The sequence below is a fragment of the Talpa europaea genome (assembly GCF_964194135.1).
Source record: "Talpa europaea genome assembly, chromosome: 7".
Taxonomy (NCBI): Eukaryota; Metazoa; Chordata; class Mammalia; order Eulipotyphla; family Talpidae; genus Talpa; species Talpa europaea.
Genome location: NC_140074.1, coordinates 10,575,654 through 10,647,742, shown reverse-complemented (window position 1 = coordinate 10,647,742; position 72,089 = coordinate 10,575,654). Strand labels below are relative to the sequence as shown.

Sequence of the window (72,089 nt, the reverse complement as noted above, 5' to 3'; positions counted from 1 at the left end):
TTGACTTTTGTGATCTTTCTTTTCAAGTCCTTATTTCTGACAGCTCCATCTTCGTTTCCTTTTATAGCATTTCTCTTCCACTGTTTGTCCCTTAAAATTTGCTGATTCCCAGAACTCTGTTTTCCACCTCATTTTCTTTTCTAGATAATCTCACTATGTTTTTACCCACCCACTGCTGAATAACAACAAATTGTTATCTCAACTTCAGCCCTTTCATGAGCTCCAGTTTTTAAAAGAAATGCGGTCTCTGAAACACAATAAAATGAGGTATACCTATACATTTTAGAAATAGCTGGTAGCAAATTGTGAAGAAGGATCATGAGAGTTTGAGAGGGTGTTGGTTCTGGAGGAAGGGAGATGAGGGAAGATGGATATTTTGCAATGTCTCAGTGAGAAATTATGAAACATGGACTAAGGAGTGCAAAGAAGGTGACAGATTTGATAGGTGAGAAGGTAAAATAGATTAGACTTGGTTACTTAATGTGATGGGGAGCAAAGGAATATGTAGGGGATTTCTGTCACTGGATGCAGAATTACTTTATAGGGTATCTATCCTCTGTCTGGGCAGAGAGATCATTTCTACATGTACATGCTCTGGGGGAGTGGGCAGCCTTGGGCTTCAATGCCAGTACCAACCACAGGCTTTTCTCTTGACTTTGCTTATTTTCTGTTTATTTCACCCCCACCCTTTTTTTTTTTTTTTTGTGGGACCCTCGCCTGTGGCCGGGGATCGAACTGGCGTTGCAGAGGCTACGGGCAGCCTCGCAACCCAGTGCTCAACCACTGCGCCACCAGGGGAGGCCCGTTTGTTTCCTTTATTAAAAAAAAATTACATAATTTTTTAAATTGAAGTAATGTTGATTTACAACACTGTATATGATTTCAGGTTTCAGGCTTCCCTCATTTTTGAGGCCAAGTCTAACTCTTTCCAGACTGGCCTCATTAAGCACTTCCTTCTCTTCTTGCCATCCCCGTTACCCTGTAGACGTTTCCAACTAAGGATGAGTCTCTGTAAGTCTTATCTTCCTCTTTGAACACTAGCTAGTCCTATGACTAGATGCCTCATACCAGATATTTCTGAATATATGTGAAAACACCACTTCTTTGGGATCCCTTTATTGAGTCCCAGGATGTTTCCGATTTCATCTGCTGGCTAGGGACATATTTCCAAAAGCTTATAGAAATGGGCCTAAATCAAGAAAACTCTTCATGTATGGGTTTACCAAGATATATCTCAGAACAAGCCACAAAGAACTAAAGAGATCCATCATCAATATTTTGTCAGAACATAGTCTCCTTTTTGTACAAGATTCATTTCTCCATGAAATTTTGTATTTTGGATTCCCATTAGAGAATGCTCACCATATTGCCCCTTGACCTCTGTGGGGTATAGAGACTGAGGTAGGGCCAACATACTCTGTAGATTGGGGGGGATTTATATAAGCAGATACTAGTTTAGGACTAGCCTAAGTCCTAAATCTGGGAGCAGTCACTTTTGGACTTTATGTAAGAGGGCAGTAGGCATCTAGACATTTTTTGATTATGAGTTTTTTAATCACTTTGTCCTGGAATAGAAATGGTGCCATAGTCTTTGGAAGTTCAGGGTGAAAATCTAACCATTTAGTCAGGCAATGCTGGGGAATTTATCACCATTTTATGTTCAAGTATTGCTAATCAGGGATGGTGCTTGAGATTTGTCAGCAGTTTATGACTCCTTAGGCCTGCCTTGCAGCTTCTCAGGTCTGATTTAGGCCATATAGCAACTATGTCTTCATACATCAGTAAATTCAGCACAACTCTGTTAGTCTCATTATTCCCCTAGGGTGGCATGTTCCTGAGGAAAGGAGGAAAGTCACCTCCCATTGCCCATCATTCTCTGCTGCATATAATTTGAGTAGTTTATGGTGGGCATCATTCTATAGGGGAAAAGAACATATCAACCAGCAGAACTATTTTCCTCATGAAATAGATCCAAGCTATGTGACAGCTTCTTTATGTTGCTTTGGCTTTATTAGTGGTAGAGAAGGAATAGCATCACAAGCAGATTCCTGTATAAGTCAGTCTACTGCTCCACCTATCCTTAGCATCCTGGTTATGAGATTGCCAGTTTTGGGGGATAAGATAGGCATTTGTTGCTCTTAACAAGCCACTCTCTGGCAGTGACATTGGAAAAGGCAGGTTAGTTTTAGAGAAGGCATATTCTGTCCTTCCAGACCAGTTGTATCTAGTCTCAGGGAGATTTTGGCTGGTTTACATGAGAGGAGAAAATTGTGGTTGGTGAGCCTCTCCAAGAGTATCCCTATGACACCACTCAGATGCTTTAGCTGAGATGAGATTTATGCACCAGGTGGTTTTCTGACTAACCCACCTATTTGGTTCTCTTTAGAGCTCTTGCAGCTCTGAACCTTCCCACAACTCTGCGTGAGTGTCAGTGTCTCATGTTGAATTTCCATCTTGACTCATCTGTCTCTAGGCGAAGATCTCTGCAAAGATTTAAATTGGGAACCAGACCTTGAGAATGTCTGTTCAGAGCATCTCACAGCTTCTGGTTAAATGCCTTTTCCTTCTTAACCCAATCTGTTTTTTCAATTCTGCTCAGCAGCCCTGCTTGGACGAAGCTTCACAGCTGAAGTGGTGCTCGTGCTGTTTTTTGTATGTGAAAAGCACCTCATCCTTGTAGCTTGCCCAGGAGTTTCAAGAGCCACAGCCACTATGACAAAGGGAATGCAGGGTTGCTCACATGACTCAGGAAACAGAAATTGCTCGTCTGTCCCTAAAGCTAGCTCTCTGAGGTGGACTGATTATCTTTTGGTCATATAAAACCTAGCTTTCTGCGAGCCCCATAGGACAATGGTGAAAGAGCCCTGCTTTTTAACCAGAGCTTTTATTACTGCTACTTAACACTTTCCAACTTTTTCTCCTGAAACTGGGGAAAGTGGAAAGGTACAAAGGTAATTTATGGCCAAAGCCATATGAACTCTCTTGTTAAGTTTGAAGAGTATAACTAGAGATAGTAGGTTTTTAGTGTCTTGTGTCCTAAACACATCCTCTTTTGTCTGAGTGTTTTTGTTTCTGGAAAACCCGAGCTGCTTAGAAGATGAGCTGACAGGACCCACCCGAGACAGAACAGGGAGCAGAACAGACAGACTAAAGAAATACACTGCTGAGGGGAGCAGCGGGCGAGACAGGAGAGGTCTGCTCGCCATGTGGGACCCTTGCTGGCTGAATGTGTTTGGGAAGGTGTACAAGACAGGGTCATGTTAGTTTCAGGAAGAAGTTGATTCTTTAGGCAATGTTCTAGATCTTCCCCAGTCTTGAGAGTTTTGGTTTCTCCTCAGCCTAGAAGTTCATACCTAAACCTGATAATGACAGCTACTGCTCTGGGGCTCTTTAGGAGTGACTGCGTTATTGGGGAGGAAATTCTGATTTAATCAGTCTTCCCTTTTCCTCTTTGCCTAAGGTATGGGAAGCTCCACAGTAAATTGGCTGTGACTTCCACTGAAATGTGACAGTTTTAAAGTTATTTTTTTCTTGTATGTAGATGTAGTTATAGTTATACTGTCAGTCCTTATCTCTTCTGTCATCCAGCCAACTCCTGACTGGGTTAGGAGGTATTTGCTCTGCTGTCGGTGTTGGCTGCATAATGAGGTGGATGGTTATGAAATGAGTTGTTTAGCATCTCTTGGAATCTAAATTTTCTTCCTTGGATGAGGGGGAAGCAATGTTATTGGAAGAAGACAGTAGGAAGGCAAATGTTGGCTCTGGAATCAACACTTTCTCCACAGGATATTGGATAAGCCAAGGAAATCATTCTTAATTTCAAATCTTGTTTTATCGACCATGTAGAGCTGCCTGATCTGCAGTGACAGCTCCCAGAGTGGCCCTCTTAGACTACCTAAAGTCTAGACAAACAGGGCAGTTTGTCATGAGGATTGTCATGAGGAGTGTTGCAGGGCAGCAGAGCTAGCAAGTTTGGACAGTCTGGTTTGGGCATGCTGGGTGAATCTAACTTGCCCACCTGCTTTTGGCTTAAAGTCTAAAGAAGAGAGGGGCCTTTTCTCATTAAATCAGCCTCAGAGGAGGTGGGTCTGAATGGCTTCACTGTATTTTTACTGACTGATGGGAGCTCTGGATGAATTTTCAGATTCTCTAGGCTCATCAAGTAGTGTTTTTCCTGTCCTGTGGTTAACAAAGTATAAATGGGGTATCATATGTTTCGCATGTTTGGTATTTTATGGTCCATGGCCTTAAAGGTCTCTAGTTTATGCTTGGGCATCATGTTGCAACAAACAACTTGAGTCATCTTTGAATATAAGGACATCCAACTGTCTGATGAATCCTAACTAGAACTGTTGAATTATTAGCAATAAGGCCCCTGAAAGCCACCTGACTAGCAAGTCTCCAGGGAGGCAGGACTACCACTAGCAAAGAAAGATTGGGGAATTTGGCATCATGAAACTAAGGCCTTGTACCTTAGGCAGCTTTGGATCAATGTGGCATCACCTTAGGCTACTTAATTCCTAATTCTGGGTTCTAAAGCAATCTGTGGTCCTGACTTCTGCAGTAGTGGACTCATTTCAGCCCAGCTGGCTTCTCCTCTTTCTGCCTAATCATTGTCTTAGCACAGGGTAAGGGAGGCTTTGTTTTCCAGTTGTTTCTCTTGCTGTGACTGTTCAGGAAGAATTAGGTATTTACTCTAAAAGCATGGTGCTATTGATGTGAACTGCACTTGGGCACTTTATTTGCCCTCTAGCTTTGTTAAATTCAGATTATGTACATAAAAAAACAAAAAGCCAACCAAACAAAAAAATCTAGAGCTTGTCTCAATAGAAGGGAAGACTCCCTTCTGTGTTCGTGCTTTGGCAGTTTTTTGCTGTGTCTGTCTTCCCTCTGAGACTGGGAGCTCTTCAAAGTATAGGGCTGTGTATTATGCTTCTTTATATCCTAGAGCCCAGACATGAGAGAGGTGGAGAGGCAGGGGACAAGAAAGGAGGGGGGAGAAGATTGAGGGAAAGAAGTGGGGGAAGGGAGAGAGTAAGAGCTATATTTAGCAAGAGGGAGAGACACTCACCCAGGGCGTGTGAGTGAGCTTGCTGGCGAGGTTTGTGTGTGCGTGAGTGTGCTGGGAAAGGGGGTGTGTGCGCCAGGAACGTGTGAGGAGGGCTGGTGCCCTATGGGAGGTTGCAGGCAGGAAGCAGCTGGAGAGGAGGAGGAGCAGCAGCAGGAGCAGTAGCTGCCCTGCTTTCTGTCTCAGTCTCAAAGCCCAGAATCGACTGAGTTAGAATTCCACATCCAGTTGAAGTTTGGCTGCAATTGCTTTCAGCAGGCTGGTCGTCGGAATCCCCCTCCGCAGAGAGGGGTGGACCAGACTGGATTCCTAGATTTGCAGCCTGCAAGACTCCTGCCGAGCCCTTCACTAAGGGAATTTTTCTGCTGGGCATTGTTTCTATCATCAACTTTGCACTGTGGAGCCAGCCAGCTGAGTTCAAGTGAGAATAATAGTGCTTTGCTGCTGTTTGTTGGTTGGACAAGCAGCAGTGTTGTGGCTTAAAGTTCATCCTCTGGCTTCTCTGACAAATCAAGGAGTTCTTCTGAATGGATTTCTTCTTAAAGACAGCGCTTGCATTCTAAAACTTGAGAAATCGTGATTTTAATGTTTTTATTTTCTTTTCATTTTCTTAACTCTTATGTAGTTGCAGCAGCAAGGTAAGTGATATTCAGTGACATGACTGACTCCGAACGACAAGGAGGACAAAAGCAAAACATTTGTGGGTGGAATACAGAGCAGCTACATTAATTACATAACTGCTTTAGCCAACTTGCGGGTGGGGGTCATTATAATGAGTGAAACAGAGCATACTCAGCACTAGGGTAGAATCTTCAGATGCACGTGTGTAAATGCTGATCATCTGAACATCTTTTCTTCTTTGGTACTCTTTTTTTATGTATATAATAACCTATCCTCCCCTCTGCCTGTGTTTTTAGTTGCATACAAATCATCTGTTTCTTCCTCTTGATATGTCCATATGTTTATAAATAGTTTATTCCTTGTCTGTGTGTACTACCATATAGATAATCCATTCATTCATCTTATGTGAATATACACAAGCTATTTGTCCTTTCATACATAAATAGACATAATCTGTCCCTTTATCTCATGCATCTATGTGTGGATTCTTGTTACCTTTCTATTCTTGTTTATATGCCTGTGTATATTCATTTTTCCAGTGTGTATGTACTGTTCTGGCTAATGTGTTAATTCATCCCGTTCATATGTGCATATGCCATATAAACAGAAAAGTCATCTTGAGTTTTCTCGGTCATGAGCATATGCACACATGCATCATAGATAATCTGTCCATTTGTGTCATGCATGTATGGTGAAAAGAGCAGTATCTTTGTATTGCAGACCCCCCTTTAACCCTAGCTTTACTCAGTGATCTTGGTCAAGTCATTTAGCCTCTCTGAGCTTCATTTTTCTCAGTTATGAAATTAGAATAATTCTTCCCTCACCTCACAGTTGTTGTGATGATAAAATAGAAATCATGCAAACTATAAAATTCTAAGCATAATTTTACTATTATTGTCTATTCCTCCACTGTGAGTTGTGTAGAATAACATACCTTTGATCCAGCTGCACTGAACTTGTCGTGAGAGGTCTATAAGTCTTTCCTAGGGAGGGGTAGCTTCTGTTTAAATATCTAGGTTTATCCTGTGGTTTTCCCCCAGAGCATTGGAAAGAAGCTACACAGAGCTACAGGGTCAGATTGAGAGAGAGAAAAGGTCTCATCCTCTGCAGGTTGGAGCCTTCATACTTTGTTCTTTGTAGCTTTGAGCAGGACTAAACCTGTCACAAAAAGGAAATATACTGCTTCCAGATAGAATCAAAGTGTGCAGGTGAAAGGACATGTTCTACTGCCCTTGAGTTAGCAACCCAGTCTTTGCAGTGAGCATAAGCTGTCAGATTTTGAGTGCTCTCTAGAGTGACAACCCCCCTCCCAAGCCATCTAGTGAAGCACTGGCCAACTTAGTAACCACTGGAATAGTTGCTGAGCACTTGTAGGGTTACTAGTCTAAATTGAGATGTACCAGAGTTTATGAGATACGTACCAGAGTTTAAAAATCATTATGAGAAAAGATATGCAAATATATGAGGTTTTTTTTTTTACATTGATTGCATGTCGAATTAGTATTTTGGACGAGTCAAATAAAATACAGATAGTCCCTTGCTTATGTTGGTTTAACTTGCAATTTTGAGATTGCATGAAAGTGGTCGTATTCAGTGGAAATTGTACTTTGATTTTTTTTTTGTTGATGCCCAGTGCCTTTTACCAGTCATTCTAGAGCCTCATCAGAAGATAGAAAAATTGATGACCCTGTTGGCTGTTGCATTCCCATTATCCACAATTAATTTTAGTTCAATGCAGAAAATATTTTGCAGGCTTAGTATGCTTTCAGCTGTGTAAGTTAATTGTGAGAACCCAGACAGCCATTCTGTATTTCTCTTACAACACAGTATTCAATAAATCACATGAGGTATTCAATATTTTATTATAAAGTAGGCTTTAGTTTAGATATTTTGTCCAACTGTAGGCTAATGTAAGTGTTCTGAGTACATTTTAGGTTAACTAGGCTAAGCTAGAATGTTCGTTCAGTATGTTAGGTATATTAAATGCATTTTCAAATTAGTGATATTTTCTATTAGCAATGTGTTTATTGGGATGTAACCCCATCATAAGTCAAGGGACATCCATGTGTTAAAATTAATGTCTTTTTATTTTTTTATGTGGCTGTTAGAAATTTAAAATTACATGTGTGACTTGTGTTACATTTCTGTTTTAGAGTACTAGCCTAGACCAATCATCCTCACAAGGATCGGGGTACCTCTGTCTACTGGAAGGGCAAGTGGACTCTCCATGACAGCAATCCTGGGGAGAACATGGCCCATAGCAGGCCTTTTCCTACCAATCATATCTGCTAGAGTGGTAGATGCCAGCAGAGGCTGGAGCTTCCACTACCTTTTATATTTGAGCGAGTCCCCCTCACCTCCAAATTATAAGTATATTTGGAAAGAGGTTTCCTTGAAGAGGGGATACAAGTCATTAATCTAGAAGGAAACCTAGAATTTGAAGGCAGCAAGTTATTATAGAAACAGAAGTGGACTATAAATTAGGAATTGTAATTCAGCTGGATTCTAATTCAGCTCTTTCATCAAGTATTTTTTCCATATCACTGAGGTCTCACTGCTAGACCATGTGCTTGACATAGTAATGCCTGTGCTAAGCATTGGGAATTCAAAAACAAATAAGGCACAGCTTTCAATGTAATGACATTCATACCTGGGGTGGGTCCTCAAGCAAGAACTTCCCATTTAGCAGTCTGCCGAAGTGAAACAGATTAGCATCAAGAGTGTTGTTATAGGTCAAGGGTTACAAATTTGAGTTAATAGGACTTTTCAGAAACTTTCTTACCTCCCTGCCTAAAGACCTTCAATTTTTAAATTTCGAAAAACACTGTCGTAGTCAAATGAAACTCTTCCACAGGCTGGATCACAATGTAGTATGAGAGTCTAGACCTAGGTATTCTCTAAAGGACTCTTCCCAACTCTGATATTTTCTGATTTTGTGTTCTGATTCCTTTCACTCAGCAGCAAGATTTGTTTGTTTGTTTGCTTGCTTGTTTGTTTTGAGCATCTTTTTGTTTGTGCCAAGCACTCTTCTGGGTGCTAGAGATACAGCAGTGAATCAAACAGAGTCCCTGATCACATTCTAGGATTGTGAGATGAAGGAGGACAGATAAACAAGTAAATATATTATCTATCAGGTAGTAAGAAGTTCTGTGAAGAAAATATAGCAGAGTAAAGGCATAGAGAATGTGGGGTTTTGTTTGTTTTGTTGGGGGGAGGGGTGGGAGGTAAGAGGTAGGTAGATTTCTCTCAAATACCATCTATAATCTATTCACAATAGCCATAAAGAAGTAAGGGGAGAAAAAGGGTATGTTGGTGTTTAAGAACTTATTCTTACACTTATGAAAGGTGATCAGTCACACTTTTTCAAAGGGGGTCTAGAGTTTTATATTAGGGGAGAAAGATTGAGTCCAACTTGGAATACATGGAAAAATGGAAATTTGTAGGCAAAATATGTGGTATGAGGGTCAATGAATGGGAAACTATTAAGAAGAACACCAGGTGCCAAGGGAAGTCAGGCTAAACTGATTTGATAGGATTTTTGCTGAAGACAAGCTAGGGTGTTGGGTAAGGAATTTGGTCAGATACAAGAGTATAGGATGAGGAATTTGATCAGATAATGAAGGTAGAGGGTTTTTCACGAAACTGACCAACCCACTAGATTTTTTGCTGAAACTGGACTAAACAGAGCCTAAGGAAAGGGGACTTAGAAAGAGAACTCAGACAAGCCCAAGTTTGGTCAGAGGAGAGAGAGTCTTTGTCATGAGTGCCAGACTCTGGGTATGTATTTTTTTTTATTTTTTATTTTTTAGGGTTTGTTATGTACTTTGTTATAATAAATCTTGGTACTGCTAAAAGGGAACCCTGGGCAGGTGTGGAATACCAGTCTCTGATTTTCAGTCTTCATTCTGAGTTCTTGATATGCCAGCACAGTTAGGCTGTGTCTTCTCTTGTACTCCTATACCTTAATTGTACTTTACTGGTTGGTTTGGTCTCACTTCTTAGATATGATACTTTGTTTTTCTTCCCCTTCCGTATGTTCAGTTTCTAGCCTATAAATGGGGCACCTCTAGAATACTGGTGGGGAGGGATGGCAAAACCTAGGAACTGTAGTGCCAGGACCTTGCTAAGCATTTGACCTAGGGTATTCCCTTTGGCAATTTTCTCTGCAGACCTTGATCATTTGCTCTGACATGATACTTTGTAAGCATTGATTCTTTCCCAAAGATTAACAGGTAATTAACAGGTAAGAGTTTTCTTACCTGTTGTGACCCTAGAAATCCTTTCCTCTTACCATATTAGTCATACTACATAATTGGTAAATGATCCAGAGGTGATCCAACCGCTATTAGGCTTGTTAGGAGGACTGGTTAGGGCTCCGAGTTCTTCGTTTTCTGCCTGATAGGCTTTTTTTTTTCACAAAGTATGAAAGGCTACTTGATGTTTTTGCTGTCTCATTCCCGGATGTCCAAACCAATATTTAGGTTCACAAGCAATTTTACAAGGAAAAATCACATTCCTAATCTCTTTTCTCTCAAGTCAGAGAAAGGGATAAAAGAACCAGTCATATTGCAAAACTGAGGAATTATTTTCCTCTTAACTTTGGATAGACTGGTACTAATTTGGTGTGATTTAAGGGGTCTACTCCTTGTCATAGTTCTCAGCTTTTCATCGTTGAAGTTTTATTCTTTTTGATTAATTCATTTTGTTTTGATGTATTCTCTTTTCAAATGCAGGTATCCTTTCAAAGGGTGATCTTGTTTCCCAGTCTTAGACATGTCTTAGGAAGAGAATATAGAAAGATAGTCATTTTTTCATAGTTATGTGTGAAATTTGGAGAATAGCCTAGACAGGTCAACAGGATAGGCAGAGTGAAGGATAGGATACTTTGAAGGAAACTGGAAGACAGATTGGAGCTGGACAGACCCTCAAGTCCTCTTCATTTCCTCCTAACTCAAAACTACCTCCGTATGACCTTCCCTGACCTGATTTTTCTGGTCCTCTTACCACCTTCCCATTCCCTAGTCCTGAAACAAATGCTCACTTTTTTGGGTATGACTTCTATTATTACATGCATCTCTTCATATTGTGATTATTTTATGCCTGTTTCTGTCCCCAAACCTTTATATATTGGAGAACAGACTGTGTCTTACATCCCTGGCACATAGTTTAATGCCTGGCACAATAAGTTAAATTAGAGATCAAACTGTCCTCATACTTTGATCCCTTTTATTATCCTGTAGATAAAGGGAGGCTAGGAAAGGAGGTGGTCTTGAATTGGGCCTTCTGGCCTTGAAAGTTCCCTTTTCAGCTTATTCTGGTTTCTGGTATCCTATTGATTTCTGAGTGAAGTGACTGATTGATCCACTGGACATCATATTGAGCTCTGTCCCCTGCTTCAAAGCTTAAATATCTGGATGACTGAGTGAGTTTGTTGACTTTAGGGAACCTATATCCCTAGGAGGTGGTTATTAAGTCAGAGTTCATCCAGGGGTAGTGACTTCCAATTCAGTACAAGGTTTGGAGGTGTTTTTGTTTTTTTTTTTTTTTAAGATGCTTGTTTTTGTTTTATTTATTTATTTGTTTTGTTTGTTGTTTTTTGTTTATACATGCACTGGGTACAGTCAGAAGCATGGGAGGGTGAGAGAATTCACCAGAGCCAGAGCAGGGAGCAGAGCAGGCAGAAGGACCGAAGTACACTGCTGAGGGGAGCAGCGGGCGGCAGGAGAGGTCCGCGCGCCATGTGGGACCCTCCTCCAGTGGCCGGGGAGCAGCCGGGGATCGAACCGGCACCGCAGAGGCCGCGGGCAGCTTCGCAACCCAGCGCTCAACCGCTGCGCCACTGGGGAGGCCCCTTTTTTTTTTTTAATTTGGAAGCAAGCACTTTTATTTGGGGCTGGGAGAAGTTGCTATGGCACCTCTCATTGGAAGTTTCTTACTTGTCTGTAATGTAGGCAATCAGGCAGCTTTCCCTTCAGTTCTTCCAAAGGCCACAGGAAAGAATTCTGAGCACAGTGACTAAGCCATTTGCCCCCTGGCTGGCTGGCCAGCCAGTGTTGTAAATATTACAGTATAGGAGGGGATTCCTGGCTAGACTGTCCAGGAAATTAAGCCAACCCTATAGGGGTATTGATCTAAGGGGCAGAAGCATATGGGTCCTGAGTTAACCTGGCCTGTGCTGAAGCAATAGGAGGAGAGTTGGCTTCATTTTTCTTCCTAAAAAAACTGCCTCATCTGAGCCAGAGAGCATCTGGCCTCAAGGAACCTATGGGTTGGGCCTCACCACCATTGGAAAGGAAAGGCTTGTGTCCTCTGTGGCTATTTGCCCTTTCCTTATGCTTTCAGACTGTCTGAGTGAGGAGGGCAATCCCCTTCACATGAATAAAATGTTGAAGACTAAATGCTTTGCTCCTCCCTTTTCTTACCTTAAAAAGAAAACGTCTGTGAGAAAGCAGGACTAACAAAGAAACACTCCAATAGTAAGGTTCTAGGCACTGCTTCAGACCATTAGATGATACTGGCAAGGTTGGGATCTGGAGTTGGGATAGAAGCCATGTTTCACTTAAATAAACCATTAGGTAGTTGCATGATAGCTTAGATAATGATTTCCCTGCTTCTTTGTCTCAGACATACTATGTCAGTAATAACAACACTGCTGTGCTTTACAGTTTAATAGTTGCCGGTCTCCAATTTTAGTTTCATTGTATTTCTGTGGTAATTTTCTGTACTTTATAAATGAAGAAACTAAGACACACACAGAGAGAAAGTGTTTAATTCAAGACCACTGGTATAAGTCTCCTTATTCTCAGTCTAGTAGCACTTGCTCATGGTTTCCTATGATCATACACAGAGCTTCCATCTTCATTAATAAGCAATCGTTCCCCTTTATGACAAACTTCAAAGGCTAATGGCCAGCTCCAGCTCTTGTCTAGCCGGGAACATGAAAAACTAATACCACGTGCTAAGACCAAACCCGAAGCACCCAGACATTGCACAGTTGGAGAAAAAGTAAGGGATGGATTTGGAAATACAGATTTTGTATTTTGTAGTTGAAAAGAAGGAAGAATTTGATGAGTCAGTTCTAAAACTGGGGGCTTTGCATCCTTGGCAGCTGGTTACTAAGTCCAGGAGTTTTTATTATGCATATAGGGCATCCCCTCACACACAGACTGGACTGAGTTGGCAAAATTAGGGGTGTGGCTGATCCCGGTCCCTTGTAACTTTGGAGTAAAGCAATAATGGAGGGGCTGAACCTCTCCAATGCCTCTCCAGATAGGTAAAGTTCTTAAATGAGGAATTCCTAGATAAGATAGAGTTTCTAGATGAACTAGAGAAAAGGGAAGACTTGAAATGGGAATTACTCTAGTTTCTGCTTCTTGGTTCTTGACCTAATTATTTCCAGTAAAAAGGATCAGCTTCATCTTTATCCTAAGTCTAGTGATTTCTCTTTAGTTAATCCCAGCCTGGGGAAACAGTGCTTTTAACTTCCAGACCCATGGACTATAGATGGTGCCCTTTCCAGAAAAGGAATTTTCGCGGGAACAGTTTATGTTCTTCATAGGCAGTTTTCTTCCCTTTAAGGATTAACTTGAGTACTGGGAAAAGGAAAGAAAGTATGGATTTAGAAAACACAGAAATCTAAATCATGTCTCTAGGAAATGAAGAAAACCTCTCTGGTCAAAAAAGATGAAGTGTATCATGTCTTCCGCCCATACATTTTTGCCGTGGACTAGCACAGCAGTGAACGATGAGGCCGTCTCAGGGTTGAGAGACTGTGCAGGGTGGTCAGGGATTCGGCGAAAGAAATGACAAACAGACACACTTCAAGAGAGAGTATAAATCTGAGTGTAATTTTCTTTGAGTTTGTGACTGTTAGGGGGAAGTGATTCTACAACATGACCAGTATATATATGTTTTCTAAAAGCATAGGAACAATGAATATCAACGAAATCAGCTTGCTCATGGGTTTAGCTTATTATTGACAGGGCAGTGATTTACATCTGAACCTAGCTGCATTCTTAAGTAGATAGACCATTAGTTTTGTTTTTAAACTATATAATCGCATTTTTTGTTTTACTATTTTTTCACCTAAACTATATTTTAATTATTATTACGCAGGGTTTAGTAATGTTTCATTTGAGTCAGCCTTGTTTAAGGATTTCATATGATTTTTTTTAATTAACAACCAATGACCTTTCTAGAAGAAAGAAGTTTAGAAAGACAATAAGGGAATAAAGTTTGTAGTTCTAGAAAGACGAGATAAGGTTTTTTTCGTAGTAGCATTCTTGTAGTGGTTCCTGGTGGTCATTATCTTTGATAAGTCTGTCTTATCTATGTCTTCAGGGAACTTTGCTGTACTCCCCTGTGCTGGTTCCTTGCCCAGCTGGACCTAGGGACTGTGGCGAAAGCCATTAGCCCTAAAGGTCACTGCAGGGGGAGGTGCAGCACATTTTAACTCTCCCAGAGTGATTCAGTAAAGCAGGAGAGGTTTAGTACATTCCTGGGCTTTCTGCTTTTCACTCTGTTCTTGTCCTACACTTGGCATATTGCCAGTGAAAAAGAAATGGATACCCGCCTCATAAAATGTAGTACATTGTGCCCCCTCTGTGGTACAGTTGTCAATTGTTTAGGGCACGAGGAGCAGACTGATGGCAGGTTTAGCCTTCATCTTTTGGGGAAACAGCAAAAATACCCTGGAACCCTCTGTGATATAACTGACTCTTACCTGTCCCATGCATTGTTCTCTCCAGGCCCATCAGAGGGAAAGAGCAGTCTTCTGTTACTCCAGTCTAGGACAGTGTTGGAAAGTTACTTACCCAGTACTCTCAAGGAGGCATTAGACCAGATGCTCTGTGGGCCAGGACAGCTGAAGCTGTGTATTGATTAGGCTGCACAGTCCCTGAGGGACAACTAAATGAATTTCAGGACTCTGGGGTAAGCCTAAGCATCCTTTATCCCCAGCTGTGAGTCCATGATATGTGTGCCTTTGCTCATTTGCCTGTTTAGAGCTAAATATGCTAAATGTCACTTGGTAGTGACTACGCCCATATGTTATTTTAGGATTAGGTATAGAAAGCATTTCTCCCTATAAGTTAAAAATATGTCATGGTCACGTCTCCATGTTGTGTAAAGTGTTGTACTTGTAAACTCCAAGTAAAGTGTTGCTGTTGTAAACAAAGGAAAAACAATTTGTGCTATAGGTACAGGCAAGCATGAACCTTTGAGTTGGCAAGCCTTCACCAAAACAATAATTTTGGGGGGAAAATGTCCATGTCGTGTCTTTTACTGTACTTGTGATTCGCGCATCTGTTTGTACATTCCTGAACCAGATTCTTGTGCTGAGTTTTGTAAAGATTCAGTCATTCATTGACCTCACCTACACCTACTTCCCAGGAGTTTGTCTTAATCCTGATGCTTTGCCCAGAACACAAGGACTTCATTTGATTTTATACAGATAGTCTAGTGGGAAGTCAGGGAGAGAGAACTGACTGCCTACAACCTTTAAATCCATGGTTGGGAGGCAGGGCAGGCTTGACTCTTGTAGTCTTAGAAGGTACTTTTCTTATTCCTGCTTAAAAGCTTGATTCAGGTTAAAATTTCCTGCTCATTTCTCACCTGAGTGCACTGTTTTCCTTTTTTACTAGCTGCAGGATCCAAGGGCATGTGCCAGGTTTGGAGACCACACATGGCAACACTGTGGCCTAATCCCAAGGCATCAGTTAGTGATGATTGGTAGAAATAGACTGAAAAGAACGGGTCAGTGTATTACCTTCCAAGACAATCTCTATTAACCATTCTGACCAGAAATAAGAGGAAAAGCAGAGTCCCTCAGGCCCTGAGGGAGAAAATGAAGCGACTGTTACAAGAATCTGAGGAAGAAATCATGGTCACCTTGGGACCCTCCTCCAGGCTTTCTCCAGATAAGGCTAAGTCAGAGACTGTGTGTTGTGTCAAGAATAAGTCCTCAGGCCCTGCTGGATCTTTACCAGAGAACAGCTCCCTACCCTCTTGCTATGGGGCCATAGCCTCATCCATTGGTGGGGATAAAGATGGTGGCCTGGCCCAACATTGCAGCTTTGGGCAGCAGGCCAACAACCAGCTTCCACTGGACTCCACTGCCTGTGCTTCAGGGTCTGGCTTTCAGGACCCTGCCAGCATTACCACAGGCTGTCAAGAACCCTCAGAGAGGAACCAAGTGAAGTCCCTTTTGTCTAAAGGTCCCAGCCAAGGTTGCAGCCATGCACAGCAAGAGCCTCTGGGGGATATAGTAGACTATATTGTGAGAGAGCTGCGAGGCATTAGCCGTCTCCAAACTGAGATTGCGGAGCTGCAGCAGCACTTGAGCCAAGTCCAGGGTTCAGTAGATGAAGTCTCAAACTGTGTAGACTCAGTTCTGAGTGAAATAGAAGGCTTGCAGGCAGGCAGTGGCTCCTTTGCCAAGGTATATGGGGTTGGAAAGGCCCAGGAGCCCTCTGTGGACACACCTAGTCAGGAAGCCATTCTGTATCTATATGGACTTCCTGAGCAAGACGGCGAAAATACCATGGAGCTGGTACATAGCTTCCTGGCCAGGCACCTCTGTATTAATGGCATGCAATGCAACAGGTACATCAAAGAGGCTTACAGGGCAGGTAAAGCCTCAGCCCCCAGGCCTACTGTTGTGAAACTTGCTCATCTAGAGCACAGAGATTTCATTTTGCAGAAATCTTCCCTCTTGCAGAATGTAGGTGTTCGAATTGCCACCAGAGAAGAACCAGTTTTGCCACAGTGCTATCAGAAACTCCCAAAGGAGTCTCTATCATTTTTGCAACAACAATTGCAGGATCATAATTTGAATTCTTTAAATGTGGATAAACCAGTTCTTCAGATGGAAACAGGCGACAGAGCACAAATAACTGAAGCATATCAAATGAGAGCTCTGAATCAGCATAGAGAACCCCAGACCCCTGAGCAGCAAGCTCCTTGCTTTCCTCCAAAGAACAATTTAGCAAAGCAAAATGATGTGTTTAAGCCAGGGGATGAAGTTAAAGGCACATCAAGAACATCCCAATTTATCGGTAACAGCTGTGGTGAACTGACAGGAAAAGAGACTTCTCTGTCAATCCTGCATCAATTTGAGGAACCTTCTCTAGTGTTAAGTTCAAAAGAGAAGGATTCTGGGAAATCCCAGGTTTTCAAACAGTGCAGCCAAGGATTCGAAACATGTAAAATAGCAAAGAGAGAAAATGACTGCTGCGATAAAAGTGAGGCCGGCAGCTGCCTATTGCTGCCTGGATTGCTGAAGACAGAGGACAAGCTCCTAACCTATGGAGCCAGACTTGATATCTTGAGTACTGAGCAGTTAGAGGACCTTTTGACAGATAAATCCAGAGGGTTTACAACCCTGAGCTGTGACAGTGTGATAGAGGAAATTTCTACAGGACCTGAGAATTTCAGTGACATGGTTCATATTGACTTGAATGAAGAGGAGGAACATGCTGCTCAGGTCCTTAGGGATGTCTTTGAAAAGTCCTCTTGTGGTCTCTCTGGCTCACATGAGGATGAAGACATGGAAATCAAGTTTTACACAAGTAAACTGGGCAGAGCAATTCACCAGTTTCGCTCAGCTCTGCAGGGAGTATTCCAGAAGCTGGAGAATAGTGGGTCCATCAGTCCTGAGGACCTGGAAAGCAATGAGAGTGGTTCCCACTCAGAGAACAGTGATAGACTCCTTGGGACAGGGGGTGCCCCGGATTTCTCAGTGGAGAGCCCTGGAAGTCAGGGGAGTGGGAGCTTGCTCAGTGTGGCCTCTGGTGGAGTGGGTGTCTCCACACAGGGAGACCAAACCTCTCAGGATCCCAGCAACTTTTCTCTGGCTTTCAAAAATTCGCCTCTTGAATGTTCACTGACGGGTTTTGCTCTGGCTCCGTGTCTGGGAAATGAAGCTTGTTCCAGGCCTGAATCTCCCAAGCTGACCAGACTAAGCCTAGAGCAAGTATGTGCAGAGACCATCTACCTCAACAAGTGCATCAACAATTTTAAAAATGTTCTAAGAGAAAAAAGACTGAGGCAGAAAAAACTTTTGCACGAGCTAGTGCAGAAGGCAAACCATCTCTCTGTAGAAGACATACACCCAGGTATTCCATGTCTCTTTTTAATGGGGTCACAGCTGCCTGGATATGGCCTTCCTCTAGCCAGCCTGAGACCCAGCTTGGTGCTGAGTTTCATAAGGTGATGGGGGAGGTCAACAGCTTGAATCTTTCCAAATTAGTTGATTATAGATTTTAAGCTAATCCTGTAGGAGTCGGAGTGAGAGAATTCCAAAGCAACTGGAAAAGAATTCCTGTCTCTAGAGGGCTTTCAATCAGTTGGGGTCGGGGAAGGGGATTGTGGGAGGATCTTTAGAAAATACATTTTCAAAGAGGGAGGAATATTAGAGCATAAGAAGTTTACAGCTGCAGGACTTTGAGGATGATCAGTTGTAAAGTAGTCTTGGGGTAGAAGGCAGGCATGGGGGGTAAGGCATATTGCTAATAGGCATTAGAGCAACTGAGAAGGAATCCTACCTACATTGCATTTTTAAATTATTCTCCATGGACTTCTTGCTGAGATAGGATTGCCATTTCCCCAGCAGCTGATGGAACTTCTCCACCTCTCAGCTGACTGTGGGAATTTCCTTTATCCTGATCTGTGGTCTTCCTAAAATGGACTTGACAACACAGAACTTTATTTCCAACTTGGAGCTGTCCAGGAACTGCTTATAGTGTTCAGCCTGTCCCAGAATCTGACTTTGCCCTACACAGGTCCTATTCCTTTCTTACATCTCTACCTAAAGGCTGCTGACCTAAGAACTGAAGAATGGGGTGGTTTTTGACTATAAGAATTTGAGAGAACATTGTTTAGGCAATATGAAGGTATGTAGCTTTAAAATTACTTCTCCCAATCAAAATTAAATTTATCCAAAGAGCATATGCTGTCTTCATCATTTTGAATGTTAATGGGGTTATCCTTTTATGCATGTAACCTGATTAATCTTTCTAAGGCAAAATTTAAATTATGAAGCATATTGTGTTGGCAAAGGTGTGAGGGAACAAGCACTCATGCATTGCTGGTAGAACGGGAGTTTAAATTGGTATAACCTCTAAGGAAGGCAATTTGAAAAATTTTTATCAGAATTATAAATATATATATACACTTGAGCCCCTGTATCACTTTTAATAATATACCCTGCAGGTATATTTTCACATGTGGAAGGGCCATATGTACCAGGCTATTTTTGAAGCATTGTTTTCAATAGCAAAGATTGAGAGGAAACTAAATCTTCATTAGAAAAGATTGCTTAAATAACTTATTGGCACATCCAAACAATGTAGCTATGAAAATAATGAGTTAGCTTTTTACTAAAATGGAAAGGTAACTAAGATATGGAAAGACAGTTACAATCTGTTGTCACGTAGAAAGAAAAAAGGTCCCGAACAGTATATATAAGATGCTTATATTTGTATAAAAAGGGGAGGTAAAGAATATATACATGAACCCGTATGTCTGTATATTATAGAATTTCTAATAGAAATACATATGGAACTGATACATTATCACGGGGACTATGGGGAAAGGTATCAAGTGTAAAACTAATAGGATGGAAAGAAGATTTATTTTCACTTTATACCTGTTTATACTTCTTAGAATTTGAACCATAAAGTAATACCAAGTCATAAAATTAAATTTAAAAAATGAAAAAAATCATGTCAAATATCCTTATAGAGCTGCTCCTTTTAGTTTATCAAAAAAAAAAAAAGCTAAGTTTCATTCAAGATTACTGCATTTGCTTTTCAGTTTACATTTCCAGACTTATCCCCACACTCTTCCACTATACTCCACCCAAAAGGTCTGTCTCATTTTCAGTCCTCAGCGTATCCACACATATAGGTTTCTTTCATATAGCCTAAAGTACTGTGTTCACCTGTCAGTCTTGTGAAATTTACACATTCTTCAACATATAGTCAAAATATTACCTCCTCTATGAAGCTTTATATAGTTCCTCAGCTATAAGGAGTTTCTCAGCAAACCTTAACTTTGCAACCTTTTATTCTTCTCTCCAGTTATTTAGAAATTTTATCATAGCAACAATAGAAATAACAAATATCAAAGCAATGGTTCCTTAGACCCCTTAAGCACGGGTAGAAGTTGATGTTAGCATGAGCACCCAAGACTCTGCAGCTTGTAAATTTCTCCTTCTAGTCTGACATTCCGCTGGGCATTCAATTCTAGACCACTTTTATTACCCCATTCCTGCCTCAAAGAAACTGTTAACCTCTTTTTTTTTTAACATTTTGAGAATTTTTAAATTTTATTTAATATATTTTATATAATTCTTTTTTTTTAATTTTTTTTTTATAGAGGCATGTTTTATTTATTTATTTATTTGTTTGTTTGCTTGTTTATACATGCACTGGGTACAGTCAGAAGCGCGGGAGGGTGAGAGAATTCACCAGAGCGAGGAGCAGAGCAGGCAGAAGCGAAGTACACTGCTGAGGGGAGCAGCGGGAGGCAGGAGAGGTCTGCGCCATGTGGGACCCTCCTCTGGTGGCCGGGGAGCAGCCGGGGATTGAACCGGCGCTGCAGAGGCCGCGGGCAGCTTCGCAACCCAGCGGTCAACCGCTGCGCCACCGGGGAGGCCCATATTTTTCATTTTTGCACAATGTATGCATTATCATTTTGGTTATATTCCCCATACAATTCCACCCCCCTTATTTTGACCCTAATCCCTCCTCTCCTCCCCCACCTCTCCTGATAGTGTGTCTCTAATTCATAGTTGCTTGAAAAACTGTTAACCTCTTGACAGTCACTCCCCAACCCCTTCCTGCCCCCCAGCTTCTGGCAACCACCAATATGTTTTCTATTTCTATAGATTTCTGTATTCTAGTATTTCATATAAAGAGATTCATACAACATATGACTTTGTTGCTGCCTTCTTTCACTTAACATGTTTTCAATTAATTTTTTTCACTTAATTTTTTGTTTTGGCTGAGTAATGTTCCATTTTATGTTTATACTACATTTTATTTATCCATTCATCAATTGATGAACATGTGGGGGTTGTTACCATTTTTTGGTTGTTATGAATAATGTTTGTTAATATTTGTTTTTGTATAAACATATTTTTTCAATTCTCTTGGATACATACCTAGAAGTGGAATTGCTAGGTATTATAACAACTCTATATTTAACATTTTTGAGGTACAAAAGGACTGTTTTCAATGTGGTTGAATCATTTTACATTCCCAGCAGCAACTTATGAAAGTTTTAATTTCTCTACACCCTTGCCAACACTTGTAAATGTCTTTTTTTTTTAAATGATAGCCATCCTATTGGGTGTGAGTGGTATCTTATGGTTTTGGTTTGCATTTCCCTAATGATGTTAAGCATCTTTTCATGTTCTTATTGTACATTTTTATATCTTCTTTAGAGTAATGTCTGTTTAAATCCTTTGCCCATTTTAAAATCGAGCTGTCTTTTTGTTGTTGAGCTGTAAGATTTCTTTATGTATTCTGGGTGTAAGTCCATTATCAGACACATAATGTATAAATATTTTACCCCAATCTGTGGGTTGTCTTGTCACTTTCTTGATTTTTGAAGAATGTTTTATTTTAAAAAATACTAACATAACATAAAATTTATCATTTTAACCATTTTAAGCTCATTTACATCATTGGGCAGCCATCGCCATTCACTAATCTCCAGAACTTTTTCATCTCCCCTACCTGAAACTATACTCATCAAATACAAACTCCTCTTTCTCCTCTCTCAACCACTAGCAACCATTATTCTCCATTCTGTCCCTATAGCTCTTGACTGAACTAGGTACCTCATAAGTGGCATACAATATTTGCCATTTCATAACAATATTTCATACAATATTTGTCCTTTTGTGACTGACTTATTTCAATTACATAACATCTTGAGGGTTTACCCATGTTATAGTGTATGTTGGAATTTTCTTTTTTTTAAGGCTCATTTTTAAAATGAGATATTCTATATCTCTTTTAACCATTGACTGATACTTGGGTCACTGCCACCTTTTGACTATTGGGAATAATGCTGCTATGGGCACATAAATGTCTGTTTGAGTCCTTGCTTTCATTTCTTTTGGGTGTGCAGTCATGCATCACTTAATGACAAGGGTATGCTCTGACAAACATGTCGTTGGGCAATTTTAACATTGTGTGAATGTCCTAGAGTGTAATTATAGAAGCCTAGATGGTATAACCTACTATACAACTCGGCTATGTGATTTAGCCTATTGGGACCACCATCATATATGCCACCCATCATTGACTGAAAGGGCATCAGCAGCATAGAACTGTAGACCCAGAGGTAGAATTGCTTGATCAGGTAGGAATTCTGATATTGTGGAAATACCATATCATTTTCCACAATGGCTGTACCATTTTACATATGCACCAACAGCCCACAAAGGTTCCAGTTCTCCATATCCTCGCCAATACTTGTTACTTCTGTTTTATTTGTTTGTCTTTGTACTAGCCATAATTTTAGATATAAAGTAGATCACAAAAATTTACATTTTTGGTGAAATTCAACTTATCTATTTTTTTAAATTTTTTTTTTATTTTTTACATCATTGTTTACTTTTAAACAATATTTGCTTCCCCCCACCCCCTCAGGTGTCATCCCCATAGAGTTTCCTTCACCAGTGCACCTGTGCATCATCACCTCAGTCCCCTGTGCTCCTCCCTCCCTCCCTCTGATCCGTCTCCCTCCTCCTCCCCTGCAGTATGTCTCTGATTTATAATTGTCCGTTTTTGCTTTGTTGTGTTTTGTACTGTTATTATTTTTTTACACTGATGTCTTATTTGGTTCCCTTATATTCCTGCTTAAGTGAAACCATCTGATACTTTTCTTTTTCCTTCTGGCTTATTTCACTGAGCATAATTCCTTCTGGCTTATTTCACTGAGCTCCATTCACGTTGCTGCGAATGGCATGAGTTTATCGTTTTTGATTGCTGAATAATATTCCATTGTGTATATATACCACATCTTCTTGATCCAGTCATCTGTTTTTGGGCATTTGGGTTGTTTCCAGGTTTTACCTATTGTAAATAGTGCTGCAGTAAACACAGGTGTACAGGTGTTCTTTTGAATCAATGTTTTTGTGTCCTTTGGGTAAATCCCTAGTAGTGGAATTGCCAAGTCATATGGTAGCTCCATTTTTCGTAGACTGAGGAACCTCCAGACAGCTTTCCATAGTGGTTGGACTAATTTGCACTCCCACCAGCAATGTAGGAGTGTTCCTTTTTCACCACATCCTCGCCAACACTAATACCAAAACCAAACAAGGACAGCACACAAAAAAAGAAAATTACAGGCCAATCTCCCTAATGAACACTGCTGCAAAAATCCTCAACAAAATCCTTGCCAACAGAATCCAACAATGCATCAAAGGGATAATACACCACGATCAAGTGGGATTCATCCCAGGGGCACAAGGATGGTTCAACATATGAAAATCAATCAGTGTAATTCAACACATCAACAACATGAAAAATAAAAGCCATAGGATCATATCAATAGATGCTGAGAAAGCATTCAACAAAGTTCAACATCCATTTATGATGAAGGCCCTTGAAATTCTTGGCATAGAAGGAAAATACCTTAACACAATAAAAGCCATATATGACAAACCTACTGCCATATTATTCTGAATGGCGAAAAACTGAAGGCCTTTCCTTTAAGAACAATTAGGAACAAGACAAGGATGTCCTCTCTATTTTTTTCTTGAGTGAATTGTACTTTTGATTTCATAACTAAGAAGTTGTCTAATCTAAGGTCACAAAAATTTACTCATATATGTTTTTCTAAATATTTTATATTACCTTTAGCTATATGATCCATATTGAGTTAATTTTTGTATATGGCATGAGATTTAATAAGACCATGAGGTAGAAGACTAATTTCATGCTTGTGCATATGGATATCTAGTTGGAAAAAATTATTGGATGGTCTTAGCCCTCTGTCAAAAATCAACTCATTGTAAATGTAAAGATTTATTTCTGGACTCTAAATTCTATTCCATTGATCTCAAGTCTATCCTTATACTTAAATGCCTTCCTTTGAAACAGTTTCTTCACTTGGCTACCAGATTACCTCTGTGTCTTGGTTCTCCCCCAGCATTATTATTTTTTATTTACATATTTTATTTTATGTAATTCTTACATCTTTTTTCATCTTTGCACAATGTATGCATTTTCATTTTGGTTATATTCCCCATACAATTGCACCTCCCCCCTTATTTTGACTCTAGTCCTTCCTTTCCCCGCCCCTCCCTCCCCCTACCCCTAGTGTGTCTCTGGTTCATAGTTGCTTATTGATTTTGATTTTTACTTTGTATTGATTAGTCTTTTTCCTGGTCTCTTATTCAGGTTTTCTAAATTCATGCTATGAGTGAGACCATCCGGTATTTTCCCCCAGCATTATAAATCATCCCATTCTCAGTCATCTTTGCTGCTTTCTCTCATGTTCCCAGCCTTGTATTATCCCAGGATTCAAGCCTGACTTCTTTTTATTCATACTCACTTAATAGGTAATCTCTTTCAATCTCATGAGTTACATAAACATCTCCAGATTTATATCTCTACTCCAGACATCTTCCATGAATACTAGATTCCACATCTACTTAGCATCTCCATTTTAATATAAATAGGCATTTCAGATTTGACATAACCACAACCAAACTTCTAATACTTCTCACTTCCAAGTCCCTGCCAAATCTACTTTCCTATAGTCTTCCTTACCAGTACGTGGCAACTCCATTCTTGCAGCTTCTAAGGCCCAAATCCATTGAGTCTCTCTTGAGTTCTCCTTTTCTCTTACAACCACATGCAATCAACAAGTAAATTCTGCTTGCTCAAATTTTAAAAATATCCTGACTCTTAACCACTGTCTACCTTCATCACTATCATTCTTGTTGAAGTCGCTGTTTTCTCTTGTTTAGATGATTACAGTAATCACAACTGATTTTTTGCTTCTGCCTTTGTTCCTCTTATAGTTTGTTTTCCCCACTGCATTCAGAGTAGTCCTTATAAAACATGTGTTAGGTTATAATCAGTTCTCTGCTTAAGGCCTTCCAGTGATTTTCTGTCTCATTCAGAATGAAAGCCAAAGTGCTTATAAGGCCCTGTAGAGACCAACTTGAAGTGGTGCTCTGTCATGACCTTGCTCTTCCTCCACATTAATTGTGGTTTCATATCAAGCTTTGTGCTTGCTGTATGTTCTAAATTTTTTTTTCCTTAAACCTATGAATAGTTTATTCATTTCCTTCAGGTCACTTTATCAATTAGCCCTCCCTGACAGCCTTTCATAAAATTTTAATAGCAACTTTAATACCAATCACAGACATCATGTTCTTTTTTTTTCACAGTTTCTTTTATTTATTTTTAAAATTTATATATATTTTACATCATTGTTCATTTTTAAATAATGTTTGCTTCTCCCTCCCCCTCAGGTGTAGTCTCCATAGAATTTCCTTCACCAATTCACCTGTGTACCATCCCCTTAGTCCCCTGTGCTCCTCCCTCTCGCCCTCTGATTCCTCTCCCTCCTCCTCCCCTGCAGGAAGACATCATGTTCTTTTACCTGAATTTTTTTTATCAGAGTCCTTATCACACATGGTATATTGTATATATAGCTACAGATTATGGAACCAGAATGCTTATTTTGAATTTTGGCTTTGCCACTTGCTGTGACTTCAGGCAGGTTTTCCAACCTCACCAATTTTCAGGTTAATCAACAAAAAAGTGGAGATAATAATTTTGTTTACTTAGAGTTGTGAGAAATAAATGAGCTTACTCAAATAGCATGCTAGATATAATGTGTTCACTTAGTGTTACCTACTAGCATAATCTTCATGATTATTAATTGTCTGCTTCTTCTACTAGAATAGAAGCTTCTTAAGGTCAAGGAGTTTATTTCATCACTGCTGCAACATGAGCAGTGCCAAGTATATAGTAGATTCTCAGTAAGTGTTGAAAATGAATCTTTATAATGACCTGCTTATTACAGATAAGGAAATGCACGCTCGAATAAGCTGAGTGCCTTAAATCTTTTTATTCCTAGGTACAAGGGAGTTAAGATTGTTTTAACAATGAGGAGCTATGTCACTTCTCTGTAGGGCAATCTGAAAGAATGAGGTCATTCTTAGGGGTCAGAAATTTTTCTGCAAAGCAGATGTTCTGTAGACATATAAACTGAAAAACTAAATCTGAGTGGGAAAATTCTGAGGTGTTTTAGGAAACTTGGAAGCACAAAAAGTGATTCTTAACTAGTAAAGGCGTTTTTATGTTGCCCAGTGCATGGAACAAATTGAAGAACTAGTACAGCAGTTCTGTGGGGTCTGGAAAATGGTGTTACTGAGTGATGGAGGAGAGACATTTTCTTAGAAAAATCATTCTTTTCTAAGTCCTGAAAGTTGCAGCTTCCTTTTACTACATACAAATGCTAGGAAATATGCTTAAACCTTCAGCTGGACAGGTAAAAAACATATGATTTCAAGAAGTTCACAGTGTACAGTTACAGTGAAACAGCAGAAGCAACATACCAACATAGAAATTTGGGTGCCATGAGCACATGGTAAAAAAGCACCTAATTCTGCTTTTGAGAGGAAGGCAGATAATGAAATTTTTACAAAGGCTTTAATGTTTGATCTAAGTCTTAAGAATAAGACCGAGCCTACCCAGTAGATGCAAGAGGCCATATCATGGAGCGCCTTGATGGATTGTCAACAAATTGGATTTTATACTTTAGCCATTATGGAGCCCTCTGGGAAGACTAGAAGTACAAGATTGAAGTAACTTTAATATGATGTGTACAGTGTATTTATTATAGTAGAGAAGGAGAAAAATATTTTTCAGCTTCAGTCACAGGATCGATTAAAGTATCCCTTGTCCAATTTTTTTTCTAAGGGAACTGTGTTCTGGGGGAAGTGAAGTGTAGATGTGGAAGAGACATGTCATTCCAGGAAGTATCTTTTTTACCTCATCTACTTTCCTATAGCTGCACTTTTGGGAAAGAGTTCTCTTTTGTAGTTCAGGTCAGATGACCCATTAGGTCATCAGAAATAGTGTGAAAAAATGGGAACTTATGAATTAGTTTCTGTGATTCTTTCTTCTACTTGTGTAATATCATTGAGTATTTAAAGTGGAGAGAAAAGAAAGTGGAGGGGAGCTACTGAGTCCAAATGGTTGGTGTTTCCTTAGAGAAGGAAAGCTGTGCACCTGTCCATGTGTGGTGTAGAAGGCAATGTAGACTCTGAAGAATAGAAAAGGTAAATCTGGACTATATTCTTTCTCTACTGTGGCTTGCTTTGCAGTGTTTCCTGAATTTGATAGGTAATCAGGCCTGGAACTGTAGTTGTAATTTTATTGTCTAGATCATGGTGACTTCAGTTAGGGCAGTGGCCTGCTTATGCCCCATTGTCTATAGCCATTGAGCTTCCAGGCCCTGGTCTTAACTTCAAGCCTTAATCCAGTTAATGTAATTTAAACTCTGGGAAAACAGACTAGGACTAACTGGGCAAACAACATGGCCAAGCTTGCGGTACAAAATGGAGAAGACCTAACCACCAATATTTGCAGTTTGAAGAGTTATCCCAGATCTATAGTAACCCCCTGCAGTTTCTGGAAAAGGAACGCTGTGCTTAGTCAATTTGGCTAGCCTGTTGGAGTGGCCCTTGGTAACAAACTTGCTCTTATGACCCTGACTCTGCATGCGGCCACTTTGCAAAGGGGAAAAGGACAACTGGAATCCCCACATAGATTTGTCCTTTAGTTTGAGTAGTTTCTGGGATGTTCCAGATTAAAAACACAGGCCAGCAAATGAAGGAGGTAAGGATTATGGGAGTTGGGCTCTGTAAACTGCCAGTTGTTCAGAGGACATCTCCCTTGCTTCCTTGTCTCTTAAAGTTTAGTTGCATTTTCTTTGGGTTTCCTGCTCTAGGACTCAGTCTACTAATCTCTCTGCCTTTTTTTCCCCCCCTGCTCTTTCTCTCCTTGCAGAAGGAAAGCGAGGAACCCTTCAGGTTGTGCTTCTGGCCTTTTGGGCCCTTTTTGTTGTCTATTCTCCACCCTTCCTCCTTAGCACGGGTGTGTGTGTGTGTGTGTGTGTGTGCGCGTGCGCGTGTGTGTATGTGTGTGCATGATCTGTGCCTCTGAGCTTTGGCTCATACAGACAGTCTGTTTTTCTGAAAGCAATTTGTATGCATGCTCCATGCTTGTATGTGCTCCTGCAGAAATCCCTGGAGCACAGTGTGAGACTATCTGTGCTGGCATAGTGCACATTTAATGTAGCATGTATGCTTATACTTGTATTCAGTTTGACTTCCCTGGACACTGATTGCTCTCCTCTTCTACTTTGCACAGTGTGTGTCCATTTTCTACTTGTTGCTACAGACTGGCATATGCTGTAAACCCTCGCTGAGCCCAGCATGCATGCACACTTTGTATTTGAGAGCAGGAATTGCTGTAGGCATTTTGTGCCTCTTGCCTGGGGCCCTAAGTGTAAATGTACTTTGTGCTCCTGAGCAGGCTTCCTGGCCTTTCTGTGAGTACAGGCTCCTATAGACCTGTGATGCGGTTCCCCCGTGCCATGTGAATGCATAGTCTACCAGTGCTCTGTGCCTGCAAGCACTGGTTCTTGAAGTCACTGCAGCTTTTCTTTGCCTTTGATTCAGGCTCTAGTGAAAACTGAATCCTCCCCAAATGGGTGTGTACACATGATCTATAGATCTATGTGCAGGATCCATGCTTACCTTGTGTTTCTCTCAGGCACAAGTTGTATGTGCTGTGTATGGATGTATCTACTTCTTGTAGGTACTTTGTCTAGCCCTCCTCTCACTCCTCTGGCCTTCCTTCAGTGACCTTCATGTGCATGCTCTGTGTCTGCAGATTTCTGCAGACCCATTGTCCTCTCTAAGAACAGAAAATGTGTATGACCTGAACCTAGGAACCCTGGCTCCCAAAGATGTCTTGTGACTTTGTTTCCTTAAACCCAGCGGTTTCTGGCAAGTATTTCATTCTGGGAAGGAAATTAAAATTTGTTCGGTATATGACTGTTCCCAAGAGGAAGATGAGTTCTAAATAGTGGGATCTGGGAATATAGGGATGGGCTACCCATCACAAGCAACCTTAGATTTCATTCTGCCACCCTTGGCTCCCTTTACCAGTATCATCCCACCCAGAGAACCAGGGCAGGAGGCAGATGAAGTGAAATGGGATCAGGAAGGGCTGTGGGCAGCAGGTAGATAGCTTTGAGAAAAACACAGAAACCTAAAGTCTTACTGAGAAGGGCCTTAAATGCAAAGTTTATCTTGAGCCTACTGCTGACCCACAGTAATTTCTACTTTTTTTTTTTTTTAAAGATTTGTTTATTTATTTATACAAGCACTGGGTACAGTCAGAGGTGCGGGAGGGTGAGAGAATTCACCAGAGCCAGAGCGGAGATCAGAACAGGCAGACTGACGAAGTACACTGCTGAGGGGAGCAGTGGGCGGCAGGAGAGGTCTGCACGCCATATGGGAGGGACCCTTGCCTGGTGGCTGGGGATCGAACCGGTGCTGCAGAGGCTGCGGGCAGCTTCACAACCCAGCACTCAACTGCTGTGCCACCCGGGAGGCCCACTTTTTTTTTTTTTTTAACTACCATCTCCATTGGCTTGTCCTATCTCTTCCTTTTCTGTTGTCTTGCCTCATTCTGTTTATAACTTCTCCCACCTTTAGCTCTCCCCAAACTCCACACTTTGTCCAAAGCTAAACAGCTCTGTCTCCCATTTGCTTTGGGATAATTAGCTGGAACCCAGATCTCAGGAAGCAGAGAAGTTGTAGGTGGTGGGGAACAAATTGGGGCAGGAAGCTCCAAACTTGCTTGTACTAATTCTCTTGAGCTTAAACAGTATTGCACCATTGGCTCTCAGGAGAGCCCTGGTAACTTTGGAACTTTCTCTGCACACTGATTAAGGATTTACTTTGGTCATTTTGTGTGTGTATATATATATGAAAAAACAAATCTTTAAAAAGTGTTTTCAAATTGTTCCCTCGAATTATTTGGTGCTTCAATTTTCAACTTCGCATTGTAGGATTCATGAAATTCACCAGAATGATAATCTAAATGTTTAATCAGCCATTGGTTCTCTTGTTTTTTGTATACTATATATATATAGTATACAAAAAACAAATATATATATATATATATATATATATATATATATATATATATTTGAGAGCTTCTTGAATGTAAAGTGTGTCTAGTACCATTGAGTCAGGGATTGAAGGAACCCAAGCAAAGTCAAATCACAAGATGAGATAAGTGGTTCTTCCTCCTGGCTTTGGATTGCTGTTCAGTGTACTAATGGGTCTTGTGAGGGGGAATATGAGTTATGGCAGTTCTCATACTCCAAGAAGGCCTAAACCCTTGGTTCTCGATGAGCTTGGCCTTATATCATTCCTAGTCAGTGGGAAAAGGAGAGGGGGTGCTGCTTATTTCAGTATCCTGTTGTTGCTCTGGCTGGTCAGGGTATTGTCTGTGACATAAGTTGGCTATGCCACCACATGGGAAATGTTCCTATACTGCTCTGAGTGTCTCCTTTATTGCTCACCACCTGATTTACAGGCAATCTCCTCTCTTTCCCAGGGTCTAACTTTTTTCTATCTCTTTTTGAAGCTTCCAGATGATGGTGACCCCACTCTGTCTCAGTGGCTCCCAGAAGGGTAAGTGATACCCTGCAAGTTTTCTGCAGATTTTGTACATTTTCACTTGCAACTTTCACCTTTTCCCCTGGGATCAGGAAGACAGCTTTGTAAGCTGGATCCTGGGGAAAGAAGAGGTTTCACTCTACTTCACACTACTTCACTGTAGTTTGTTTGGCTCTCTGGGGCAGAGGAGAGAACTATGCAGACTGATTTCTCAGAGGCATAAGGGAGAATTTTGCAAGCGGTTCCCCTGGAGCTTGGGAGAGAGCTTTGGGATTCCTCTATCCTTGCCTCTAGAATTTCTGATACCTTACATCATAGTGATGATGTACCCTTTAGGTGGAATAATGAGGAAACTGGAAAAATATCTGTATTTGGGGACAGTTTCTTTCCATTCCATTGTTGATGGTGTGGCTCATTCCATTACTCCCTGGACTCCATCCTGCTTTAGCTGTTGTGAGTCACCTACTTATTCCATTCCACTCGAGTTAAGACATAAGTAACATCCCTTATGAGCTGTGTGTTCTGTCTGTGCTTCTTGTCTGGGAGTTTCAGACCCATGTGATTGTACCAGAGAGTCATTTTCTGTTGCTCATCTGCTGCCTGTGACTGACTGACTGTTCTTAAGAAAGAAAAGAGTTTGTTCTTCCCCCTCAATCCCCCCACATATACTGCCAATTATTTCTGAGGATCTTTCTTCTTTCCTTGTTCTCCAAAAGGCTTCTGACTTCAGAACTCTCAGTGACTGCCTCCTCTCCCTTGTGGCCAGGAAAGACAAATGATCTGATCATCAAGTTAACTACTACATTTTTATATCTTCTGTTCCTTGTGAATTGTCTTTTTAAAATCAGGACTTAATCACATAAATGAACTACCCTTTATTCTTTTGTCAAAAGTTTATTTATGGCACAAAAACTTCTTGACTTAAGTGGTACATATTGTAGTCTTTAGAATTAGTTACAAAATTGTGGCACCAATTGTTTCTAGAGCAGTCCTTTATAGAACTTTACCTTGTTTGCTAGTGATTGTAAAATACTTATCTTTGGGGAACAGTGCCTTTGGCCTGAGTGTGGGAGGATCCCCTTAACTACCTAGCCCACCTTGCCTTGTGGAGCACAAGATTCATCAAATAAACTGAAGTGCCTTCAACTGTCACCATGGGATAATAGAGCTCTTAGGCCTTGACTAAAAACCATAGAAGATTCTTAGAGTGGATTCTATGCTCATCATCCCATTGCATTATTTTTCTTACTTTTTGCCTTCCTTACCCTTCTCAAGGACATGATAAAGGCCAATTTATCTTCCTTTGGGGAGAGGGAGAGCAAAAATAATGGAGAATGGAATACTGAAACTGCTCTCAATTCAAGCAGGACTGAAGGTCTTGATATATTTTCTTCTCTCAGGCCAGCTGGAGGTCTCTATGGCATCGACAGCATGCCAGATCTACGCAGAAAGAAGCCACTGCCACTTGTCAGTGATCTGGTAAGTTGAGATTCTTATGCAGGTATAGGCTGTAGCCTTTGGGTATCCTACACTGAGCCTTGGCCAAACTATCAGGACTGGTAGTGATCCATTTAGTGACATATATTGGCCTGACAGTAATTTAAAGCCTCATTGAGAGTTATTGATGGCTTGAATGGGGCCTTGTTCTACCTTACTTACTCATCAGAACCCCAAATTTTTCATTAGTTCAGGCTCCTAACTGAAACATTTGTAGCTTGTGCCCTAACAACTGGGCTTCAGGGTCATTTTTTTTTTTTTTTTAATTTCAAGTTCTTCAGGGTATTTCTACAGTCTTCGATGACATGGAATGAAAATTGGCTCTAGCTCTGACCTTGATCATTGTGCTTAGTGTGTGGATAAGCATGACTTATACGGCTCTGTCTTTGAGGTCAAATCAAAGTTTCCCAAGATATAGGCTTTCCTGACTATCTCGTTACCCCTAACCTTAACTCAGTGTCTGATACTGAAAGGTAATGATTAAAATTTGTGGAATTGAGTTGAAACAGGGTTAGGAATTAAAGCTTTTCTTGGGACCTCCTGGATGACCGGAAGCTCTCATTTGAGGTATCCAGGGATCAGATCAAGGAATTTCCTATAGTCTTTTGGGTGTGGGGATGGGAGCCCTGAAATAGGGTCCAAGTTCTCCCAGAGTCCCTGAGTTCTAAGGCTACATGTAAGGCAGAGAGAGATCAACATGGCGACAGGGAAACACTGTGAGTAAGTCCTCCCATAAAAAAAGTTAATAGGGAGGGAAAGTGGCAGGTCCCTGCGAGAACTGGGACATGAAAGATAAATGGACGACTCTGGCAAACTGCCTGAAAAGGAAAGTTGCCATAAAAGAGGATGGAGAAAAGAGGAAAGATCAGAACCCTGCTACCCTCCCCCACCCACAAAGTCGGCACTCTCTGATCAACAGGAAAAGGGAAAGGAAAAAAAAAAAAAACCAACAAGAACAAACTACAGATCAAGTGGGACAGTGAGTAGAAAGGAACTATTTCAGGCACCGCATCCCGTGAACAAGAACTGTGGAGAACTGAGCGGGAATCGCCACGGAGGTGAGCGAATGGCTTCAGACGCCATTAGAGGAAGAAAAGGACTCTGCTGAGACCTACAAATAGCCCAAGGCCAGCTGGTAAACTTGTGTGGAAGAGTGGCGTGCTCGAAAAGCATACACGGGTCACGGCTGCCCAGGTCCCCACACCTGTGACCTAGGTTTGCGGAGAGACATGCAGGAGCCCTCATTGAGATGAATGTCCCTCACTGAGTAATCAGAAACCAGGCGCCCGGACATGGGAGCAGGTGCAAAAGGCGCCATTTCCGCAAACACTGAACTGGCCTACAGCCTGTGTCCTGGATCTGAGGGCTTCGGAACTGAGACCCTGGGCACGAAATTCAGGGCGTGGGATCCTGATGATGGTGGGGCACCGGGCAGACACAGCACCCCCACGCCGTTGAGGCGCTCCACGCCACTCCCACCCTGTTCCCCAGGCCCATGGGAAAAAAAGTTTTGGAAGGACACTAGGAAAGATCTCTGGCACCACCTAGTGACCAGAAAAAAAACAACATCCTGATAGTTGGAAACTGGAGATCCCCAAAACACCCTCAGGCTCTGAGAGAGGGTGGGCCACGCAAACGGGGTTAAGGAGGGAAATAAGGCGTGGGGCAAGACCCCATTCTGTAACTGAGAGCCAGGCGCAAGATCCGGGGCGTGGGACGCGCCATAGCAGCCAGCATTGCACAGGGCGACGCCCAGCATTTTGGATCTGATAGCCCTGGAACTGAGACCCAGAGTGCAGAATTCAGGGCGCAGGATCCATATAGCTGCGGGCACACCACTGGGTGAACACGGGGCAGACACAGCACCCAGCTTGAATAAGAGCCCCTGTGTTGAGGTGCTCCCCTCCGCCTCGCCTCTGTTTCTCAGAGAACCACTGGGAAAAGCACAGGTCAGCAAGTACAGGTCTCTGGTGCCACCTCGTGACCAGAACAAAATCACCAATTAGCTGATTCCCTGTTGGAACTGAGTAAATACAGAGGGAGGGAACTGTAAGGGACAATGCCCAGCAACACAGCATCAACACCCTGGTGGAGTTTTGGCCTACCAGTGCTGGTCTCAGTCTGGTAAGCAGTTTCCGACACCCCTAAAGGAGCACTCCAAAGAGACACCCGCCAACACCGTGGCACGATGTCTCAACGCATAGTACTAATTAGAAAGCAAACAACAGGGAGAAGAAAAAATATGAATAACCAAGCAAGCCCGCAGGAGGACACACCACAAAAAGAAAGACAGTCACCAGAGCTCAACAGTGACATGGAAGAACTTCTTGGCCTACCAGATAGAATTAATAATCATCCTGATTAAAAAGCAGAAAGAAAACAAAAAGGAAGAAAATTATTTGAGACAAATAATCACTGAACAGAAGAATGAAATTGAGACCTTAAGAAAGGAAAGAAAAGAAAGGCAGGAGATTAAAAGATTACTAGAGGAGATAAGGCTACAAGTAAGAATTAAACTTTTTTTTTATTACCTTTTTACACTCCTGTTATCTTCTTTTTTTCTTCTTATTTGGCCTAATTTTTTTCCCCCTTTTCCCATTTCTCCTCCATTTTCTGCTCTCCCCCCCCCCCAATTTCCCTCCTTAGTTGGCTAAAGAAAATATCCTTTGCCGTTTTCCTCTTGGTCATTTCTTCCTTTCCTGCTCTTTGTTTATCTTCTCTTTTTTCTTTCTACCCTTTCTAATGCACCTCTTCTCCTACCAGCTCCTCATTGTGTTGGTTGGATGCCATCTGTTTTCCTTCATGACTTTCTTTTATCATCTTCCCTCTGCTCTTTTCCCTTCATTTTTTCCCTACTTTTTCTCATCTTCTGCTCCCTCCTTGTTCACCATCTTTTCTTTGCTTAGCTAATTGGATAATATTTTATTAATGTATTAATTGCTTTCCAAAGTTTTTAAACCTTGCCTATATTTCATTTTCTGGCATCACTCCTTAGAATAGGAGATCTAGACCTTGGGCCCTAGCTGGCTGTCTGGGTTAAAGATAGCATTCAGTAGCATGGGTAGAAACCTGGGGCTGGAAGGGTTGGGGTATGTTCCCTACTTTTGACTCTGGGGATTAGAACCTTTGTCTCTGAACATTTTCATGCCCTTGTAGGGGCTTTAACATTTTTTTGTTCCTTTCTCTGCTTCCTCTGTGCAGGCCATGGTGAGTGTCTCCAGAGCCTTCTTTCCATCCTTTCAGAGTCTACATCCCAAACCACCTGGGCGCCTCCCAGCTCTTCCTCCTGCTTAGCTGATATTATGACTTCTGTCTGTCCTCTGCCTTAGAGAAATCATATGCCTCCCCAGGGGTTGCTCCAGAACTTGAGCTTTAAGTAAAATATGCAGGGGTCCTCTACCTAAGAGTCTGGCTAGCAGGGATGTCCCAGCTCTCAGACTTCTAACCCCCTGCCCTGCTTGATTTGACTATGACTTTATTGATCCTTTCATTTGCCACACTCCCTGCTCATTTGATCTGTTAACATCTATAGCCACCTGGGATTGTGTGGACATGGGGTGGTATAAGGAGTAAGATGATAGCATGGACTCATGTTTTCAGAGATGGTTCTTGAATGTGACTGGTAAGGTTGTGTGTCTATGTTGTTAATGACCTGTTTCCTACTATAATTCTAATCTTTTTATTTTCCTTTGCCTTCCTATAAAGAAGGAATTTCTGTGGGATAGGATACCTAAAAATTGTGTATTAAAGAGAACTCTTTGGATTATAGGTACCGTGAGATAAGTGTTATTCTTACACTGTCAGAGCAATTTCCTTGAGGGCCTTGGGTTTTGGATCTTAACCAGGGACATTTAACCTGAAACTACCCATGGGTAATCTTTGTCAGTTACAGTAAAAATAGAGAGAAGGTAGTAAGGTATAGTTAAGAAGCTTGGTCACTGAAACTCCCTCCCCAGCATTTTGCCAGCCTGTGGTAGTAGCCAAGGTTGACACCAAGTCTTCTCTCACAGTCACTGGTCCAGTCCCGGAAAGCAGGAATTACTTCTGCAATGGCTACACGTACCTCTCTCAAGGATGAAGAGTTGGTAAGTGAACCAAGGGGCTTCATGAATCCACTGACCTGGGCTTGGCAGTCATCTCTATAGTCATACTAAATTGGAATTCAAGAATGTTAGGCATCATTAACAAAACATAACATCTGGTGTCAGATTTTCACATTGGGAAATGCAAGGGTCCAGACCAGGGGTAAGGCTGAGTTTCATGCTGGAGTAAGTGGCTACTGCATTCAGCATTTTATGGTGGACTTTAGTGCCATGAGAAAGCCTGAATGCTGGGACAAAGCTCAGACACGGTGTTCAGGTCAGACATCATGGATGACCAGGAACACAATACATTGGGAACCTCCTTCTGCCATGCTGGAGGTTGGGCTGGGCCAGGCTAGAGCATCTTCTCCACTTTCAGAAGAAAAACCAGAGTCCTGCTTCTGTCAGTCCCAGCAGAATCCTAAAGTCACTGGTGGATGATGGGGGGATTACGTGTCTTTCAGAAATCCCATGTGTATAAGAAAACCCTTCAGGCCTTAATCTACCCCATCTCGTGCACCACACCCCACAACTTTGAGGTTTGGACAGCCACCACCCCAACCTACTGCTATGAGTGTGAAGGCCTTCTCTGGGGCATTGCCCGGCAGGGCATGCGCTGCAGCGAATGTGGAGTCAAGTGTCATGAGAAGTGCCAGGACCTGCTCAATGCCGACTGCTTACAGCGTAAGTGGTCCTGTGGGATGGGGTGGGAAGCAGGAGCATCAGGCCTCTCCAAATTAGTCTGACTGAAGAGAGCTAGCATGATTGGACTGTAGTCTGACTGATTCTGAAGTTCTTTGTTTATTGGAGAAAGTAGGGCACTGAGTCAAGGACCATTGCCCTTCCAAATAATAGGTCTTAAAGCACTCTTTCAAGCACCCTTAGGAAAAATTCTGCCCTCTGTTCAGGTAGAATCTCTTCTAAGATTCAGTGATCCCAGAGGCTGCACTTACTACAGCATATTTAATCAGGGACAAAAACTAGTGAAAAGGAGTTCTATGAAGTTCCAGGCCTCACAGAGCAACCTTTTGAGGTCTGGACCCCAGGATCCAGGTAAGGCATATTTAATCATTGCTTATAGATGGAGTTTTTAGGTAATAGTGCCAAGGATCGAAGTTTCACATGAATCAAGCAACAGTTCAGGAAGAGAGTGTGCCAGACTTCCAGGGCCTTGCTAAATATATGACCTGTGCTGCTACCACAGAAGGGAGAATAGAAGAAAGAAAAGCAAGAGGTTTCTGTCAAAGATGTTAATGTTAGGTGTTCTTATCTCTGCTCCCTTTCTGCTGGACTTGTGCCTGTGTAGCTGGACCTCAGGAAAAGCAGTGGTGAGGGATGTGAAAGAGTATTTTCTCCTCCTGTAGTACTGCCTGTGCTACTCAAGGCCAGGCCATCTACAGGATTGTGATGGGAGAAAGGAAGGTTTCTTGTATACCCACAAGCACTTCATTATCCCAAGGAACAATATGTGACATTAAAGGGAACCAGGGAGAGGCCTTGAGGAATTGTTTATTTTAAATATCCTTCTTGAATGAGCCCTACATTGGTGTGAGTGGCATGATTATGGCACACATGAAGAGACAGGTAGAACAGTTAGCAGAAGACATGGGGCTCTAAAAAGATTGTCTGCAGACAAGTGATGGTAATGACTTTACCCAAGCCCATCATGAGGGGATGACAAGGGTAGGTGCCTGCAGGCCCTTAACTTAATTGCTGAGAACTAGCAACCCAGCTGACTGCATAAACTGCTGAAAACCTGAAATGCTGCTCTGTGTCTAGAGTGTCCATCTTTCCCTCCAGGACCTTCTGGGGGCCCCAGACCAAGGAAGGAGCATTGCATGGGATATGCTAAACAGAAGTAGGCTGCAGCCTGGGTCATTTTTCATTTATCAGAAAATGCCTTCTGCTTGTGTCTTCTGTGATGTATGGAGTGCGATGAATTGCCTTTCTTTGGGTATCCTTGGACAGAAAACCTTCCAATTTTCCTAAGGTTGGAATGCAGATGTTGGCCTTTATTTTTGCTCCATGTTTTGTCATAAAGACCTAAACCTTTGAAAACTAAAGAGAGGAAGGAACCAGTCTGCAGCGCCAATAAAGGACCCCAGCTTTGAGAAGCCTGGTTGATAAAATATACTAGAGGGGTAGGAGCCTTAGGGCAGCAGAGAAAGCCTGTTAGCTTCTAAGGTGAGCTGGCAGGGACCATGGCTAGTGAACATGGCCCTTGACCCTGCCAAGATAATAATGAAGGTGGTAACAATAACAGGGACCGTTTATTGAGTGTCAGCTAGGTGCCAGACATTGGGCTATACATAATATCAAAGATAATGCTTATTACAATCTTAAGAGGTAAGTGCCATTTTCTTTTTTTAAATTTAGTATGTATTTTATTTTATCATTCTTCCTTTTCATACAATGCATGCTTTCTCCTTTCAGATGTAGTCCCGCAAAATTCCCATCACCAATTCACCCATGCACCATCACCATAGTCCCTTGTGTAAGAACACATTCCCTCCCCTGTTTTGATCCCTTTCCCTCCCCCCTCCCCAGCAGAGTGTCTCTGATTAATAGTTGCCTGTTAATTTTGTTTTTAATTTATAATTTTTTTAACTGGTCTGATAAGTGCCATTTTCTATTCCTAGAAGAAACCCATTTACTCAGCTAAGAGTGATAGAGTCAGGATTTGAATCCAGGTCTGTTTATACCAAAGGCCATACTTTTCTTGTCATATAACACACACATTATTTCCTGATATTAAAGGCACTGAAGCTGTTGGGTAGAACCCAACTATGTGCCATGATGAAATCTGGGATCTGTATCATGGGTTGGCAGTTGGGTAAGATTGGTGGAGTTGTCATGCCCACACACCAGTCTTGCTTGATAACTGAGATATGCCTATTGGTGATATTTTCACCTTAGACTTGGTGAGTAGCTCTGAGCACTGTCTGCATGGAAGAAAGACAAAGCCAGAAAACTGCAGACTGAGCTACATTTTGGGGGTTTTTTTTTTGATGAAAATTTCAATATCTATCTAAGTAAAGATAATAGTATAATAAACATCCATACCAATTACTGAGTTTTTGCTACCATCTGAGTTGTATTTTTTTTTAAAGATTTATTTATTTTTATATAAGAGCTGGGGTACAGGCCAGAGGTGCAGGGGGCAAGAGGATTCACCAGAGACAGAGTAGGGAACAGAACAGGTAGACCGACTGAAATACACTGCTGAGGGGAGCAGTGGGAGAGACAGGAGAGATCTGCTGTGCCATGTGAGATTCTCGCTGGCTGGCCGGGATCGAACCTGTGCTGCAGAGCCTGCGGACATCTTCACAGCGCTGCGCTCAACCCACTGGGCCACCGGGGAGCCCCTGAGTTGTATTTTTAACTCTACTGGCTAAACATTTAACTCCAGCAGGCCTTACAGTGATTAACTTTTACCAGAGATATCACAATCTTCTTAAGCTCTCACACAGTTCAGTCACCTCTCCCAGACTCCAATCCTCAGCCTGACCCTTGGTGTTGGTAGGTAGCCCATTGGTCAGCCCTGCTTTTTGTCTCTGACCATCCTTCAGGGGCTGCAGAAAAGAGCTCTAAGCATGGAGCTGAGGATCGGACCCAGAACATAATCATGGCCATGAAGGACCGCATGAAGATCCGAGAGCGGAATAAGCCAGAGATCTTTGAAGTTATCCGGGATGTCTTCACTGTGAGCAAAGTTGCCCATGTGCAGCAGATGAAAACAGTGAAACAGAGTGTGCTGGATGGTACCTCTAAATGGTCTGCCAAGATTACCATCACTGGTAAGCAGGTCAAAGTTGAAGGGGCCAGGAAGGCTTAGGCTAGGGTGAGACGCAAGGGGAAGAAACCACCTGAGCACAAGGGAGCAGGGGGCTGGGAAGAAGGAAGATAGGACTGAGGGCAAGAGGGAGGCCCTCATTGTTCATCAACCCCCCTATCCTAGACCCAGATGCAGGGGGTTACTGGGAGACCAAGTCTGGTGCCTGCAAACAATAAGTATGCTAATACGGGATTTGGTAACAATCTGAAAATATAGATATGGTTAACATTCTGATGTTACAAGAGCCGGTGGTGATGGAAAGGGGGAGGCAGGAGGTCAAGGAATAGTTAACCAGTGGTTTTCTATCTGGTGGATGTGGTAGAAATGTGCATATATCAGAGGGAATAAGGACCAGTGTGGGAGTAAGTGGTCAATTCTGGCTCCAGTGAGGAGGTGGAATTCTTGAAGTAGGTTTTGAGGGAAAGGCTGATAGCTCAGGACTAAAGGTAGATGTGGAGACATGAGAAGGTTAAAGTTCTGGTACAAAAAGAGACTGCTCTAAGATGAAAAACAATGTGTTATGGAGGACTTCTGATTTCTGGAATATACTCCGAAGTCATCTTCTGTGTATGTTTGGGTTGCAGTGATGTGTGCTCAAGGCCTCCAAGCCAAGGACAAGACAGGATCCAGTGATCCTTATGTCACTGTGCAAGTGGGTAAAACCAAGAAGCGTACCAAGACCATCTTTGGGAACCTGAATCCTATCTGGGAGGAGAAATTCCATTTGTAAGTTACAGAAGGCTTTGTCGTGGAAATATGTATATTTTGGGTGCAGCATTAAATCTTCTTATTGTGGGCTAGGACAGTAAGAGGGAAGGGTCTAAGGCAATGGAAAAACTTATTTCTCAAATGCTTTAATTAGGCAGCAGCCATTTCTTTTCATGGACTTTGTAAATGGGTTACTTTACCCAAACCATGTCTTAACAAATGATGTAAAATATATATAAATTTAAAAAAAAACAATTTTTTTTTTAATTGTTGAAAAGATTTTACTACTGCCCAATGAAGAACCAGAACCTGACTATTCTATTGTCTACCTCTCAGCCCTGACATCATGCCTAGAAAGGGTTAGGTTCTTCTAGGAAGTGGGGAAGGGATGTCTCTGTCCTGCAACTGGATAATTCTGACTTGAATATAGAAATCTTGGGTCTGAAGTTATTTCCATTTCTCTTCAGGGCTCTGACTCAGTCTCCACCTGCCTCCCTTTTCTGTTGTCTCTCTTACAGACTATTTTATGGGAAGGAATGAATGGTTGTTGAAAAAAAAGCAAATGCTAGCCTAGAACTTAGGGAATTTAGAGCCTAGAGAATTCAGATACTTTGTCAAACCTAAGATCTAGGGCTAGCTAAGCAGCTGGCTATCTTGAGACCTTCTGTTGGCTCCTTGCACAACTCATGTGGAAGGGGATTGGGGCATAGTAAAACAGTCTCCAACCAGAGGCAAGAGTTGCTGGTGAGAACAGCTGTTTGTCTTTGAGAATTTGAGAACTTTTTTCTTTTATTCTTTACAGGTTTTTTTTTTTTTAATTGCGGTAACATCAGTTTACAATACTATATATGATTCAGAGGTATAGGATCACACACCTTCAGATGTATGTTTCTAACCCACCACCAGGATACCCCTAGTTCTCCACTGTAGTTCACTGAACCCCCTTCATTCTTTTTTCTCCCCCCTCCCTGAAGTCTTCTTTTGATTATTTCTAAATAATTAGCCCTGTGTGCCAGTTTTTCCCACTTTTACCCATTTAGTGAACAGTTTATTAAGCTTTTATATTGTGTCTATATAATACATAATATTGTATATCTTGAAATGTAAAAGATAATCCCTGACTTTAAGAAAGTCACTGTTGATTTGTCTATTATTTTTCAGTAGACCAATAGTAACACTAAATTATTTAATTTATTTATTTATTTAAGATTTATTTATTTATACAAGAATTGGGATATAGGCCAGATGCGCAGGAGGGTGAGAGGATTCACCAGAGACAGAGCAGGAAACAGAACAGGCAGACTGACGAAATACACTGCTGAGGGGAGCAGCGGGCGAGATAGGAGATTCTCGCCGGCCGGCCGGGATTGAACCCACACTGCAGAGGCTGTGGACAGCTTCACAGTGCGGCGCTCAACTGCCTGCGCCACCAGGGAGGCTCCACTAAATTATTTTAATGGGATATGCAAAGATATTTTGAGAACATTAAGGAAAGGAGCAGCACAGTTTGCTGAGTACAAATTTAGGTGAGGCACTAGAACCCCAGAAGCAATTGCTGGGTAAGGAGAACATGCCCTTGTGCTGTGGGTACATGGGCAAGCTCCCGTCTCCAAAGCAAACACCATAGAGGAAATGACAAATGGGATTTTAAAATGATAGAAGTTCACTAAGCACACCCTTATGTAGATGTGAGGTTAGGTAGAAAGCTAAGCAGATAGCACCTGACAGACATGCCATGAACATTAGCACGTTTACTGACTTCATAAGACTCTGAAGAGGAGACTTATCAATTGTATACTAGTACTCTGTGGCATCTGTCCAAACTGTTTTCCTGTTGGTGTTGCTGATAATCGCTTGTTACATAGAAAATCAGAATTGTCCCTAATAACTCTCATTCCTCTCAGGGAAGAAAAGAATAAATAGATTACAACTGGAGCCGCCCAGGCTAAGGAATGGAGATAGTCTGACTCACTTTGGAACTTTAGCACCACTGTTCTCTGACTCCTTCTCTTCCTCTGCAGGGCCTCTAGTGCAGTTGATGGGACTTTGGGAGGAAATTGAAAGTGACAGGAATCAGGGATTCTGGGCCTATCCCTAATAGAACCTGTCTCATTCTCTCATAGCGAATGCCACAACTCTTCTGACCGCATTAAGGTACGTGTATGGGATGAGGATGATGACATCAAATCGAGAGTAAAGCAGCGGCTAAAACGAGAGTCCGATGATTTCCTTGGTCAAACCATCATCGAGGTTCGGACACTAAGCGGCGAGATGGACGTTTGGTACAATTTGGGTGAGGAAACCGGACCAGAGAAAGTTGCTGGGAAGGGAGAGATGAAATGAGGAACCTGGAGAAAACTGTACTCAGTGCCAAAGCATACTTCTACACAGAGCCTGCTTTACCTGCAGAGAACCAACCATAGGTAGCAATAGGGGACAAATGAGTGAAGGTGACTGAAATTCACTTTCACTGGACCCTCTCCAGGTTTCTGAAAGCTAATGTGTTTAGGTGTACTCCCTCAGATACTCCTGTTGTCCTCCCTAGCCAGTCCTGGGGTGTTTGTGGACTACATGGTAACTGGAATGACTTCACTCTTGGGTCAGCACTTCCTTCTCCTCAGGTTAAGCCAAATGGGGACTGTCTACAGCTATCTATTCTTGCATTGGTGTCAATCTCCAGATTTCTTTTTTTCCTAGAAAAGAGGACAGACAAATCAGCTGTCTCAGGGGCGATACGACTACAAATCAGTGTGGAAATCAAGGGGGAAGAGAAAGTAGCCCCATATCACGTGCAGTATACGTGTCTCCATGAGGTGAGCCAACCTTTGGTAGATGGGAGGGCTGGTCCTTTGTAATGAGTTAGGTTGCTAAATGGCTGAGCCAGGTCCTGTTTTTCTGTTTTGTTCATGGCTCATTGTACTACCCTGGACAGCCCAAGTACGGACAGCCTCTGTCTCTTCACTGATATGCGCACAGCCTACTGGGGCACCAGGAGAAACTGAGTAATGTCTTCCAGGGCAGATTTGCTACGAAACCCTAATCACAGTCTCCTGGAATTTATGATCATATTTTGGTTTTGCTTTTAATATATATTTAATTGTTGCCTTTGTCCTGTCTCTGGCAGAACCTTTTCCATTACCTCACAGACATTCAGGGCAGTGGAGGAGTCCTGATCCCTGAGGCTCGAGGAGATGATGCATGGAAGGTGTACTTTGATGAGACGGCCCAAGAAATTGTGGATGAATTTGCTATGCGCTATGGCATCGAATCCATATATCAGGCCATGACGTGAGGCTCCCCTGGGGCTTTGGGAGTGGTTAATGAAGGCACACTGACAGGGTGGATGGGTTCTTAGTTGGGGTAGTATGCAGTGATTCATTGCTTTCTTCTCTGAGCTTTGTGAGGTGGGTTTGGTCTATGCCCCTAAGCAAATAGGAAGGGAGTGTGTTTATCAGTTCAGAGTTGAGAGATGGGAAGGGAAAATGCATGGGAGAATATGCAAAGACCAATGTGCCTAAGCATCACAGGTCTGGGCAGGCAGGACATGTGAGTGTGTATGTGTGTATGTGTGTGTGAGTGTGTGTGTGTGTGTGTGTGTGTGTGTGACAGGAAAGCTTTCATAGATTGGCCTGACAGTCAGAGTAGACACTAAATGAGGAAAGCAGCTATGTCTGTAGTTGACCAAGACTTTCGAAACAGATATTCTTGCCTACAGTAAGAAGAGGTGTAGCTTATCTATTGATGAGGCTGCTGTTAGAGCTGTGTATAGGAAGCAGTCCTAGGTATGCAGAGGGTAGCTATTGCCCTGGCTATACTTCATTATTCTGTAAACTTTTAATTGAGTCTTTATGTCATATATTGCGGAGAACACAAAGATGAATAAGATGGAAGTCTCTGTTCTTGGAGAACTGAGGCTAGCAGAATAGACGTATCAGTAAACGGACAGTTCCAATAGCATGTGATAAGTACTATGGTAATCGTAATCACAGAATATTATGAGAGCTTCTAAACTTTACGGGAGGTATGAGAGCGAGTGGACATTTGAATTGAGTCTTGAAATACAGAAAAGGAGGAAGAGTATTTTTTAAGCCATAGATGAAATAGACCATGAAGTTTTCAAGGAATCGCAAGAAGTTCAATGTAGATGGAGGGAAGACACATGGTAAGGAAAGAGGTTTGCTTTCTTACTCTGTTCACTTCCCTGTGATGAGCTCATCCAAACTTAAGACCTCGACCGCTACTTCTGGTCCAAGTCTCTCTCTATAGATCAGACCTTTTTCTGAATTTCAGATCTATTTTTTAAAAAATGACTTATTTATTTATGCATGCAAGAACTGGGGTATAGGCCAGAGGTGCAGAGGGTGACAGGATTCACCAGAGACAGAGTGAGAAACAGAATAGGCAGATCGACGGAAGTATACTGCTGAGGGGAGCAGCGGGTGAGTCAGGAGAGGTCTGCTGCACCATGTGGGTTGCTCTCTGGCAGGCTCGGATTGAACTCATGCTGCACAGGCTGCAGACAACTTCACAGGTTGCATCTTAACCCCTTGCGCCACCAGGGAGGCCCTCAGATCCATTTTAGTCTGCTCCCTGGGTATTAACCACACATATTGCAAACTCAGCATAACAAAAATCCCATCAGTATCATTTCCATCAAATCTGCTTTTTGTCCTTTATTCCCTACTTTAGTAAATGGAAAGAGTTTCTACTCAGTGGCCTAAACAAATGTAGAAGTCAACCTAAACTTTTCTTTCTTTCTTACTACTGCTTCTTTTTTTTTCCACATTTTAGTTTATTTTTTTTAATTTAAATTTTATTTTTATATTCCCCATACAATTACAACCCCCTTATTTTGACCCCAAGCCCTCCTTTCCCTGCCCCCCACCCCCCATAGAGTGTCTCTTGTTCATAGTTATTTGTTGATTTTGATATTTTCTTTCTTATAGTTATTCTTTTTCCTGGTCCTGCAAATAATCCCTAAAACCTTTAAAATCTCTAAAACCTCAACATCCAAATAATCTCTGAAACCTCTAAAATCTCTTAGCTGTTTTCAATCTGCCATAGCTGCTATAGCTCAATAAAAACAACAACAAAAGCAACAACTGCAACTCCTATGTAGAATTTCCTTATGTGCCATGCATTGGTATAAGTACTTCATGAATGTTAACTCATTAATCCTCCTACAAACCTTATGAGATGGGCATCGTTGTTTTTCCCATTTCACATATAAGAAAATGGAGGCATAGAGAAGTGGAGGTAATTTATGCAAATAATTTATGTACTGAGTGAAAGATGGAACTGAGATTCAAACCTACAGTCTGGCTCTAGAGTCTGTGCGCCTAACTATTGATAATTCCCTGTCCCATTTAATGCTTCATTGCTTATTTTCTGGATGATTGCATTAATTCTTCAGTTGGTCTTTCTGACTTAGTCTTATCCCTTTAAGTTTTCTTTTTCAACTGATTGTCAAAGTGACCTTTCTGAAAAACTAATTTGATCAATCTGCTCCTTTATCTAAAATTTTACTGGAGCATTTAGAATAAACTCTTGTCTGTTCTCTGCCTACTTTTCCTTTCTCATTTCTTGTTAGTTCTGTATAGTCACCTGAACAATAGTCATAACTAAGGTGTCCCAAATGAGTCATTCTCTCATGAATATATTTGTCACTGCAATGCAGTTTCCTTTCACCTACACACTTCTCCATCCTATTCATTCTGGCTAGTGCTCTAAAACTTGGTTCAACCATCTCTTCTTTGGGAATTCTTTCTCTACTCCCATCTAGTCCCCAGCCATTCTGATTTAGATGATCTTCCTGTAGACTTCCAGTGTTTTTGCATAGCATCCCTTTGGATTATTGACTTATCTTCCGACACTTGCTTTTTCTGCCAGGTTTTCACGTCTTTGGATTCTAGCACTTAGCACAGGGCCTGGCACATGATAGGTGTTCACTGAATATAAATTTGAATGAATGAATTATGAAGATCTTTGTTTGCCAAGGTGATTGGAAGTTTCATACACAACAGTGAGATAATTTGGTTACTTGGCTTTTGGAGCAAGCTCTGAAGAGTTTTTGAAAGCGAGTGTGCTGTTTTTCAGGCACTTTGCATGTTTGTCATCCAAGTACATGTGTCCTGGTGTACCAGCAGTTATGAGCACCTTACTGGCCAACATCAATGCCTATTATGCCCACACAACAGCCTCCACGAATGTCTCTGCATCTGATCGCTTTGCAGCCTCCAACTTTGGGGTGAGTATGATGTGAAAACCTATGTACCCATTTATTACCAATTAATAAAGTTTGATTTTTCACAGTCAGTACTACAGAGTTGGTTGATATACCTACATTCTGGTAGCTGCCAACTTGACAGATGAATTATCTTTCCTTGTGAGTATGTATTAATAGATTCTGCTAATAAACTCTGTTTATTTCCTTTTGGATTTATAGTCTGTCCCAGTAGACTCTCCTCAGACATAGATAAATGAGAGAAGGTGGAATAGCACACCTACTATGGTTTGGGGTTGAGGGAGAGTTGTGCCAGCTGAACTTAGGCAGAACCTCTCTAAGCCAGCAACTTGATTGAATTATCATGTTTCTCAGTCTTGAAGGTCCACAGATAGACCTTTTCTTATTTTTCAGTTTCTCTCTGACAGATTCATACCACTTAAGTTCATATTAGACTGCTGCCTAAAGGAGGATACTGGTGTATACCAGAGTCTGTTTTTCAGGCACTTTGTATGTTTGTTATCCAAGATAGTTATTAATTTGAATTATAAATGTAGCAAAACAGCCTGCAGGCATGATTCCACTTTTAATTATATCTTTTCTATTAAAAGTAACTTTTAAAATGATACCTGATATTTATTTTAGCATTAAAAACATACAGACTAAGGGAAATGATGTGGATTCCTATTCTTTCCTAGCTCCCCTCCCCACCGCAATATCTGCCTGACCACCTTCTAAATGCATTTCTTCTTCTGTCTATCATCAGGGCTATGCTGTAAGCTCCCCAAATAAGTCAAAAGACTGCAGATTCAGAAACAATTAGAGAATGTGTTTGGAGTTTTCTTCTGTCTGACTAAATGCATTAGGATTCTCAAAGGGATGGGGGTACACTGGTTACCTCCTGTTTACTCTTCTATAGATAAGCTGTTTTCCCTCCCAGGGACTTTCCTTTTGCCAGTGGGAGAAGATTCCCCATCTTGAGACAGAGGTGCTAAGAGAGGGAACAGGGCCACCCCTCACCCAGACATAGTTCTGTTTCTACTACAGTCTAGGGGCCTGGAGACAATATTTATTTCATCTGTTACTTGTTTCCCACCCTTAGAAAGAAAGGTTTGTAAAACTACTGGACCAGCTGCACAACTCACTGAGAATCGACCTCTCTACATACAGGGTGAGTGAACACATGGCTGTGGGGTGGGGTTAGAGATAATATCAAGCTCAGTATAGAGTGACTGTAGGACAGTCTTTGCCATAAAGATCAAAAGCAAGAAAAACTGGTCTTTGTCATCATATCCACACATATGGCTAATTCACTGATACCTGTGGTTTGCCAACACAGAAAACTGTGAAGTATATAAGTAGCAGCAGGTGTGGCTACTTTTTATAGACAATTGGCTTTCCAACTCTACTCACATTACTCTACCAAACTCACTGGTAACACTCTCATCAGGAATTCTTCTGAGGATGATCTTTTCCAGAAATGCTCCTTTAAAACCAGATAATTACATTTGTTTCTTGCATTTCTCCATACTTCCCTCATTTTCCAGGGGAGGTATTAGAATCCAGCTAAGAGGAAGTAGAGTAGCTTGTGTTGGGCAAGTAATTTATGGAGGAGGGGTCAGGACAGGGAAATCGGCAGTTTCTCAGTTATTCCTATGAGCATCTTAGAATGGCTTCATTACATGATTTAAAGTGTTGTGAATTTCCAGAACAGGTCTATTACCTACATTAAAAAGTAAGTATAAAAACAACCTCAAAGTTAAAAAAAAAGAGAGAGATTTCAGTTATCTGCATTTTCAGTGGCGTCTATTTGCCCAAATAATGGCGAATTGACTGTATATCTTATTTGGCATATAAGTAGACATTTGTAGGTTTAAAATGGTGACCCTTAAAATGGAGAGTGACTCAACATCTCACTTTAGCTCTCCTTGGCAGGTTCCTCTTAAAACTTATGCCAAAGGAAATGAAGTGATGCATGGCAAAAAGTCCTGAAACACTGCAAAAGCAATTGTGCTCAGAGTTCTGCCATCTGCTGGCTCCAGAACAGAATAGCTGGGGTCCACTGTACAGAAAGTCAGGAATCTCAGTCTGCTCTGTAGTGTGGCTCCACTTATATTCCAGGATATACAGTTAGACTGTAATTTTTGAAGAACTTACTATTTGGGTCTAAGACTCTTCACCCAAGAAAAATATGTGCTTGCATGTGTGTGTGTGTGTGTGTGTGTGTGTGTGTGTATTTGGGCAATTGCTCATACTTTGCATGGGAAGTAGGGTTGGGGATGGGATGTGTTGCTTTCTGTGCTGTGAATTATTAACTCTGCTTTGGATAAGAACCTGTCTGTATCAGTGAGAAAGAGAGAGACCTACAATCCTATAGCTGTTATTCATTTAACTCAACTCGGGAAAATCCTTCTGGTAGCAGTTAGGGAAGCTTAATTTCATTGCTTTTGGCAGGGAAGACTTTCACAGTCCTATGTCCCTTTCTTACATTTGCTTGATTTGCAACAGAATAATTTTCCTGCGGGGAGCCCTGAGAGGCTCCAGGACTTAAAGTCCACAGTGGATTTGCTGACCAGCATTACTTTCTTCAGAATGAAGGTAAGAGATGAGCTGGACTGGGTGATGGTAGGCTGGCAAAAGGGAAAATAAGAATCACTGGCCACAATCTAAGGCTGTAGGACTTATCACCTCTAAGCCTACATTTTTATACCCTGAGTCCCTGAGAGAGCATGTAGACCATGGATCAGTAGGAATGAGCTAGGGACTCTCCCCTGGGCGGTTCATCCTAGGTCCAGACCCATGGCCTGTATTTCTTTTATTAATTGGCAGGTTCAAGAACTTCAGAGTCCTCCAAGAGCCAGCCAAGTTGTCAAGGATTGTGTGAAAGCCTGTTTGAACTCTACATACGAGTATATCTTCAACAACTGCCATGACTTGTACAACCGCCAGTATCAGCTGGTAAGCGGTTCCGGATCAAGCGGGCCAGCTGTCAGTGGTTCCTGGAGTGTCAGCTTCCTTTGCTGTGGTTATGTTGGAAAGGAGCTTAGGCAAAGACATTATGTTGTCGAGAGTGAGAGATGTAAAGTATGGGGTATCTAGACCACATGAGACATTTGTGGATGAACAGATCGAGGACAAGGTATGACATAACTCAGTTGGACTGAAGTGTCAATAGTAAGTTTTACTTTGATGCTAAAGAGAGTGACCTAAATATGAACACAGTTTCAGGGGATGAGTAGATGAAGTCTCAGTCTATCCTGGAGTCTTTTTTTTTTCTCCTTGAGTCACATAGACCTCTCTGCGTTCTAGGATGCCCTTCTCCGAGATGTGTGTCTGTCTTTCTTAGCTTTTCTTCCTGATCACTTCTCTCTGCACTGCATGGTTTCTGAGATATATTCGTCAGCTGACTATTAAGGCTGACCCTGTCTTTCAGTGATACTTTGCCTGTTTTAGGCTGGCACCCTAACTCAATACCTGGTTACTTCGCATGTGTTTCTTTCCAATAGATCTTTCCAATAGAATTATTCATTTTTCTAATATCAAAGCCAGAACTTCCCCTCTAATTACTCTTACAGTTCCTATCTTAGGAGTGTCTTTCTGTCCACTCATTTGCAGAATAGATTCTCCTCAGTTCAACAAATAAATACCGAGTATTTGTTCTGGAGCAGGTCTGAGAAAAGCACAGTGGTCTTTGTGTTCAAGGACCTCCCGGTAGTCAGCCGTCTGATATAACAGGTGCAGTTTTGTTGAAGATGAGCTCTAAGCAAAGAATGGTCCCTGGTTCTAGAGAAAGAGGAATGGGGAAGGAAGGGAAAGTGGAAGCTTGGAGACATTGTTCACATTCTACTCTGACTCTCACTGTCTGTCCCTCTCTTCCATGGAACAAGAAGCAGGAGCTACCTCCAGAGGAGCAAGGGCCTAGCATACAGAATCTAGATTTCTGGCCGAAGCTTATCACACTTATTGTGTCAATCATAGAGGAAGATAAAAATTCCTACACACTCGTTCTGAACCAGTGAGTATCACCCTGCTTGGCCCTGTCTTATTGGTGCTTGGTTCGCCCATCTGTCTAACAGCCTCTTTCTTTCCTGTCTATGTGTTTGCAGTGCCACCTCTTCCTCCTGTCCGTCCATCTGTCCCTCTGTCCCTTGTATCTGTCTGGGTAACTGTTTCTGGAGACAGGTGTGGAAACATAATGGGGGGCCCTGCCCAGACTGAGCCAGTATCCCTGGAGTAAGAAGCCTCTGGGAATGGCTGCCATAGGAGTCTCAGGGAATCCAGAGACCAGGTGTATGTCTGTCCACTATGAATAATATGGGTATTCCTATGTCCACCTCCTTGCCCTTTATCCTCCAGCCTATTTCATCTGGATCTGCCTTCCAGCATCTACCCTTCCTCTCTGGGTTTTAATTCAGTGCCTTCTGGACATCCTCTCCCTTGGACCCACCTTGCCTAAGGCTATTTTCTGCCCCCAGTTTTCTAACACTAAACTCTGGGCCCCTTTTCTCCAGCTTGAGCCTAATCTATTTCCTAGGTTACTCCACTCTTTGACCTCTAAAAACTAGGTACATTAGCTTTGGAATCAATCAGATAAATGGTTCTTCCCTTGTTCTCTGACTGTGACTTCTTCCATCATCCAGGTTTCCTCAGGAGTTGAATGTGGGAAAAATCAGCGCAGAAGTGATGTGGCAGCTCTTTGCCCAAGACATGAAATATGCACTGGAGGGTAAGGGTGTACCCAAGGCAGTGGATTGCAGACCCCTGGCCCAAGCACCGTGTTATCCCTTTCTTTTCCCAGATAACTATAAGTTCTGGGTGAAAGATACAGTGAGAAACTTGAGGAAACCTAGGCATAATGACTGATCAGCCTCAGGAGGTCGTGGGTGGGCAAAGCTTCAGCCAAAAGAATAATGGAAATGGCTGTGTGGTTGTGGGTTCGTCTTTCCAGCTTTAGAGCAAGTGCCTGTTCACTTTCCCAGAAATCAACTCCACCCATGCTGGTGTTCACAAGTGGCCCACTCACTGGAGAAGGCTCTTGTGAAACTTATCCTTAAAGTTTTGAAGAACCATAAAACCTTAAGTACACAGATAAAATTATTTTTTCACACTGGGGCCTGCCTGGCCTGGCTTTCCTTGAAAACTGTTCTGGATTGGCACGATAAATCCAGAAAGATATTTCTTCCCTCACTTCTGTTTCTTCCCTCACTTCTCCTGTAGAGCAAGATCATAGGCAAAGAGTTACTCATTTTGTACACTCAGCTATTCTTTCATTCATTTTAGTTTAGTCCACAAAATTATCACTCTCAGACCTTCCCATTTGTACCCAACTGTGCTAATGTATTTAGCTGCCTTTCCTGTTTGCTTATATATATGTTAGTTTATCTCCTCAGTCTGTGAAAGTAGAACTGGAAACAGGGATCACAGTCTGGGGCAAGGACAAAGAAGAGTCTGGGGCTATTGTTTGGATAGAGTGGCAGGGGGAATGGGTAATTTTTACACTTTTAAACTCAAAGTTTGGGAGCAGTTAGTTTTGAGATCAAAAGAATCCTTGAGATCCCTGTTAAGTTTGAGACAGACACAAGCTTGTGTGCATGTGCACACACGTGCGCACACACATGCACACACACACCCTGTAATTCTGTCTCAGAGCACTGACTGCCTCCTGCTCACACCAGGTCAAAACCAAGCCTATTGTCCATATCTTAGCCTGTCACACCAGTGCAGAGGTTGCTTGTCTTCTCCTAGCCGGCACTTGGCAAGCCTGATGGACATATAGTCCCAGTTCTCAAAGAGCCCCAGCTCCTGTGATTTTGGGGGAAAAAAATCAATACCTATGGAAAGTGAATCAGTTCCACAAGAGGGATATCGTGAGAATGGGCAGAGGTTTTCAAATACAGATATCTCAGGAGCTAAGTGAAAAGGGAAAGCAGGTAACTAGGCTCCAGGTCTTTTACCTAGTGCCAGTTAAGTCAGCTCTGCTTTTAGCAATCCTATGTGGAGTTCTTTTGAAATAATTCTAATGTTTAAACAAACACAAAAGAATTGAAAGATGCCTAAAGAGAAAGCACTAAAGTTGGCCTGGTTTCAAATCTCAATTTCACTCTGTATTGTGACCTTGAACCAAGCTATTTAATTTTTGTTCCTCCATTTTTTCATCTATAACATGGGAATGATGATAGTGTCTGTTTCATTGAGTTGATGAAGTAACTATTGTGTATGTAATATATTTAGTATACTGCTGGGCATTTACTCAGCACTGAATAAATCTTAGTTATTAGGAACAATAAGAAACCATTATAGGCTCATGAGCGGAGAGATATAATATGAACAAAGTAGTATTTAATAAGATTTTTTTTTTAACAGTGGAAAATGGGTTCAGCCAGAACTGGGAAAGACAAAAGCAAAGGAGTGCAGATAATATAATAATTTAGGGATACAGAGATGGAACTGGGATTAGAGAGAGGAACAGAGGGAAGAGTGGGCTTTGACAGATATTGGAAGGAAGTTGCAATAGGACTTAATGATTGTCAGAATGTGGAGGGCAAAAGAAGGGGAGGAATTTGGAGACCTGGATGATAAAAGTATAGTGTTGACTCTGAAAATAAGTCAGTTTTATTGAGTTATAATTTACATGTAATTAAATAAAACACTTTAAGAGTATAATTTCATGAGTTTTGACAAACACATCTTTATAACTACTATCCCAATTAAAATAAAGAAAGTTTCTTCATACCCCTTTGCAATAAGTCCCCCTGTTCATTGTTTATTGGATATTTTATTTGTTCTGTGCTAGTTGTTTGAACTCTGATGAGATTAATGAGGCATAGCCCCCACCCTAGAGAAGCTCACAGACCAGTTAGAAAACAGACATATAAATCTGTAATTACAATTGGCATTTATGAGTGCCACAAAAGGAATAAGCATGGGGTGTTGAGACCATGTATCCCAAACTCAGAGGACCTGGGAAGGCCGCCTGAGGAGGTGATATACAAATGAAGGCTGAAGGATGATAGGACTTAGCCAGTGGGGAGGGACAGGAAAGGGAAACGCGGAATATTTCAGGAACAGGATACAGCATGTTCACAAACCTGTGGTCTGGATAGAGCTGGCATGCAGGGAACTACAAGCAGTAGTTGAGTGTGACTAGCACTTTAGAGAATAAGGAAAAACGCAAGTGTGAGATGATGACAGAGCAGGAGGGCAGAGATAAATCATAAAAGAGACTGTAAGACATGTTTAGGCATTGGCAGCCATTGAAGGGATTGACATGATCATATTTATAAGGTAGAAAAGTCACTCTGGCTACAACTTAAAGAATGAGTTGGGGAAGGGTGGTCAGCATGGACACTACTATAGCAATCTAGGTTAGAGATGATGGTCACAAGACCTTGGCAGGTAAAATTGTGACTTGAAATAAATGGATAAGTTCCAGAGGAATTTTAGAGGTAAAATCAACAGAGCTTGGTGATTAAATTTGATGTGATAAAGAGAATGGATGATGCTCAACATTGAACCATTAATTTGTATATTCTGTTCAGCTTAGCTGGAGATGTTAAGATGACAATAGATGGGGACTAGAGGTAAACCCAGAGTGGGATGTTCCATCAAAACCCTATATAGACATTATCAGGACCAAAGAGAGAAGGAGGGGCAATATTGACAAGCTGGATAGTTGAAACGATGAGGTTGAAAGAACTCTCCAAGGATGAAAGGTGGAGGGAAGTCAGGGATAGGAGAAAGTTTGGATACTTGATTGCCCCTTTTGACAGGTTAACCACATCCAACCCCCCCAAACACAATAACAGCAGTCTCAAGCAACTTTACTGGAGCATGACTCCAAAGGACTTGTTAGGATAATTTAAAGTGTTTCCAGTGTTTCAGCACCCATTCTGTTTGTTTTGTACCAAAGAAGGTAATGTCAAAACTGAGCCTTGGGGGCCTTACCGGTGGTGCAGCGGTTGAGTGCTGGATTGCGACGCTGCACTCAGCCTCTGCAGCGCCATTTCATTCCCCGGCTGCTCCCCGCCCACTGGAGGAGGGTCCCACATGGCGTGCAGACCTCTCCTGCCGCCCGCTGCTCCCCTCAGCAATGTACTTAGGTCCTTCTGCCTGCTCTGTTCCCTGCTCTGGCTCTGGTGAATTCTCTCACCCTCCTGCGCTTCTGACTGTTCCCAATGCTTGTATGTATAAATAAATAAATAAATCTTTAAAAAAAAAAAAAAAAAACTGAGGCTTGGGATTCCAGAGGACAGTTAATGGATTGAAGGAGTGAGAATTATATGTAAATGCAGTAACTGGAAGGTCCCTAGAAGAAAGCAGTCCAAGAGTTGATGAATGATGGGGCAGCACTGCCCCACTTCTAGTGGGTTGCCGGAAAGGAAGGAGGGAGCGCCTGCCTGGTGGTACTTTTTGCATTTCTAGGTTCTTGCACTGGTTCAAGGACAACAGAGTGTGGGGTAGAGAGAGGGTAAACTCTGAGAGGGTATCTCTGATGTCCCTAATTTTTTTTCGCTATTGCTCATTGGTATCTGCTTTGTTACAAGCATCCACTGTAATTCGTATATAAAATGTCCTCTTTCTAGGCGGTAAGTACTTTTGGTTGTTGCTTTTTTACCATTACACGTCTGAAGTCTTACACCTTTTTCCTCTTCTCTTGTTCACTGCTTCATAGAAGAGATTGCAAATGCAACTTCATATTGAGATGGCGCTGCCTCCAGTGCCAGAGATGAAATACCTGGGGCCAAGAGCCATTTAGGGCTGAATTCTGGGCTCACATTTCCTCCTTGAATGTCTGCTGCACTGCTACCGGGCCTCCCCTGGTGGCGCAGCGGTTGAGCGCTGGGCTGCGAGGCTGCCCGCAGCCTCTGCAGCACCGCTTCGTTCCCTGGCCACCAGCGAGGGTCCCACAAAAAAAAAAAAAAAAACTAGCTACCCTGGTCTAGATGTTCTGCTTTGACATGGAAGAACATCACCACAGCAACTGGAAGTTAATCAGTATAATGCCCAAATACTCTGGCATTCCTCTTCTCGGTTGCTTAGTACTTGCCAATAAGCACACAGTTGACTTTTATTATTCAAATTAGTGCTTCATCTATAAAAGGGGTGGATGAAGAACCTATAGGCATGATCGGTGCTCCAGACATGCTGGGCAAGTTGTGAATGATCTTTGTCCTACATCTTTCAGAAGACTCTGGAGATTCAGCTAGATTGACCTTTCACGTGCATAATAAACACCCCACATTTTCTGCAGTGTGACAGCCCTTTTGTCTGCCTGTGTATCCATGGTTTCCAAACTGATTATTCTTACTTGCATATTTCTTTGAGAGTTAATTTTTTCAATGTGTTAGCTCTGCTCTGGGGCCTTTCAGTGTTATACTGTGCCTGCTCAACTGCTCTTTCTATCATTTGTGTCCTGTACAACTGTTCATCTTTGCATTTAACTCCTTCTGAGGAAGTGACCCAGCTGCTGTTACAGAATTAGAAAGCCCTGGAGAACCAGCATCCTTCTCCAGTCCTGGGTTGTGTCCCCAATAATCAGCACTAGCCCTCATCATTCCTTTCTCCTCTTCTTCACCAGAGGCTGCTTGGCACTTACTAAAACTAGAGCAAGAAGACTATAGATCTTCCTTGAAATTATGAATTAGTCTCTAAAGGAAGATTTGGGCCAGAGTCTTGGAGAGGAGAGCACTGGTAGAGGGAAAGAGGGCTATCAGCAGGTGGTTGAGAGTCACCATTGTTCTAAAACCTCAGATAGAACTGCCTGACTAGGCTTGCCATGTTGGGAGAGCTCGGTAACCCATGACCTCTACTGTAGGGCCTGACCCAGCCTCCCTTCTCACCAATAGAGCACGAGAAAGACCGTCTGTGTAAGAGTGCTGACTACATGAACCTGCACTTCAAGGTGAAGTGGCTGCACAATGAATATGTGCGGGATCTGCCTGCCCTTCAGGCCCAGGTGCCTGAGTACCCAGCGTGAGTACCTCATGTACGGTGTGGGTGCAAAGGGACCTCTGACTTAGGGGGTGGACAGGGTCAGCATCCTCACTTACTATGGCACGTCAGCTTTGAGACTGCCTTCTGAGCACTTCTATAAAAAAAGAATAATATTAACCCATGACTAACCCTCCAGAAGACCCCAGTCTTGAGGAACTAGCACATTGGCATATGCCAGCCACCAGCTCCAACCCCCATTTCTTCTGCCTGGTTGCAGGTGGTTTGAACAGTTTGTCCTACAATGGTTGGATGAAAATGAGGATGTGTCCCTGGAATTCCTGCGTGGAGCCCTGGAACGAGATAAGAAGGATGGGGTAAATTGGGAGTTTGGGCTGCCCAGGGTCAGGCTAAGTCTCCCAGCACTTAGCTATCGGCAAAAGTTCCTGGGCTTTGTGGAATCCATCAAAAGGACTTTTAAGGACCACTGAGCCACTCTGTTGAGCAGAGCCCTTTTGAATCCTGCAAACTTGGAAAAAGTTAGTGGCTGAAGATGATTACCTTATGTGTGGTTTTTTCAGTTCCAGCAGACATCAGAGCATGCGCTCTTCTCCTGTTCTGTGGTGGACGTCTTCACACAGCTCAACCAGAGTTTTGAGATCATCCGGAAGCTGGAATGCCCAGACCCCAACATCCTTGCCCACTACATGAGGAGATTTACTAAGGTGACCATGAGCCTTTCTACTCCCTCCCCTTACCACCACCACATTCACAGCCTAGTTATAGGCCTGAGCGCACCCCCACTTTGTGGTGACCTTAGGATGAAGCCCATTCTCCCTTGCTGGTGCCTGGGGCAAAGAGGTGGGTTTGTCCCAGTGCTGTCCTAGGATTGAGAGGGAGCTTACTGTAGGATTCCTTTACCTTTATTTCCCTTTTGTTGTTGTCCTGGGATGAGAGGTGTTACTTCAGGCTAGACCCCTATGGGGAGAGCTAAGAGTTCTCGCACCCCTCCTTTGCTCCTCTTTTCTCAGACCATCGGGAAAGTGCTGATACAGTATGCAGACATCTTATCAAAGGAGTTCCCGGCTTATTGCACCAAGGAAAAAGTGGTAAGGGTCAGGACCTGGAAACCTTAGAAAAAGGAAGACATATTATTCCTTCTTGCTTTTGATACTGCCTTCAGAGCTGAAGGTGGGAATGATGCTCCTGACTGCTGATTCCCAGCAGGGCTTTGCTTGAGATTATGCCACAAAATAATAACTTGACTAGGATCTACTTCAAGCCTCCATTTTGTATTTTATCTTCTACTGAGCTAGACCTTTGCTTAGACTTTGTTTTTGTTTTTATTCAGAGTTATATAGGATATTGCCATGAACACTTGGGGCCCACTCCCCAAAATAAAAAGAGAAACATTTGCTTCTAGTTATCATTCAAGGAGAATTGTCTGAATTGGTTCCAGATCTCAGTGGGTATGGAGAGATGCGTGTAATATGTGTTATAACTTCCCTGTAGCTTTTGGAGTAGTGAGAGAGAAGGAGGGACCCTAGGCTGATGGGTCCTTTGCTGAAAGGAGCCAAGACTTAGCAGTTCTGTCTGTCCCCAAAGCCCTGTATCCTGATGAACAACATGCAGCAACTGAGGGTCCAGCTGGAGAAAATGTTCGAGGCCATGGGAGGCAAAGAGGTAGGTCTTAGGGTGTGGGGTAGCTGTACTTTCTCTTTGTTCCTGAGCTCCCTGGCTACAGAGCTCCATCCTCTCCTGTCTAGGTATGGGACAGGAATTTATCTTGGGGGCTGGGCTGGCTTGAGCTGAGAGATTTGAGAAGGAATTGGTATAAAAATCATAGGGAGGAAGCGGGGGGTGGGGGGAAGAGGAGGGAGAAAAGGGTAAGAGAACCAGCTTAGCCAGCCAACTTCCCATGGCTACAGTTGGACCCTGAGGCTGCAGACAGCTTGAAGGAGCTGCAGGTGAAACTGAATACGGTTCTGGATGAGCTCAGCATGGTGTTTGGAAACAGGTCAGTGGCCCCCAAATATGATTCTTGGGCCAGATATGGTCCCTGGCCAATGCCAAAACTTCTTCCCCACCACCTACCCATCCAGTTGGGTGTGTATATCTTCCCTCTCCTCCTGCTACCTCCCTGTTGGAGCTGTACCACAAGTACCCTGGAATAGTACCAGATAGCTGGTGCTGCTCCAGGGACAGTGTGTGTTTGGGGAGGAAAGGGCTGCACTATGGGCTTCTGTGTAGTTTCCAGGTGCGGATTGATGAGTGTGTTCAACAAATGGCTAACATCCTGGGCCAGGTGCGGGCCACAGGAAATGCATCCCCCAGTACCAGGGCCTCAGTGGCTCAGGATGCAGATAGTGTGCTCCGGCCTCTTATGGACTTTCTGGATGGCAAGTGAGTACAGCACTGAGGTCTGTCCTGTGGGGCAAGGCAGAGGCAGTCACATGGAGGAGCCTCTCAGGGAGGGAGGTTCTCTTAAACTCTTACCCCAGCCTTACCTGTTACCTGGGTCTGCAGCCTCACACTCTTTGCCACTGTATGTGAGAAGACAGTCCTGAAGCGTGTTCTAAAGGAGCTCTGGCGGGTGGTAATGAACACAATGGAGAGGATGATTGTTCTGCCCCCACTCACTGACCAAACGGTAAGAACCCCCTGTCACCCATAGCTTCCTCCATGCTTTCTGATCAAGTTTGGGTCCTCTGCTTTTGACTGATCCCCTCTCTGCCCAGGGCACTCAGCTGATCTTCACTGCTGCCAAGGAGCTGAGCCATCTTTCCAAACTCAAGGTACTCTGGATGTGTGGGATCCTCCTAAGGCTAGGAGGGATACCTGGAAGAAGGAAATCTGAACTTTGGAGACTGAAAAGGAAGGGAGAGAGAGGAATACGTTGATGTCAGCTGGTAGATGTGGGGAAGACTCATCACTTTCTTGAACTGTCCTGATGCTGTTGCTTTCTCTGGGGTTCCAGGACCACATGGTGCGAGAAGAAACACGGAGTCTCACTCCAAAGCAGTGTGCCGTCCTAGACCTCGCCCTGGACACCATCAAGGTGGAGCCCTCCCCCTCTTCCAGTCTTACTACCATACCCTGTTGACCCTGGCATTCTACTCTGTCAGATTGAGAGTCCCTTGGGCTCTTGCCATCCCACATCCAAAAGAGTGATTTTTATGTACATTTGTTTTTCTGCTATGTTCATATTCCTACTTGGAGCAGCCAAATAGCCCCGACATGTATGCTCTCAGGTGGCTCCCCATGAACTTAGTGTGCTTATTCCCAAATTCTAAGAATAGTTCAGCTCACTTAGCTCCTTGTTTCTGTTCCTGAGTATTTTCTAGGAAATACTCTTTCACACTCTAATACTCCAGATCTATCTAATGTTTCCCTCTTCCATTTATATATAAAGTCATTTGGGTTTTCAAAAGATCTTTTTTCTGCCATTCATTCATTCATTCAATCAATCTACCAGGCAAATAGGCACTGGGCACTGTGTACTGTGAAGGATACAGAGACAATCAGATATGGTTTCTAACCTCAAGGTACTTATACTCTGGTAAAATAGTAATAAGGCAGGTACATATAAACTGTGATTCAGGGCACTTGGGAGATGTCATAAGAAATGCTTAAAAGAGCATTTCTGTCTATTCTCTTCCTGAAATTCTTCTACCCCATATCTGCCTATCCAGATAGATCCATCCTTTAAACACCACATCCAGGACTGTGACCATCCCCTACTATTCCTGCCAGACACACAAATAATACTCTTCACCTGAAAGACTGACTCTAGCCCTGTGTGGTATTCCTGATCATGGTGTTTACTGAGTAGTTGTCTTCACCATAATCTTCAGGCATCTTCATAGAGCCTCTGCTCACATGTGGTTTCTCTAAGGACAGTGCTGGAGAACTGCTTCTCCGTAAGGGTAGGAGGCAATAGCAGGTGTTCTTTTGTCTTTCAGCAATACTTTCATGCAGGAGGCAATGGGCTGAAGAAAACCTTTCTGGAGAAGAGCCCAGATCTGCAATCCCTACGCTATGCTCTGTCTCTGTACACACAGACCACAGACACACTCATCAAGACCTTCGTGCGCTCACAGACTGCCCAGGGTAAGTGTCAAGGGCTCTGGGTCACCACCTCCTTTCCCTAGTATATCTCTATCCCTTAGGGAGTCAGTATCTTCTAGCCCTTAGGGAGGATTAAGGTATTTTTTCAGAGAGACTATCAAACTCAGATTTCTTGAGGTACTTCAATGCTTATCTGCATCACAGACTGCCCAGGGTAAGTGTCAAGGGCTCTGGGTCACCACCTCCTTTCCCTAGTACATCTCTATCCCTTAGGGAGTCAGTATCTTCTAGCCCTTAGGGAGGATTAAGGTATTTTTTTCAGAGAGACTATCAAACCCAAGATTTCTTGAGGTACTTCAATGCTTATCTGCATCCACTACCAGACAGTAGACTAACAGGGAAATGTGCCTGAGACTTCTTTTCCCAGACATCTGCAGGACAGTATATGTTTATTAAGCTCATAGACTGTGCCCTGTCTATTAGGAAAAATCTGCAAAGGAAGCCTGAGAATAAGTGACTGGGACACTCATGAAGTCTCAGCTTTGAGAGCCTTAGTTAGAAGTTGTCCTGGAGAGAGAAAGCAAAAGACCTTCTAGAATCTCCAGTGTGGACAAGGAGAAGACTAAGAGAGGCAAACCATGGGAGCATTTGAAGGAAGGGCATAGAACATAAGTATCTCTGCATAGCTGAGCTTCCCACCTCATCAGTGATGTTGATTCACAGGTAACCCAGGCAGCTTGTTTTCTCTCAATGACTTCTGACCCTCAGAACCTCTTCCTACCTCCTGTTAGGTCTATCCATAACAACATATCTGCATAAACATGGCTCAAATTGAAATTCAGGGTCCTCCCAAGAAGGACATTTGTGCACATTTGTTATTGCTCTTTTCAGGGAAACCTGGGCCTGCTGCCTGGGTGAGTGAACCTGGTGGAGGAATACGAAAGCTTAGGGCCTGCTGAGCTGTGGAGCTGGAGCACAGAGCTGACCTGGAGGGGAAGGGGAATATAAGCAATTAGACTGGAGTTGATAGAAGGTGGAAAGATAGAAGGAAGCTACAGGCCTGTGCCATTTTCCACATCTGTTTTTATTTCAATTCCAGGGTGGGAGGGAAAAGGTGAGGGTTACAGAGAGAATTTAAGTGAATGTGTGTGCATTCATTACCCATTGCTTTATTATTTAAGGGCCTAGAAAATTAGAGACTACAACCGTTCGCTTCCCTGACCTACTGGTCTCAGATACTTTTCTCTATGTTTTACTACTTCTGCCCGTGATTGGTTTGAACTCTGAACCATGAAGTCTAATTTGGAGCATTCAGAAGTGCCCAGCTCTTTGACGTCTTTCTTCACCCTACCTCATCTCTGTGCTCCCTTAGAGAACATGTAGACCTATTCTAGAAGGCTGTTAACTCCTTAAACCTCTAACCCATTCTTCTTTCTCTGCCCTACTGCTGCTACTACCTCTTGACTTGCCTGTCCTCATTCAGTACATGATGGGAAAGGTATTAGGTTTACTGCTAATGAGGACATTCGACCGGAAAAGGGTATGTTTTACACTGTGCAGATGTGATTCTAACATGAATTAACACTGTGAACTAAAATAAGTTACTTATGCTGGGAGTGGGAGAGCCGGGTCTCAAAGTTCAGAAACCCCATTCCAAATTGCAATTGGGCAATGTATTCACACAGCTCAGAATGGGGTTAACAACAGCCCTCAGAATCCTCCCACCTCTACACCTTAGAACAAAGGAGTTTTATATGGTGTAAGGGCTACTGGTGTTTTCTCAAAATAGAGTTGGGCCTCTTCTGAGAAGAGCCTGCACACTGGTCCTTTCTGGAAAGTGGGATTGGGAAAAGGTCTAGGTTTGAGTAGGATGAAGTTTTCCTGAACAGAGAGGCCTGCAGGAATCTGGGAATAGGTGGGAGGGTGCTGCTTTTGGCTAGAAGGCACCCATGTTGTTTCACTGAGACACTATGGGGTAGACAGAATTCTCAGATAAAGAGACAGGATGGCAACGCTGTCTTTCTCCAACATCCTTCAATGAGAAATTCTTCAGCCTAGGAGAAAGGAGAGGTTTGGTGAAGCTAAGAAATTCCTGGTGGCTTTTTGAAAGTTTTTACCTAAACTGTTACCAACCTAACTTGTATTTCAATACACAGCCTCATTCTTTATCCCCTTTCCTTTCCCTTCTCCCATTGCTTACTTCCCTGTGGCGGATTGCTTCTTGCTTTAGGATGTAGGGTAGTGCCTCCTAACTCCTCAGTTTTACCTGGAATAATTAGACCTGAAATCCTAGAGTCTAATAGGGGATCATCTGTCCTTCTGTTCCTCAGGGTCTGGTGTGGATGATCCTGTGGGAGAAGTCTCTATTCAAGTGGACTTGTTTACACATCCTGGTACTGGGGAGCACAAGGTCACAGTGAAAGGTGAGTAGCAGGTACTTAATGGTCTCAGACTTTCTTACCTAGTTACCTGGGGCTGCTGATCCCAGCCTTCCAATTCAGCCCTCCTCCAACTGGATTGCCTCCTGGGTCTCAAGAACTGGGAATGCCTGGTGGGATCCCTCACAGATTTCCCTTGTTTGGGCAGTGGTGGCTGCCAATGACCTCAAGTGGCAGACAGCGGGTATGTTCAGGCCCTTTGTGGAAGTGACCATGGTTGGCCCACACCAAAGTGATAAGAAGAGGAAATTCACAACCAAGTCGAAAAGCAACAACTGGGCCCCCAAGTACAATGAGACATTTCACTTGTAAGTTATGGGATGGGGTACCTGCAAGACTCTGGGGTGGGAGAGGTTTGGGGGATAATTTTGAAAGGGGAGAGGAGGAATGGGCAGGAGGGCAGTGGGATGAATTCAGTAGAAGACTCCCTCAGCTCTGGCCTCTTACCTTCCACCCTTTGCTCACAGCCTCTTGGGAAATGAAGAGGGACCAGAGGCCTATGAGCTACAAATATGTGTGAAGGATTACTGCTTTGCCCGAGAGGATCGTGTTCTGGGGCTGGCTGTGATGCCTCTGAGGGATGTGGCAGCCAAGGGCAGCTGTGCCTGCTGGTGCCCCTTGGGCCGGAAGATCCACATGGATGAGACAGGCATGACAGTCCTCCGGATTTTGTCTCAGAGGAGCAACGACGAAGTGGCCCGAGAGTTTGTGAAGCTAAAATCGGAGTCTCGTTCCACAGAGGAGGGGAGCTGAGCACATTGACTCCTGTGCCAACAACATAGCGCCAGTTCCACAAATCAGGGCTTATTGAAATTATGAGGTAGCCAGCTTAGGGTACTCATCGTCAAGAGGTCAACATAAAGGAAATGTCAGGTGATGAGAATATGATTTTCCACAGAAAGGTCATGAATCCCTGACCAGCAGGTACATGGTGCTAGCTGCTAGGGCTGTGGGACTTACCACATACGGAGATTTTCCTATGAAGAGGGAGGGATAGAAATTCTTGAGCCTGTCAGCCATTCTTGGTAGACACCCTTCCATATCATACACCATCTCTGCACTTCTCTATTCCACACCTTATCCAGTTAGACCCAGACATACCAATCATTAGAAGAACAAGTTTAGGGGGTCTGGAGTTTGTGGCTGGCTAGCTAAGTAGTTAGTCAGTCTGTGGGTATTTCTGAGCCCTACAGATTGGAATATGGCCAGGGCAGGAGCATACAAATTCAAAGTCAGACTCTCCCTTGAGAAGAAGTCACTGGTTTTGTATGACTTCAGTGAGAACAAGGCTTTGAAATGAACAAGATACCTTCCAGAAATGAGCTGTGCAAATCTCTTCCCCCAGATTATATCTGTCATGATTGTGACAAGGTTCACATGGTGCTTCAGAGCCATGAGCAGAATATTCTTTAGAACCTAACTAAGCACCAGGGACCACCTGCCCCCGGAGTCCCCCTACCTCACTCCTGCAGGAAGGGGAGTGATACTTCAGGACATTTGAGGCTGTTCTTATGTGTATGCATCTGAAGACTAGTAGAAGGTCTACAAGAGAGGGCTGTATTTTCTTCTTCAGTAGGCTATGAACAAAGCCAAAAATTGTGGAGACAAATATAGGAAGAGTCCTTTTCACTTATGGCCATTGCCTTCTGGCTGTCCTCTCCCTTGCAGAAAGAATTTAGCCTTTGACTTCACTCCCCTTCATCTAGGCCAGCTGCTGTCCCCTCATAGAAGTTCAACCCTACAGAAGGAGCTTGGACTATGATTCCTCTGTATAGGCTGGATGGAGAGGGGCCTCAATACTCCCTGGAAGGTCAGAGACAAATCCTTTCAGGGGGTCTTATAGACTTCCTAGGCGCTTGCTCAAAGATGTGTCATGATCCTTCACTATCCTCAGTAGCCGCCTCCTGGACCTCCAGAGGACTCTTCATTGTCCACAACTGGCTATGTTGTATTGGCTATGACATCAAACAAGAGACTAAGCATCTTTTCTGTTAATTATTGTATGTGCCATTATTGCAGGAAATTTTTGACTAGTCTGTAATAAATTATCTTATAGCAGCCTTTGGAGTCTAATAATTAATGTGTGGAAAGCTGTACAAATGACTATTCAATATAATGGTAAATTTTGGACCATTGGCACTTTGGTGTGCTCCCCCTCACCCCCTCTTTAGAGCCTAAAGTGGCTCTGGAGCAGTAAAGGAGCCAGTGGGCTAGTTTCTTGGCCCTGATCTGAGACCGCCATCCAATTAACAGAATCATGGGATCTAGGTCATCAGCTTCCTGAAAAAGGTCCAGAAAAGTTGGAGATGACATGTGCTAGTCTGTTCAATCTTTTCCCTTTGTCTAGAATCATGAAGACAACTGGGCTATGGTAAGGCAGGGGGCCTGCTGGAGAGAGAGATGTCTATGGACTAGAGAGCAAAGACTGCCATGTAGAAGACAGAAAGAAGAGTAGGACTTGGAGTGCACATTGGCCTTTCCTTTGAGAAAATTCAAGGAAGAAGGCTGGAGTAAAATGACTACTCTCGAAGGAGGGGGAATCAGAGAAGCTGAAGACTAACTGCAAATCTGAACACTTTGTGGGATGGGCTGAGTAGGGGCACAGGGCAGAGAACTAACTCTGGCCTCCTAGTTCTTCATGTCATTTTTAAAACTTCCACCTTCTCTTCCCAACCCCCCAAAGTGATTGCCTCTATCATTTTTTTGTCTCAAATTTACCTTATCATCCCTTGTCTCACCTCAGTTCCCAATCCACACGTGAAATTATGTCAAATACTTTATCTGTATTGCAGTGGTAATCTGCCTCTGTACTACCCCTCCTCTCTTCACACACTGGTTAGTCTCTTGTTAAAGCTGTCAGTGGTTATCATAGTCTTAAGACAAACTCCAAGACCATGCAAGACAGCACAAGCACCCTCCACCGACATTTTCTTGCAGTTCCTCTTATGCACGTGCTAGTCTACACACACCGTACACTCCTGCCCCTCTGGGCTTCTGCATACTCTGTTCTTCCTTGTTGCAATGCCCCACAGCCTTTTGGGCGCTGACATCTGGAGGCCTTTTGGACTTTTACCAACGCTGGATCACCTCCCATACCACTCTACACTGATAAAATTTACATCTCTCTCTCCCCTCATGAGTCTAGTGATATACCCAAAGGCAAGGTCTGAGTATTTCAACCCTATTTCCCAGAGGCCAAGGGCACAGTTCAAAGCCAGGGCCCCAGCTTCGGGTTTTTCGGAAACCAAGTGTGGAGCTGGGGTGGGTGGGTGGGGCGCCTGAGGAAGGGGGCGGGGCCATGGGCGGGGCCGGAACCTGGTGCTCCTGCGTCTGCGCAGAAAGGGGCGTTAAGATGGAGGTCGCTGGAGAAGATGGCTGCGCAGTGACGGTGAGCAAGAGGCGCCAAGGTGGCGCCCAAGGAGAGTTATTGCCCTCTCCCAATAAACGTGGGGGAGAGACTGTACCCGTTTATTACCTCACATTTATACAGCTTAGTAGCCTTCCCAGTGGCTGTCAATCCTCATACTTGCCCCCAGCCCATACTGAAGTATACAGGTTTCCCAGACATTTCAGAGATGTATTTGTCCAGATACCAAGCAATGGGTATCTCTGTTCTCCTCAGTTTCCTCCCCAAAAGGCATACGTTTATCCACTTGCCTCATGAGGCAACCCCCCCCCCCCAGCCCCAGAAATATTCCTCTTGACTAGGGGAGTTTGTCCATTTTCCTAGTACTATCCAGATTCTCTGAGAAGCTATAAAGCTTGTACTCTGACCAGAAAGTGGCATTTCCTCGCTGGTATGGGGCAGGAAACAGACTCCTTGATTGCCACGGGCTTGCACATTTGAATTAATAGCTAACTTTTTAGAAACATTTCACATTTTTAATATACAGATTTAAAGTTTTGGTTTTTGTTTTAATGGAGGATGTGTTAACTTGGAGCTCATGTTCCCACAAAGCCACTGGTGGTTGGTACTGAGAAGCAACTTAATTTATTGTAGATCATTACTTTTTTCCCCATACACAGGGATTTTGCATTATGTCAGTTTGTGACAACTGACATACAACTTTGGGTCTTTTTCTGAGCCAATTTTTTGAACTCTTAATAGAAACTGAAATCTGAAGAGATTGAATATATGCTTAAACCTAAGCATAGGTCTTTGGCTTCTGTAATGCTCTGATTAGGATCAGAGGTCATCCTTGTAGCTCAGATCCAGGGGAAAGCCTGTACCAAAATGTTTTTGGTGAGAGAATTCAAGCAAAGTATCTGTAGGGAGATCCCTGGTGCATTTGATCTTGAAGAAATCCAATGTGTTGGGCCTCCCCGGTGGCGCAGCTGTTGAACACTGGGTTGCGAAGCTGCCCACAGCCTCTGCAGCGCTGGTTCGATCCCCGGCTTCTCCCCTGCCACCGGAGGAGGGTCCCACATGGCGCGCAGACCTCTCCTGCCGCCCGCTGCTCCCCTCAGCAGTGTACTTCTGTCCTTCTGCCTGCTCTGCTCCCCGCTCTGGCTCTGGTGAGTTCTCTCACCCTCCTGCGCTTCTGACTGTACCCAGTGCTTGTATAAATAAATAAATAAATGTTAAAAAAAAATCCAATGTGTCAACAGCCCTATGGGGGTGGTCAGGCCTGGGGGGATGATGCTAAGAGAATTTGGGTATTTAAGAGGTAGGGAATAGAGATGATTACAGTTTTGTAAATACAGTTTCTTAATGTATGGTAAAATACACATTATGTAAGATTTACTATTTTAAGGTATACAATTCACTGACATCAACTGTATTTACAATATGGTGCAACCATCACTACTGTCTAGTTCCAGAACTTTATCATCACCCCAAAAGGAAAACCTATCCCCATTAAGCAGTCCACTCCTTAGTACCTATAATTTTGGAAGTATTTGTGGGACATCCAAATATAGATGTTAAATAGACATCTGGATATGAATTTTCAGGATAAAACCTAGACTGAAGATATAGATTTGTGAATTATTTGCATACTGATAGGGAGTTCTTACCCTGGGGGCTTGAATGAGAATCTCTAAATATCTTAAATGGAAAATGTGTGTGGATGAGAGTTTAATTTTATGAAGAGTATATAATATCAATTAGAATCCCAAAGAAATTTCTTAACCTGAACAAAGTTGCTAACCACTGATAAGTACATTAAGTGATGCCATGGGGATAATTAAGAAAATTCAAGAAAGGTAAGTAGTGAGAAAAGAAGAATGAGAATGGAAGCTTGGGTAACATTTAAAGTAAAGAGAGATCCAAAGGGTGTTCTCTTGAGTATACAAAACAAAATTCACGTCCACTTCAAGATAGGTAAAGGCTCTTAATGGTAAATGTTGTTTCCTAGTTATTATATCTCATTGCTTGCTTCTGCCAAACACCCAAATATATTTCACAAATCCTTTCATTTGTGTTCTTAGATTATCCCCTTATGTGACTAGGCATAACTTCTTCCCACTTTAGTCTTAATCATTAAATAGATGGGGTGAGTATCTTTTACAAAATCAATAGTGGAGAGTTAACTAAATTGTTATCATTTCCAACAGAGGGGTGTGTGTGTGCATCTAGTATATTGTAAACTTTATGATAAAGCAGTGATTCTAAAAGTGTGGGCCTGAACCAACAGCATCAGTATCACTTGAATTAAATAAAGGAAATGTAAATTCTTGGGCACCATCACAGACCTGTTGAATCAGAAACCCAGGGTGTGGGGCCAGCCATCCAGGTGATTCTGATGCATGTTAAAATTTGAAAACAACTATAGTAAACTAATCCTGGACAACTCTTCTCAGTCCATAGATTAAATGTGGGCTCCTGAATCTCATAATTTTTTAATATGACAAGAAATCTGAATGATAACATTTTGTGACATTTGATGAATTCTTCATGAAAAAGTTGTCTTTGAGCATTTACATGTGTGACTTTCTCTGAGTTACAGAAACAAATGTCATTTGCTATGTGCTGTTTTCCCTTTGGTATGCAGTGGTTATCTTCAACAACATAAATTGTAAAATTTCCAGTTATTAAAATGCTGTGGAAAGGAAATAATTACTTCTGGGAATACCCTTTCTTATCCATTTGGTTGAAATCTACTCTTATGTGGAGTAATATTGCTTGACTTTAGAGAATATGAAATGAATCTCACTGAAATTCTATCCTTCATACCTCTTTTCTATTCCATAAAGGAGTTTTCCGCTACATGACCTTACCTAGAGAGGCAATACCTGGGTTCCCTAGAATAAGGAGCTGTGGACCGAGTCTGAAGAGAACTGGACTTGGTCATTAGGGCCAATCAAGGAAGGTTTTCAGCTTCTACTAATCCAAGGGATAAGCCAGGCAATACAGTTTAGTTTTCTCTGTCTTTCCATGAAGATTATAACCAATTGAGAGCATGAATGATGTCTAATTTGTTTTTGCATGTTTGACCATGTCAGAACTAACACATACTGGGCACCAATAAACACTTACCAAATTTAATATACTTAATCCAGAAGTTAAGACATAAAGATTTTAGTTTTGTCTGTACTCCTAAGCCACTATCAGTTAACCTAATTGACTTCTGATTTCCTCATCTCTAAAACAGACCCAATTTTGTCTTACCTAAGAATCTTTTTTTTTTTAAAGATTTATTTATTTTTATTTATTTATACAAGCACTGGGTACAGTCAGAAGCGCGGGAGGGTGAGAGAATTCACCAGAGCCAGAGCGGGGAGCAGAGCAGGCAGAAGGACCGAAGTACACTGCTGAGGGGAGCAGCGGGCGGCAGGAGAGGTCTGCGCGCCATGTGGGACCCTCCTCTGGGGGCCGGGGAGCAGCCAGGATCGAACCAGCGCTGCAGAGGCTGCAGGCAGCTTCGCAACCCAGCGCTCAACCGCTGCGCCACTGGGGAGGCCCTTACCTAAGAATCTTTATAAGAATATAAAATAAGAATATACATGAAACTCTTTTTTAAAAAAGTACAAAGAGCTCAGTAAATGTGAAGATACATAATAATTTGGATTCAAATGGTACCTTAAAGGAATAATTGGTTTCTTCTGGATTGTGGAAAGAGAAAAACACAGCAAAGCTAGAAGTCAAAGAGATGCTGGTTCTAGTTCTGATCTCCTTTAAATTCTTTGGGTCATAGGGGTTTTTTTTTGGGGGGGGGCGGAATTTGGTCTCAAATGAGGACTCACAAATCAGGTTGGGGCAGAGGTCCTCAATTTTGGCTACACATTGGAATTACCAAGTGCCAAAAAATACTGATACCTGGAACCCACTCCCATAAATTTTATTTAATTGGTCTTGGATGTATGCTGGGCCTCTAGATTTTTAATCATCCTTGTGCAACCAAGGTTTTCTTTTTCAAATTAGAAAAACCATTTATTCAGATAAAATCTTACACAATGTCCAGGTTACCAACCATATACTACTGGATCATTTTAAGGACTATAAGCTCCAACTGCCAATCTTTCTTTTTTCATCCCATTTTAGAACTCCTAAGGGTTCTTGGACCACTGTTAGAAAATCATTGAAATAGACAATCTCTGAGACCTTTTCCAACTCCAAAACAATGTTATGGTCCTATATCTTCTGACCAAAAACTCTCCTATTTTTCTTAATAGCAGTCTGACCCAATTTCAGACTGGTTATTATGGAGGCTAGCTATTTACTTCCTTCTGATTACCTTAACTCTCTTGCTCCAAGGCAGTGAGTGGTCTAAAATTTAGTAGGCAAGAGAACCTCCTGGTTCTGGTCTGGTACATCCAGGGTGGAACCAGGTGTCTGTTTTTCGTGGGAACTTTTCATGCCATTGAAACAATTGGCCCTTGTACCACACTTTGGGAAAAGACTGCTCTAAGAAGTTCTGGGTATAAAGTAAAGAAGTAAGGGATGCTGAAATATAGGGACATAGTAGAATAGTGGATTTCTCCCTGAGGTCAGTGTCAGCTCTGACAACAAGGAGCATCTCGGCACTTAAAGATTTAAATTATACTTTCTCTGCACCATGGCATTTGACTTGAACATTCCTGCTGTCTTCCTTCTCTCCTTGTATGAACTTAAATAAGATCATCCAGAGAATCTTGTTGAATTTGTTTCTCTGTCTATCTAGATCTAACTTAATTCATTTCTCCAATCCTGTAGTGTAATATTTATAAAATATTACACTAATAAATAAAATGAAACAGTTTTCAGTTACTGCCTAGAAATTCACTTCACAATAATCTCTTCAGCTAGCCACCATACCATAAGAGATGCTATATAATAGTGGTCAAGAGTTCTAGGTAAGTAGGGATTCAAATCCTAACTCTGCCATTTTCTAATTGCTCCTGAGCAAGTGACTAAAGCTTGTTAAGCCTCAGGGTTTTTCATCTTTCCAAGTTTTAGTGGAGATTGAATGAGGTAATCTATGTAAAGCATTTACTAAAGTGTCCAGCACACAATAAATTTTGACAAATTATTAGCAAGTCCTGGAGTGACAAGAAGTTTTTGTTTTATTCTTAGATGGTGTATCTCTGAGATGAAACACATACAACCTTTTATTACAGGTAAGTGCTCAGCTCCTCTGCTGAGATACGCAGAGTCAACAATCAACAATATTTGCGCAGTACCACTCTGTACCATGATCTGCCCCCAAAGCCAGGAAATTGATCACTGGTGCTCTGAAAGGATTTATTAGAGGATTGAACTGCTGCTTAAAATTTTGCATCTCAGACTTGCATTCCCTCTGACCTAGTTAGAGACTGTTTTTGTTACAAAGGTGGTGATGGGGGAGGGAGAAATTATAAAGTTGAACTTGAGATTTAAAAGTCTGATTATAGGGGCCTCCCCGGTGGCGCAGTTGCTGAGCGCTGGGTTGCGAGGCTGCCTGCGGCCCCTGCGGCGCCGGTTCA

General features: G+C 42.5%; 1 protein-coding gene across 2 annotated transcripts; it reads left to right on the top strand.

Moving 5' to 3' along the window:
* Nucleotides 1-15,533: 15,533 nt before the first annotated feature.
* On the top strand, nucleotides 15,534-63,959 carry UNC13B (unc-13 homolog B; the record flags this gene model as incomplete). 2 transcript variants are annotated; one of them, XM_084238703.1, is made up of 32 exons in its annotated part: nucleotides 15,534-17,802; nucleotides 27,736-27,758; nucleotides 30,394-30,440; nucleotides 31,826-31,904; nucleotides 35,933-36,007; nucleotides 36,469-36,688; nucleotides 39,574-39,801; nucleotides 40,424-40,565; nucleotides 42,671-42,840; nucleotides 43,245-43,360; nucleotides 43,672-43,835; nucleotides 46,644-46,794; nucleotides 47,873-47,941; nucleotides 49,279-49,368; nucleotides 49,600-49,728; nucleotides 50,661-50,785; nucleotides 51,411-51,496; nucleotides 56,616-56,742; nucleotides 56,981-57,077; nucleotides 57,282-57,425; nucleotides 57,732-57,809; nucleotides 58,306-58,383; nucleotides 58,629-58,717; nucleotides 58,951-59,103; nucleotides 59,227-59,350; nucleotides 59,439-59,495; nucleotides 59,678-59,758; nucleotides 60,663-60,810; nucleotides 62,252-62,308; nucleotides 63,099-63,191; nucleotides 63,355-63,514; nucleotides 63,674-63,959. In XM_084238703.1, 32 exons carry the CDS (start codon nucleotides 15,534-15,536, stop codon nucleotides 63,957-63,959), a joined length of 5,955 nt encoding a protein of 1,984 aa, XP_084094829.1. The 2 variants fall into 2 exon arrangements, with proteins under 2 accessions (XP_084094829.1, XP_084094828.1); XM_084238702.1 differs by having other exon boundaries at nucleotides 50,658-50,785.
* Nucleotides 63,960-72,089: the final 8,130 nt, after the last annotated feature.